The sequence below is a fragment of the Apus apus genome, chromosome 3, assembly GCF_020740795.1.
Source record: "Apus apus isolate bApuApu2 chromosome 3, bApuApu2.pri.cur, whole genome shotgun sequence".
Classification (NCBI taxonomy): domain Eukaryota; kingdom Metazoa; phylum Chordata; class Aves; order Apodiformes; family Apodidae; genus Apus; species Apus apus.
In genome coordinates, this window is record NC_067284.1 from 39608235 (window position 1) to 39669182 (window position 60948).

At 41.1% G+C, this 60948-nt stretch overlaps 1 protein-coding gene across 6 annotated transcripts; it reads right to left on the reverse strand.

The window, feature by feature from the left end:
• Positions 1-9062: 9062 nt before the first annotated feature.
• Positions 9063-60314, reverse strand: PKIB (cAMP-dependent protein kinase inhibitor beta). Of its 6 annotated transcripts, none has more exons than XM_051615233.1 (3): positions 60231-60314; positions 14414-14588; positions 9063-9923 (listed from the first exon to the last, which is right to left on the reverse strand). In XM_051615233.1, the coding sequence occupies exons 2-3, from the start codon at positions 14559-14561 to the stop codon at positions 9838-9840; spliced, it is 234 nt and encodes a 77-aa protein (XP_051471193.1). In that variant the 5' UTR covers positions 14562-14588; positions 60231-60314; the 3' UTR covers positions 9063-9837. The 6 variants fall into 6 exon arrangements, with proteins under 6 accessions (XP_051471193.1, XP_051471191.1, XP_051471192.1 ...); XM_051615231.1 differs by lacking the exon at positions 60231-60314 and adding an exon at positions 59669-59775; XM_051615232.1 differs by lacking the exon at positions 60231-60314 and adding an exon at positions 59447-59547.
• Between the last annotated feature and the right edge of the window lie 634 nt (positions 60315-60948).

The window sequence follows — 60948 nt, forward strand, 5'->3', positions numbered from 1 at the left end:
TCTATATATTAAAGATGCAGTTATTTTAACTTTGTACTATTAGGCCTTTGGTTATTTTAATACTTCTCCTTGTGTTTAAGAGTAAAAAATATATAAAATTTAAAAGCCTCTAAAAGTTGACAGAAATGTCTGATACTGGGTGTCACTTACAATAGCCACCTAGTTACTGCAAAATCAATACAAGAAAGCAGCTTTCCAGACTCTTACAATTTCAGCATAGCCAAATGTAAGGTCATACACTCAGGAAGAAAGAAATGCAGTCTTATAAATAAGAAACTGACTATTTCAGGGGTAATAATGGCTCACAGAAATTTAGAAGCCATATGAATAAGCTGAAGACATTAAGTTAAAATAACCCTTATGTGCATAAATGGAAAAGGAGCACATAGGTTTAAGGCGATTAGACTACTTGCATTTGGCTTGTTGCAGGTGTGGTGTTCGGAGCAGCCCAGTGAGCATATCAGTGGAACAGAAATACACACTGTATTAAGGTTCAAGGATACTGTATTATAGCAAATTATTTTTATCATCATCAATACAAATTTTACAGTATTAGAAGGCAGAGATGAACTCTAAATTTCATATTCTCATTCTGTAGCACACACATGGAGGATGTCTAACACTTAGCAAGTGCAACTATTTGTTAATATATATAGTATATATTAATATATATAGTATAATCTGTCACAGGCTAAAGCAAAATCCTTGCAGCATAAAAAATACAACTTTGCAATCTTCAGGGCTGGTTTTAAGAACATTTTGGAATAGCTCAAAGTACCTTCATTCTGTTTGTCTGTACTGAAGCACTTCATTTGCAGTGATATCCTGAAATCACTCCCAATACCAGCTGAGATTTAGACAAAAAGTAAAATCAGTTTTAATTGACTGAAACAAAAATTTAGATAAAATAACTACTGAATTTAGTAGTTAGAAAACAGATTCAACATAATAACTCAGCTCATTAACTACCTCCATTTAGATATTCCCAGGGTCCTCCTCTGTTTCACTCTGCTATGGACTGGCAGGACAGAGCCACAGCCCGCTGGAGCCACATTCCTCTGGGTTTTTCTCCTCTAAATCAGAATCTCTCACCTGGAGCAAGCTGTATCCTCCAAAGTCATAAGCTGAAGTGTTAATGCACCCCCAAGAAATGTTTTAATTTCACAGTCTTGATATATAACTTGATTAAATTATCAAGTTATGGGCCTGTTGTTGATAAAAAAACGCATGACACAGATCAGACGGAAGTGCTTTTAAATGAAACCTCATGCTGGATGACCTAAATGGAATTACAGACCAAACTTGATTAATTCAAGAGTGCAACTATAGCCTTGCTTTACATAGTGGTTTGTCACGGAGTGCTGAGTCATTTCTGTGTTTTCATGAGTCTAAATATGTAAACTTACCGGAACACAAAATTCTAGAGTAACTTGAAGTATTGCAGAGTTAAAATAGCTCATTACTAGCTTTAAACAGGAACTAGTACCAAGACAAACTTGGGGAAAACTTCAGTCATTCTGGCTGTTTGGAGACAATTCTTTGGACTAGATGATCTTTCGAGGTCCCTTCCAACCCCTAGGATTCTATGAATTCCAAATAGAAGTAAGAGTGGTATCTTCAGTCTGGTATACACAACTCAGGTCACTGGAAGTTAAGCCTAGAGAAATTTATATTAAACATGAAGTGTGTATTAGCTGTGAGGAGACTTAATGCCATGACCAATTTTCAAACTGCCTTACTAGACTTTTCATCCCTGCAAGTTGCAAGCTACATTAACAACCACAGCTATTAGACAATCATGCAGGAAGTAATTCAGAGAAGTTCCATATCCTGGATTATGCAAGAGATCATATGACATGGTTGCACTGCCTAAGCCTAAACCAAGAAACTTAAAAATGCACCCCACTGGCTGAGTGTGGGTTTGTGCTTTACCAAATCCAGAGTCTGCTAGGGGAAAAAAATGTAGATGTGCACAGAAAGGAAAATAGGCGTGTAGTCCCTGCCTGGATAACCATGGGACTCACTTTCTGGACTGTACTGCAGCAAGTGCCAGTGGGGAACTACAGATACATCCACTGTTCCTTTAATTCTATACATCCATGTGTATGTGTTTCAAAAAATTTCCCCCTCAGTGTGGGGGTGATAAACATAACCCAGACCTTCTATGTACCACAAAATCCTTAACTAATCTTGTAAAAGTTAAACAAGGTTTCTAATAGCATCTTCCTCCAGACCTTTGAAACTTTCTTGAGCGGGTGATCAGCACTGAAGCCAGAGCTCAGAACATCCAGAGTCCAGAGCCAGCGGAGGGTGCAGGAGCAGGCTGACTCACTTGCATCATGACTGGCTCAACTGTTTTGCTAAGAGAAGGGCTATGGAGTGGAAACATGGTATAACTTTCATGCCTTTAAGTCCATCTCATTGTCCTTTCTCTCCTTTGCCCTTAAGTATAATCCCTCTTACATGTCAACATTTCATTTTATCTTTTATAAATTTACTTAGAAGTTTGCACTCATAATAGCCCAAGTTTAAAAAAAAGAAAAAAAAAGAAAAAAAAGAAAAAAAAGAAAAAAAAAGAAGAAGCAAAGTCAAGAGTTCAAAGGCTGTCTGAAAAAGCATGCCCGAAAGTGACCTATTTCAGCACATTCTTATATTGCAACACCATGTCTATTTGCATAATCACATGCTATTTCTTCCTAGAGAAGCCTTCCCTCTCTCAATGCTCAAGACAAAAAACATTCAGACACTGGCTCAAGGCTCTTTAAGGAGTCTGTCTGATACATAAGATCTCTATCTGGTACTTGCTGTGAGGAATAGCAATGAGCTGTCCTACCATCTCATTCTACTGAATATGGAGGCAATTCAAGAGATTAGTTTCATACACTGGATGTTTAGAGAACTAATGGTTGATGTTGGACATATGGAGGTATGAGTGAAGCAACCGACAAGCACTGAAGAAGGGAAGTGAATAGAATCACAGAATCATTGAATGCCAGGTTGCAAGGGACACCACACCTCTGCTAATGGCCACCCTGGGTAGTGGGGAAGCTTCAGCTGGCATTGTTTTCCCAAGATCATGTAAGCCATCAGAGCAGTGTTTGCAGCAATGCGAGACATCTGTTTGCAATCACCCAACTTTCTGAATACACAGAGACACAAAGGGACTTGGCAAAACCCTTGAAGTGAAGGTCTCAGATTAGCTGGAGATGGCCTGCCTCTAACCAGGCCAGCTCAATCCCTTCTCTTTGCTCTTCACTCTCCAGGAGCTCCCTCCCTGCTGGTTTTGAGGTCACTTAAGCTTTCTCCCTTCAGTTATTTGTACAAACTACCTGGCAGGCTGAGGATCCCACTAGGTGGCAGGGCAGTTTCAGCCCTTGCTATTTCTACCCAAAACACTTCAGAGGCAAGTGTCTTGGGACCACAGGGCGCTCAGCCCCACTGGCCTGTGCTGTGTGGACCCTGAGGAATGCACCCACACCCACAAGCACATGCCCCATAACTTTCCCATGACTTCCCATAGTCATTGAAGTGAGGCTGATGGGTCTATAATTACCTTGAAACCCTTCTTGTAGATGGGGGTGACATTAGCCTTCTTCCAATCTTCAGGGACATCTCCTGATCTCCATAACTTCTCAAAGATTATGGAGAGTGGCTCTGCAATGACATAAGCCAGCTCTCTCAGCACCCTAGGGTGGGTGGCATTCGGGCCCACTGATTTGTACCTGTCAGGCTCCTGAAATAGTTGACACACCAACTCTTCTTTCGCTGACAGTGAGTCTGCATCTGCATCAACCTGGATTTTTGTTCCTGTGGCCTGGAGCACAACAGACCTGGTAAAGACAGAGGTGAAAAAGGTGTTGAGGACCTCTGTCTTTTCAGTTTTATTGGTGACTAGTTCACCCCAGGCAGGTGGGCAGAAAAAATTGCATTCTGAATTATACATATTGCTTGCTGAACAGAACTGCAAAGATCTCATCCTTCGGAAATGAAGATGATAAATCCAAGGAAATAATCCAGCTGCTGCCCTTGTCACAACTGGAAGGTCCATTGTGTCAAAATGAACAGTCTTTGAGAAAATTCTGGAAAGCAGTTAAATCTGAAAAATGGGAGAAGGGTAAGGAGCCCAGATTCTGAACACGACAGGGAATCAGATGGGGATAAAAATAGTAACTCCTACTATTCAGCTGAAGATAATGCATTTCATTCATCTGGCCAGTTGTCAACACTAAGTTATCCACCTACAAGATCCCCTAACTACAAGAAAGACATTGACTTGCTTTAGTGAGTTCAAAGAAGGGCAACCAAGCTGGTGAAGGGGCTGGAGAACAAGTCCTGAGGGAATTAGGATTGTTCAGTTTGGAGAAGAAGAGGCTGAGGGAAGACCTTGCTCTCTATAACTACCTGAAAGGAGGCTGTAGGGCGGTGGGTGATTGCCTCTTCTCTCAAAAAAAATAATAAGAGTAGTGTAAATGGCCTGAAGTTAAGCTAGGGGAGGTTTAGACTAGGTATTAGGAAGAATTTCTTTACTGAAAGAGTAGTCAGGCACTGGAACAGCCTGCCCAGGGTGGTGGTTGAGTCACCATCCCTTGAAGTATTTAAAAACCATGAAACCGTGTAGATGAGCCACTTCAGGGCATGCTCTAGCGGGGTTTTTTTTCCTTCTTTTTTTCTTGGGGGGTTGGTGGTTTGATGCAGTGATTTTACAGGTCTTTTCCAACTGTGACAATTCTGTGAATCTGTGAAATGACTGAACTCCATATCAAACTAGATGAGCTGCTGAAAGAAAACAGGGCGGCACTGAAGAGGCTTCAGCACAGGCAGGAGAAAGCCTTGAGTAAGTTTGAATAGATGGATGTGAGCTTCGAACAGAGTTAGATAAGAAACTCAGAAGGATGGAACAAATGGGATTGTCAAGCAATTAAAAGTAGAAGACAGAAACAAAATAGGTGGGAGAAACAAGCAGGTTCAAAACCGGCAGCTCTTCCATGAATGTGTTTATGGTAGTTTTCCCGGTTTTCACTTAGAAGTCGCTTTTCCTCCGTGGTGGGCAGGACCCCGCTGCTCAGCCGGCGCGGCCGCAGCGCCTGCCGGGGCTCGGGCGCCATCGTGTGGCGTAGGCAGGAAGGTCTCGCACAGATTAACTGCGCTGTGCGATAAGCGCTGAGTTCACAGCGTCAGTCCCTGCACGGCAGATTCCCAGGAGTAAAGCACTGGTAAGGATTGTCTGAAATCCTCCCATCAGGTCTCTTTATGTTGCAGGTAATTGCTGAATATATGTTGAATACAGAAAAGCCCGAAACAGCCACGCTTTGTATGATGAGACAGAAAACCACTCGCCATCAAACATGGTGTTGCATGGGTGTTGCTCTCTCCCTTCAGCTATTTGTACAAACTACCTGGCAGACTGAGGATCCCACTAGGTGGCAGGACAGTCTCAGCCCATGCTATTTCTACCCGAAACACTTCAGAGACAAGTGCCTTGGGACCACAGGGCGCTCAGCCCCACTGGCCTGTGCTGTGTGGACCCTGAGGAACCCACACCCACCCACCCACGCACACCTACACTCACACACACACACACACACACACACACACACACACACACACCCCACCCCTGGTGGGTCCGGGGCTTGTGCTCTTTGAGCACAGCAGATGCAGGCTAAGCCAAATCAGCGGAGAACTCCATGCTGAAATTTCTGTTCAATTCCTTCTCATGGGATTTATCACACATGGAACACCGGCAGATAGAAGAGAGGCATACGAACTAGTCCTAAGTAACTTGCAAAATCTTGAAGTGTTCTTCTTTGTATGTGTGATACACAAAAGATATGTAAAAGATTCAATGATTCTACATTTTTATGACCTGAAATACTGATGAGAAAGTGTCATTTAAACCTCTTTTAGCTACTGTTCTATTGTAATATTTAATTGATGCAAGTGCAGTTATATTACATTGTATGATCACCATTATATGAAAGCTGAACAACGGAGAAGCGCCCACTGTGGGTCAGATCACAGGTCCATGTAACTGAATACAGTGTCATGGATAGTGCAAACACATATAATTTTTCCATTGACTGGACTTGCCTCCAAATATTTTTGTTCATGGACTTTCAAAGTCAGGAGAAATTTTCTCTATGATTAGTAACTCATGACTTAAAACTAAAGTTAGATATAATTCACACTGTAGTAGTATAAAACTGATTTTTGCCCTCAGTGACAACTAGATCTGGCCTATACCTTGCTGAAGTATGAATGGTTTGGAAATTTCTTTTAAAATACACTATTTTGTGAACTGCTTTCCCATTCATTTCATCCATCCAAACTTAGCCTATGCAGTATTATACCAGAATGATGGTTTATGGCACAGGTTGAGATAATTGTATGAGGAATCATAGCAAATAAGCTTTGTTTTTAAAAAAGCTTAATTATTTCTCTCAATCTTTCTAAATGAAAGCATTTGAATAATGAGTCCCCTGCCTCAAAACCTATTCAGTCCTTTATTGCTTTCCAGCTAACAAATGGAACTTTCCTGTTTTATAACAACAAAATATGTGCCTCAGCATGTTCACCCACCTCTTACATGAAGCTTCTGATGAAGGGCTGACCCAAAGAAAATTGCCTTCTTAATGACATCTGGAAAAGCTCGAGGTCAATTTTCTGTATATTTGAAATATCTAAATTGTTTTGTAAACACACAATGAAGTTACAAGGCCATTTTTTTGCCTTTTTTTCTTCTTAGTATTAAATATGCAGAGTGGCTGAGAATGAATAATTGTTTCATCAAGTTCTGAAATTTGTAGACAACAAAGTAACCTTTTTTGCTTGGTACTTACACAAATGTCTTTGCTCTAAAATTCCAGGATAGTGCTGTAAGCTGATGAAAAAGATGCTATTACCTGTGCTACACTTGTTGGAATGGAAATAGGGATTAATGCATTATAATACCAGATTAACCTTAATAGAAGTTTGGCACTGTAATCTATCAAGGTAATTAAGTATGTACCTAATTTTAGGCACTAAGTAGTTCTATTGACTTCTGGGAGACTAGACTGAATTTAAAGTTAAGCATGTTTTAAAATACTCCGCTGATTCAGGGCCATAACTTTGTTACCATGTGGATTAAGACAATGCACTATCAACAATAACCCATTAATTGAGCTAATGGGAGGGTGGTGTAGCCTGCACAATTCTTGAAACAGTTGTTCCGTACTTGAGCTGTGCTTAAAACAATAACCCTGTCTAAACCCCAGACTCCTAGACAGCATAGCATAGAGACCCCCAGTTCTAAAGGAGCTAGCTCCAGTTTGCCTGCATATTATGCTAGCGTGATACATCACTAATGAATTCTTTTGAATCAAAGTTTATGTGGCATAATGTCTCCCACACCACCCTCGTGTTTGTGGTTCTGTCTACATTGGTCAGAAATATGCAGCTCCCTCGGAACTGGAAAGGTTTATTTGACAAAAAACAGGGCATAACTAGATATTAATCTTCTGTATCTGAACTGACCAGAAAAGCTGTCTCATGCAGCCTAGAATAATACTTGTTAAAAGACACAGTGTACATGCATGTGGCAAATTAGTGTTTCTGCAGCTGTAACTTGTTTAATCTGCAACTAGATAATCCACAGGCAAATGAGGACTGTGTAATATGTGACCCACATATTATAGATCAAATATGTTCAACCTGCTTTTAACTGAGTCTTATTTTAACCCTTCTTGTTAGTCTTTCCATCTTTTGTAGTTTTCTAACTTTCTGTTAAAATTCTTTCTCTGCACCATGTTCTCAATGAAAGGTTCATACAGCTCAAGGACAAAGTAACCACCAATTTTCTAGTGTTGAGCATTCTGGCTAGTTCTAAGCTTTTAGCAGGTCTGGGACCAGTTAACTCCATGTATGTATACGGCTATGTATGTGGTTTTTTATACAGTTTAGCACATGAATAATTTGCTAAATTCCGCTGATTCTCAGCTGGTGTTTTAATAGTAAAAAATAGCAAAATACTTATTTTAATATCTATTTCTGTAACCCAAATTTCAGTGTCTGTATTCTGGAAGAGAAGAATCTGAATATATCCAGTGCTGCAACTGTGAAAGGAGAATTTAATATAGGCCAAAACCCAGAAGAGCACACTTTAGTATATGCTCCACTTAAAACATATAAAGAATTCTGTTTCAGTAATACTCAGCTATTTGATTTCCATAGGATCATTTTAACCTCTTAAAATTGAACAATTTTATGTTCTGTGATGCTATAAAGGAGGCTGGTATATGAGAATGGGACTGCAACCCAGAACAAGAGTGTCTACCACAAATACAGTTAGTTCTGAGTCACTCTCCACTGCAGTTTTCAACTCTGGTCCTCCAGTGTCAGTCAGTTCAGTCTCACAGGCTTTCTTAAGCCATCTGTTTTGCTCCAGTGGAGTAAGTTATTTGACCTTTCCAAATCTGAAAATAATTCTGGCATGTTGCACTTGTTAAATGAATACAGATGAGTGGAGAGAACTGTGTGTCAGTTCAGCTGGATGAAACAGATGATTCCCGAAAGACAGCACATGGGTAAACACATAGTAGGAATAGTGGATGTGCAGAGCTGCCTCTTACAAGCTTGCTGCCAGCTATAAAATACACAAATATTTTATAGGTGGAATACCAGTCAAATGTAGAATACACCCATCAGAGATGCTTCCTCCATCTGGCTACAGACCAGAAGAGATTGTGTAGGCAAATAAAAGCATTCAATTGCCAGTGCTGGTTAGGCGAGAAGCACATAAATGATGGCTGCGCCAGGCTGCAGTAAAGGTGCAGGTCTCTACCTGCATCTTAGGTTTCCTACAGCAAGGGAATGAATGTGAAGTATTTTCAGGAGCATGACCTCCATAACAAATGAATGCCTTTCAGTAGAGAAAAACCTTTGCAAATCTTCGTAAAAATCACTTTGATTGGAACATCTTCATTGTCAGCAAAGGATAAAGCAAAAACCAGATGAAATAAAATAAATATGTGTTACGGGGCTTTAAGTCTTGTCATACAGGAGAAACATCAAGGAATCAACAGAAGGCAGAAAAGATGACAGCTATTTAATTTCCACAGTGAGATGAAACAATTTTAATCACTTACAAACATGCTACTTTATTTTAGATACACGTGAATGCTACAATATTCAGCCTGAAAGCATAAATGACAGAAGTGGCAAGACTTCTAAGAGTGGGAGAACTGAGATGATCTGCCATAATCAAATAGAGTTTAAAGAGAGTAGGAAAATAAACACTGTTGTTTAAGTAATTTAGAAAATCTTTTGGAGACAGGAGGAGGAGAGAAAAAAATTGTCTGTTTGTTTTTATTTCTTACACCCATCTACATAGCCCTAATGAGAACAAAAATCTCAGAAGATAAATTACCGACAATGTCTGTAATCCACTATATACTTAATTTCATCTTAACATGGGGAGAGTGAATACACTCTGTGTCAGAGACAAAGAAGCTCTTTTGGGAAATTAAGAAACAGGATTTTTATTTTGAAGTAATCTGGTGGTACATCTGCTTGGTACACTAATTGAAACTGTCAAAGATTAATTAGGTTTAATACTATAACCATGGGAAAACCCAAAACGAGGTACATTCTTTAGTTCTCTTCCCATCTGAATGTGTAGAACATTGGTTTTGAAGGACAACAGTAGAAAAAACAGTAGTTCCACATTAATGTCATCTAGGTACGAGTGAGTTGCAAAATCTCATCAGTGCCACTTCAGTTGCTACCACATTTCAGAAGAGGTGACAGAGGGAAACTGGGAAGTCTGTCAATGGGTTTCATTAATCTAGCAGTCCTTAGGTGTCAGGAATCACTGCTTTTTCCTTCTGTCTCTTGACTTTCCAGCAAGGCTTTAGATGATTGCACTTCTCCACCCTCTGCTCCTTCATCTAAAATAAAAAAGAAAGAATCAAACATTTAGATACCACACACATTCTCACAGGTTTTTAATACAGCCAAATATTTGAGTGCACTGATCATCTCTGCTTGGATTGGCTCTTTACCATGACAGTCATGGGTGCTGTACAAAGAGAGATTAACTTGAAAGATAAAAAAACTTGCGGAGGCATCTTTCCTATTAGTGTGGATTTGCCTGCTCCTTGCACATGCTGATCAATGTACATTCAGTTGAAAGAAACAGATTGGAGATAACGTTTTTAATTTTTATTCTTTTTTTCTGACTCAATTCCAAAGTCATTAGAATTTTGCATTACTTTGAGCATTGATGGTTGCAGGTCAATAACTACAGTTTATGAACATGCCAGTTACCTGGCTGATCCTGTTTGCCAAGAAATACACAGGATAATTCACTCTGTCTTCACAAGATGAGGGGATTTTTTTTGTTACTCTTGATTTGGAAGGTCACTCTCCCACAGCTTAGAGTTGAATGCTTAAATTACTACTATAAGTAAAAGCTCCCAGCATGCATGACCATTGGATGAAGAGTTCTACCCTGTTGCTTTCAATGCTCAGTTCTCTCACTGACAAACAAGAACTCCTCATGCCTTGATTTCCGTGCAAACCATCATCATTGTCATACTATCTTCAAGTCCCACATGGCATTATCAGTGCAAACAGAACAGTTTGTATGTCCAAATCTAAGGCAGCCCCTAGCTTTTGGCAGCAAGGAGGGATCTCCTCAGCATATCTGGCTGTACCATCTTCCAAGTCCTATCCACATCTAAGGGGTGCATTTTCAGCTCTTTGCCCTGGAGACTTGCCACAAAATATCACACACAGCCAAAAAGTTATATATACTTTGGTCTCTACAAGGCACAGCAAAGAGATATTACTGTATACAATCCATCAGCTAAAGCTCTTGGCAGAAACCACCTGATGTAAGTTTTGGAGGCTTCAGAGTTTTATACTGGTAAGCCAAGAACCGAATCATTTGACACCCTTCACCATTACATAGCACAGCACTGAGGAAAAGGAGACAGAGCACTCTTCTCTATGGGCTGTTTCTGTGTAAGGTTGGATGTAAAGTATTGCAGACAGGGTAGAAGTAAACAGTTTTTTAGAGGAAATCTAATCTCATAGTTGGTAGCACTTAGGTGTGCAACAGGTACTAAGCTGCTGAGTTAGATAGCTATATACACTCACCTAGAAAAAATTCGGCAAACAATGAAAGTTATTGGCAGAACAGTGCCCTAAAGCAGATTACCTAATACGGGAGGCCAGTATTAACCTCTTTGCTATCAAACTTCTTGCAGGCTCCTTTTCAACATTTGGATGACCAGTGACACCAATTGTTTAATGTGGTTCCAGTATGGCCTCCTACCAGAGCACCTGTGGAAAGTCTCAGCATGCCAAAACTTACACAGGATTATCAGATAGGATGCAGATGGTCTTCGTTACAGAGTTACGCTCTGAGATGAAACAGCTGGTTCCAAAATCTCTCCTGTCTATCTCATGAGAACATTAATTTGGTGTGGCTTGCAGAGTACATGGAAATCTATATCACACAGGTATGATCCTTGTATATTCGTAAAGAAAATATGCAAATATGCAAAGCCTCTTTTCTAAGCCAGAAAAAGTATTAGCGCATCCTGTTCCTGACCTTTCACTATGACAGCAGCTGATGGCTGAAAGAGAGGAAATGTATGATCCAATGAGCATTAGCTAAATTTGAAGCAAGATGGAGAGAGTCCTCCTCCCCATTTCCTATAATCTTCACTGAATCTCTCAGAGCAGAAAAAAGATTCAGGCATGCTTTATATAGCCACATTTTCCATCTTCTCCACTTTCCTCATTCATCCAACCTCTTGTTCTGAGTTGGAAATGGCTTTCTTTTTTAACAACTTATTGTTAAAGGCAGAAACAGGCAAAAAGAGTTGCCTCTTAGAGCCTCAAATGTTTAATAAACAGTTTCCCTGTCACAGAATTTGAGATTCCAAACTTTATTTCCATTTTGATGAATTCTCGCTTTCCTCACTGTCTCATCAGAAGTTTAACTTGCAACACAATGAGACCAAAATTCCCATCTGGTACTTGTGGAATTCCCAAGCCCAAAAAGTATCCAAGCAGTTGGAGTGGACTTAACTGTATCCCATATTTATTTCCTGTTATCACTACTGCAAACTGCTGATAATGGAAACTGCACCTTCCAGGCATGCTCTGGCACAGCTATACACCAATGGTAACAGCAAAGGATAATTCCATGCTCTTAACTGTTCTTCAAATCCTGGCAGTGCTAGTCTCTGTATTTGTAAGAAAGCATCACAACATTTTGCTAAAACTAATGTAGCTGTGTTTAATTTCTCCTTAATGCATTGGATGGACACCAGGAGAGGAGGATTCTTATTTCTGGAGGGCTAAGTGCTTATTCTATCCTGTGCTATAATATTTCTTTTAAAAAGACTTTCAGTCTTTCATGTTTATTTTTATCCAGAGGGAAAAAAAATTAAAGAGGAAAAAAAAAAATATCAAAGAGATAATTTTTGCATTCTTTAAAAACTGTATTTCCAAACACTAAACTTTCCAGAGGCCAAAATGAAACAAACATGAAGAACTTCTCTACAGCTGTTGTATTCTTTTGTGCTTTGTTTAGCATGGATTTGTGCATCTCCCTCAAGGCTTACTGCTCTAACAATACACATTGGTTACACATAATGTAACAATGAATGTTTCAGTGGGTTGGACTGGTCACTTCACTTCCACAGCTTCTGACACTAATAAAAATAAATTCCCATTGACCATCTCTTTGATAAGGGAAGCAGTTCTTTCCTGCTGGAGCCTGACTCCTGGTCATGATGCATGAAAACCTTGCCAGGTGGAAGAGCTATTTGGTATTAAAAAAACCCCATGATATTTGGAAACCAAAGCATTAAATACTCAGCAACTGTACTTTGGAATGGATTTCCAGTGCTCCACTTGCACACACCAGAAGGAGAAAACCCATAGTGACATACTTTTCATATTCCATTGGGAAAATCTTGAAACAAAGGAGTTTTAACTGGAGCTTATGTGCTATCTACCCCTAAACTCACAGGGCTCCCAGCATCACTTTGAATCTACTCTGACATTGAGGATGTTTTCTTTCCCACATGGCCTTCCAGATTTCTCCAGTTCCCCTCACTACTGCCCTAGAGCCTAAGTGTATATCTGACCTTGTTGCCTTCCCCTTATTTATGTCCACCCTGTCTCCTTCATAAATGCTTGCCCTTTCCTTTTGCAACAGTAATGCCTCTTCCCACCACTCATTCAGATTCTTATTTTCCTCTCTTTCCCAGGTTGAAGCTAGGATGTGGTCATTAAGTCCCTTCTCACTCCTTCTGGAAGTGTTGTTTCTAGCTGCCCTCTTCTTCACCAGCAGTCCTTCTTCACCAGCAATCCTTAGACTGGCCCATATTGGGTTTGAATTATAGAACCCCAAATACATTAATAAAAATTAAATAATCAAAGCAAGAACAGCTTGTGATCAAAGGAATCCTCCCCTCCTGACTCCCCCCCAGCCTTTTTGGTGCTTTAGGTGGCTGTAAATTCTAACATCCTGTAATTGCTTCGGGCAGCATGCAAGCAGGACAAGCATCCTCAGAGCCTGAGAATCCCTCCTACAATCTAAGTCAGTTCAGTTTAACGGGCCTTCCACTCCTCAGCACAGGCATATGCGTTGTCCCTACATCGCTGCTCCTGGAAGTGGGACCACCAGTTGCAGTGGCATTTGTCACAGCAGCAAAAGTGATGGGCAAGGGAAGAAAGTTACTTCCACATCAGAATCTAAAAAAAGTAGGGGCAACTCATGCTCAGGGCCAACCTACAATTCTCACTTCATAGGCATTAGAAACCAGATTTTTCAGAATCTGAAAATCCCCCTGAAATTCCCCTGAAAGGGAAAAGAGCTAAATGTCTTGTTGATTAGACCTGTGCTAATCAACAGAGCACCTTATCAAACTAAAGGACAGGTCAAAATATGACATTGATCTCCGATAGCAAATTTGGAAGCCTAATAGCAGAAGTAAGTGACTCTAAACCCTATTCTTAATGTATATACCTCAGTTAGGTTGATGGATGTAATTGGATTAACAGTGCAGCTTGCTGTGTTCTGCTAAGTTATCTCAGTGCAGGAGCAGACCCTAATTTACAGCTGGAGTGCTATCTTTTCAACCTACTTTTCCTCTGGAGAACTGGAATTCAGTTCCCAGCACCTTTCCCCATGCTGATGAATGCTGCATCTGTAGGTGCATGTCACAGACTTAGTCTGGGTTAAAATTTATTTGTCTCATCAGGAGGTGTGCGTGCTTTGGAAGGTTGAATTTAATTGTAAATGAAGAAAGAAGTATTAACACTGACGTCAAAACTGCATGGTGGCAGAAGGCTTAAAAAGAAGGTGAAGGATGAATCCATAAAAATGTCCATTTCTTGACAGTACACGTGTTACCTTCTGAAATGGAGAGCTCAGCCAGTTTGTGTGGCAGATCTGAAGTCCCAGCACCAGCAGGAGAGCCCAGAATATCTGGTAAGGCGTTTCGGCGACCTGCCCGTCCTGATGCTGCAAAATCTGTGACCACAGGCTCCACATCAGTCATTGCTGACTCCTTTCCTCATAGCAACATCTGCATATGGAAGAAACATAATAAGAAAACAACTGAAGCCTGGATGGATGCTAATCACCAACAATACAATAGCCATAGGCTTTGCCCAGTGTTTTTTTATTACTAAAAGCCTTTTACTCAATACTGAGTGCTTAAGCTTTATTTGTACCTCAGAAGAAGATAAAAGAATCTCTCTGCATGTCCTTGAGTTGCCATTTGCACATCAGATGAGCACAATGAACAGCTCTGTACCTACAAGACACCTGTGGATTGGGTCAGCAACAGCCCCTTCTGGCAGCCACTTGTATGTCTTTATAAGACCTGATCCCTCATTTTAAGCCATGGTTTTGCCATACAATCACTCGGAAGGGAACCAAAGCTCTCCTTTGTCATACTGTCTCTAAGCATCAAAGCATATTTTCGTTATTATGAGTCTTCCTTAGTTTCTTACTTAGAATCTTGTTAGAACAAATTCCTTTCACCAACAAGCAAATTATGCAGAAGAGTCTCTCAAAACTAAACTAAAACTCTTCATAAATTTTCTTTATCCGACAGATATCAAACCATTTGTTTTCTCTGCTCCTTGTTATCTTGGTTTAACCTCAGCTTGTGCATTTGACTTTTACCTAATAAATAATTAAATCCTGGAAATAATCGAGCCAACAGTGCTCTGCTTCCTCAATCCCTGCCTCAAAGCCCATTGAATTGAATGGGAGAACTCATGCTGACCAAAAGGGACTTTGGATCAGGCACAGAGGTCTTTGCAGGATCACCACCAGGGCACCAGCTTAAGTGAGAACACCTAGAGCAGAAGGAGGAGATATTTAGCCGCAAGTCACACAGGGATACAGTGAAAACTGTCATTAGCAACTGTATTATTAAGCATCACAGAAGACCAGAATTGTACACGATCATTTCTGATATTTAACATATTAATTTCTAATAATTAAATATTAATTGTTCAATATTGTGCATTTTGTGTGCAATTGTGGGAACAGGAATGTTGTAGCTGTCCCTGTGTAAATATGTGTGGGAGGCGACGGGAGAAAAGCGACCGACCATGGTGATTGATCAGCAAGTCTCGTTTATTGACTCCAATCAGGCCATATTTATACTCTCAATAATGAAGCTCATAACATAGTGCAAAGCTAAGCTCACCATTGGCTAGCTATTAATGTTAACCACACCTTTGATTACATTCTTGTAGTTAGTGTTCCCAGGTTAGCTTTCTCACACTCATGTCCAAGCTTTCCCTCTATCATATCTTGTTATTGTACAGCGGTTTGGTGCTCAAGGGCATGCTGTCCTGGTTTCTTGCAAAACTCCCTTTTCTCAGCTCTTACAATTAACCAGCTGTATCATGTCTACGTGACCTTTCTCACGCAGCCAGTCTTCTGCAAAACTCTCCACAAATATGATCAGTGCTTTGTGTGGGAAGGGATACAGATGGGGCAGGAGACCAACCTGGTGGAAGGCTGTCAGCTTTCAGTTGGCAGCTGGCTGTATTGAGAATAAGAACTGGATAAGGAAAATCTCAGTAATTTTAGTGTTGTTCATGTAAGAAGCAAAGCATCATAGTCCCCCTTCCAAAATCCTGCTAAGGTTGGAAAATATTACTGCTGTCATTTCATGGATAGAAAAATAAAGTAAATAAAAATCAAACATGACTTGCTCCGATGTACAGGAAGGGAGGGGCAGAAATTTGATTACTGATGCTGTCCTGGCATTTCCACCACAAAAATAATTTTCCTTTTCTCCCTCACAGTGCCTTTCTGGTCTGTCACTCCAACAAAAATATTCTTTATCTTCCTTGTATCTCTAAATACTTTGTAATAAAATAAATGAATCCTTCTTAGCAAGAAACAAAGGCATGAGTAAAATCTTTAAGTCTGAAAGACAACTTGAACATGCAGATAAACCACTTTCTTTAACCAAAGTCAGTAACTGAAACTGTTACCATAAAATTTGGTTGCTGAAAGAACCCTCTTTAACACTTGTCTTTAAGTTTTGGAGGGCAGGCATTCTTCATTAATGCTCTAAGGAATTTCTTCAATTTGATTCTGATGATATTTTATAATTGTATTTTCTAAGCCTACATCCAAGTAAGGATGTAGAGTTTCTCCACTATTCATTTCTTTCTAGTTTTATTTTTTTAACATTTCCATGAGGAAACAACTGTCTTTTCAGCATCTTCTTGCATCTGTTTTGTGTAGTGTTTTTTGCAATTCCTCACAGGGTAAATAGTAACCACAATGTGCACAGTCTCTATTTTCCCAATTCTCCTCTTCCTCCTGCTGGCAACATCTCCTTCAGCTTCACTGAACTAATTTTGCTGTAGCCTTATCCAAGTTAGAGCTACTTCCATCTTGCCAATGCCTGCATGCAGTTGCTTCTCTCAGCTTCCAAATTACTGTTGTCTTTTTTCTCCCTTGTCACTGCTCACCAGACTAATGGTGCAGAGCTCTCAAAGAATAGTGACAAATTTCTGATGCAGAAGGTTCCCTACGCTTCCCTGGCTCCCTTTTTTCCACGGCAAAAACTAGGTCACCCAAAAGCAGAAGGGGACTGGGTGGGAAACAGAACTGATTAGGGAAGCAGGTTGTTTGCAGAGCGTCAACAGTAGGAGGGGAGGTGGACCTCTCAGAAAAGCTACCCTGCTAAAACTAGAGGGCAAAGGCTCTGACTGGCATGATAAATAATTAAAGAATATCCCAACTAGTCATGGCAACAGACTAACTTTGCAACTCATTCCTGGGCCATGACACAGTGCTAAGGGGTTTCTGGTAGTGCTAGTTAATCTTCTCATATAAACCTCTGAAATCCTGCAGGACCACCCAGAGTGCACAACGGACCACTTGGGTGTGCAAAGGAGAAGGAAATGCTCTGCTTGGTCAAACTAGCTACAAACAAAAGTAAAACTCAATTCCTGTATCTATCAGATATTCAAGTCAAGATATTCCCCAGTCAAAGCAATGGCAGCAAACTACCAGTAGGTTTGTCTTTTAAGTGAGACAGCTCATTCGTTAATCTTGGAATCTCCTTTTGTTGGCAGCATAGCCAGCCCCTTGGGGGGAAATGAGTCAGAGAAGCTGGTGAGAATTTATTTAAATAAATGACAAAGGAAAAGGACAAATAAGACTCCTGAAACAACTTGAGTTGAGGATCAAGGGAAAAAGTACTGTTCTGTTGTAGCAGATGCCATAGTCCCTGTTAAATATCAGTGCTCTCTCTTCCTCACCCTATCTGTTAGGAAGTAGATAAATCACCACCATGCATCTTTCTGAAAGCTCTTTTTTCTTCTAATCTTATACTGTCTTAGAGAAAAAATACTAGTTTCGTTCTGCTTGGAAGGAGAAAGTATTCCTGAGGAAATGTCAAAAGGTTCCTGACATTGGTATTGATGCAACACCACACAGGAGACTGAAAGACCAAACACATCATTCCCTGCCACTCAGGTACTTCTCTATCAAAAACTTTTCTCTTAGGTCTTACAAATAGTCTCTCTCTGTACTATCAGAGAAAGTTATACTTCCCAAACACTGTTCCTTTTGAATGCCCTTTGGTAGGAACAAACTGGAAAGCATTAAATCCTCTCACAGACACCTGAAAATACAATAGTCAAGTAGAACGTTTAGAGCCAGATTGATTGACTTTGTGTCTTGATGATCTCTTACTGTAAGATGCTTTTCAGTATCTTACTTTATTCAGAAAGAACTTTGGTCCTTCTAGTTGTGTTTAGTCATTTTTTATTTACGTGTAAGGAGTGAGTGTTCTCCAAACACCTTTACCCCAAACGCCTGTAGGTTCAAAAGTTTCTAAGTAAGGAGAACAGAAAACTTAATGACTGAAGTGCTTTCCACTGTGCAGTTGAGATGAAAACCACATCTCCTTGCTATGCATTTGCCATTCTTTCATATCCTCTTTGGCTGCAGCTGCATACACACAGATTTGCCTCCTCTTCCCAAAGATCTCAGAATAAGAACTTTCTCATTATATGTGCTCATGTAATTACTGGACCACAGAAAAGGAAAAAAAACTAGAACATTCATACTTCTAAGGGAGTCCAGAGTCTATGATGATTACCAACAGTAACCTGGGCACTAGCATGACAATTTTTGTGAGAAAAATTTCTGGTTCATGTTTTTTCACATCAATAACACACAACATTTGTAATACACTCATAAGCTTAGTTCTAGGAAGCACACAGGAAGATCAGCAAGTAGTCTTTATGAATCTGCATCAAACACAAGAGTCTTGATTCAGTTTGGGGCTTAGGACAAGAAGCAACACATTTCTTGATATACAAAAGCAATATAGCTAACTTCAGGGAAGTTAGAAGTGAATTGCTCAGGAAGAAAGGTAACTTTGTTAGCTTTCAGTTTAATACACTGCTGAAGTTGAAACAAGAGTTCCTTTATTATTTCATGTTAGAAAGATTATTTGGGTTTCCTGTACCAAGAGAGACAGCCTCCCTAATGCATGTTCTCTGAAAAATTCATGAGTTGTTTTCCCATACAGGGAAACTAAATTATATCCCATCTAAGTAAACCTACAGTGCAGAAGCTGAGTCTTTCTACATCTTCTGCCTCACTCTGGATGTTACAGCCCCATGTAATACATATTTTTTTGGGGATTATATTTGAAAGTCTGATATATTGCATAACAGATTTTCACTACTGGTAATTTACAGAAATCTTTTCCATACATGACTTTCCAAGTTCCAAACTGGTCAGCCTGGGATATTAAGATTACACCACTCCTCCATCTCCTACCCAGCTCTTAGAAGCATTGAAAGGATGTCCAAGATCTTAATCATGTTATTCAGATGTTTATTAGTTTGGGGTGCAGAATCTGAAAACTTCAGGCAAAGCTGTAGGATATAACAGCAGCAGACAAATTTTGCCCCTTGGTGAGTCCAGTTTCTAGATAAATCTTGTCTATGCTTTCATGAGGAATGGTTGAAGATGGGGAATTTATTTTAAGTATTCAGTATCACAAGCCTCACCAATCTTCAACTCAAAATGCAATATGTATCTTAACTTTTGCTGTCTCACATACACAGTATGTAAAAAGCGTATGTGGGCACTTGTATAGATACTGCAGCTGAAAGGCCTGGTGTAAGCCAGTAATATGCCATAGCAGCATTGCAAAAAATGTATGGCATGAAACCAGTTTCTGTATGAATCAAATGTCATGGACTTCTCTCTTCCTCAGACTGCTGTTTTCAAAGTTTCAGTTCAATTTCCTGATCAATTCCATGAAGCCAAAATTCTACTCATGACAAGAGAAAAAAAATAAACATATGACTTCCTAGTCATGCTGGTTTTATGCTTCTAGAGAATGCACAGATACAGTGGTGCAGTTCACCCTCTACCAACCTGTGCAGAGTACAACAGCTTTACTGTGAGCTGTGTTTGACCCCGAGTACTCTCAGTGCTCTGATGCACAGAAGAACTCATTACAAGGCTAATGGCAGCTCTAAATAATGGTACAATGTTCCCATTGTGAAAGAAAATAAGGAAGAGAGGGGAAAGGGTCATGATACTGACAACGGAATCAGAAGTTATCTGCAGAAAGTAATACATGAAATTACAGTAGCTGAAGGCAGTCAATACCAAGCAAGTCACTTTCCAAATGTCTCTGAGAGACCAAAAGCAATGACAGACATCAGCTTTAGTCGACTTCACTGGCAACACAGTTCAACAGGGAAGAAAATCTAATGCATCAGCAATGCAAAGAAATCAAACTACTATGGCATAAGAAATGATGCTCAATGGAAAAAGAACAACCAACCAGCGTAATTCTTCATCTTATAGTTTGACCATTCATCCTCACAGAGTTTTTACTTCCTATTGCAAAATGTATAAATATTGTCTCTCCCACATACCTCACAGATAGAGTGAGTGCACTTTCCGAGTTCAGCCACAGAGCTTCAACCTTTCAAATCCTTTCTTAAGATTTGCATCTGCCCTGAAATCCAAGAGTAGCTTGCCCACCCACAAGAACACACCTGAGGAATAACTTAGGGATTACTTAGAAATTGGTTTTAAGGCTACATTTGTAGAGGCCCTGCAGCTACAACACTGCAGTTGGCTTCTGTTTATGATTTTTTGTACTGCCAAGGTACACAAGGGAATGAGTACCCTCACTGTACTAAGTTTTGTTACTAGTCATACATGCACCACACCTTTCCTCCAATGTCTCCAATCTCCTTATTCCTCAGTCATTGAATTGGGAATTCCTTAGAGAAGAATCAAAGGGTTCTTCCCCTCTGGTACTTGCTGCCCCAGCAATCCCATGAACTGCCACACACATGTCAACAGCTACATAAGCCAGCATATGCATATGTCCATGCTGTACGCTTTAGTAGAAGCAGTAAGAGAGTTGGTTCTCTGCTTGACAGCTCTGTGAAAGTAAACTACTCTGACCAAACTGCTGGGAAGTGCTGAGGCAGCAAACAGCTTGTGGTATACTGAAGTCCACTTACAAAATGCAGTCAAGTAAAGTAGTTTGCACAGTGAAACATAAAATGCAATTGCAAGAAGATGAGTTTATAATTTAGCAGGTGTATGAGAATAAGACAATCCTATGCACATAACCAACACACCTATGTACCCAAATTCTCCTATGAGAGAAGGTCCAAATCTTCTTGAGATCTTACTGACATGAATGAAGAATGTTTTCATCTAGTTTAGGGTGAATCAAAGGGTACTGGTATGGACAGGAGGTTCCCAGGAACTGAGATCCTTGTGGAAGTGCTTAAAGAAAAGGAGTTGCAGAGAAAGAGGACTGTTGTTGAGCAGATCCCTCAAAAGAACAAAAAGCTGCAATGGGAGATTCCACACAGACATGAATTCTATGAATTCATGATTCTATGCCTCTTTTTGCCCTGCCAGCAGCTCTCTGCCAGGGAGGAAAGTCCTTGATTATTTCATATTCAGACTCCAGAGGGTCTCCCGGAGGCAGAACTGGGTTTGGTGAAAGGTTGCAAGCCAGTGCTTCTCTCTGTCTAGCCGTTAGGTGGTAACAGTATGGCAGTGAGCAGGAACAGTGTGTGTCAACAGCAGCAGGCACCTTGCTAAGCCCCTAAACGTTCACATCATGAGATTATTTCCATTAAAAAAGAAGGGACAAGCTCTCAAAAGCACTTTATTGCTTCAGTTAGGCAAATAAAAGCTGCCTTTTGATTTTAGTATCTTTGTCATAGCCAGACAACATTCCATAATTATATATAGAAACATTAATAATCTTATTTGTATTACTCTTCCTCCTTCAAACATATGAGCTGTATTTTTTTTTTTTCTTTGTCTGGATTAGACCTGGAGAGCATCCTATCCTATGCATGGACTTCTTCCTCAGTCAGCTGCACTTGCATGTTACTGATGTGGAAATACTTGTGTTTAGCCAGTTTTGCAGTCACACCCCTTAGTGCTTCTCCACCTGAAGAGAGGATACTCTCTCCCTGTCTTGTAATGATATGGTTTGTGTCTGATGGACACTTTAGAAAAGCCAACCAAATCCAAGCACCATTCTTCTCCTTAAGGTGGAGTAAAACTTCCCTATTTAAATTTTTCATTTCTGCATTCTGTGCTAAACACACACAAGAAGTCACTATTTCCAAATCAAGAATTACTCGTAATAGTCTGTTCTAAAAAAATAAAATAAAAATAAAAAAACAAACACCAAACTAACAAAAAACCCAAGCAAACCCCAAACAACAACACATAAACCAAAGCAAAAACCAAACAAAAAAAAACCCTGAAGTGACCCTTACTAATAACTTGCAGCTTACTCACAGAGGTCTGGATATAGCATTTAAATGAAAGCCAGCTTAAACCCTCAACACTTTTTGGGCAACCAAGTACTAATGTACTACTAAAAGCTAATTTTATTTTCTTTAGGATAGCAAGCTGCAGCAAAGCCTGCTTGTCTTTGTCGTAAGAGAGTTTGTAAATCTAACACTCCAAATTTCTATTATTCAACTAGCTTCCTTAAGCACCAGCCTGAAAGATAAAGCAGTTGACAACTTTAGCTATTTCTAGTGTTTATTGTTGATGAGAGCATCTCTTCCACACTATTCACTAAGAGCAAATACCAGCCCAAGACCTGCTAAGGCATCTTGTACACATCACCCAAACACTTCAGTCAAATATGGTTCTCAGGGTCTCAGTGGTCTTTGTTTTCACCATGAAATTCTGCCTAACTATTTCCTCCCAAAATTATATGCATTTTGCCCCCTCCTTCAGTTGCTGCTTCTGCTCCACAAATGATCTGGGTTTTCTGAACTGTTGTTCTGGCTCATCCATAAATGCTTCTGGAAATCCAGTCCAAAATACTTAACTTGGCACTCTTCACTGGATAGGATGTTGGAAAGAAAATTATGTTTGTGCAACTTAATAAATGTTTAGTTAGTTAACAAAATATTATTTTAATAACTCCATTCAGGGATAGTAGAAGGTCTTTGATTCTCCAAATATAAGTGAATTACTGTAGGATTATTGTATAAAGCCATCTCACCTTGAAGGAGAGTTGATCTACCCAAAAGTTTTTTCCAATTACATTTTTCTAACTAATAAAATATATTTTCTCATCCTAAAAACTGTCCTTAAGCCACCACAGATGCTAGAAAGTTCTACAAAATAATTTTGGTTCAGTTTGCCCTCAGGGGAAGATGAACAAACAGAAATCACTGTGCTTTTCACAGCAATCTGATGACTTCAGGTGAGCCTGGGCAGAAGAGTCACCCTGGTGCACTGAAATATCCTTTAATGAGCTACTGAAGTTTCCTGCTGCTGTGCTCGACATGTCAGTGATGTGTCAGTTAAGATTCACAAATATGAAAAATCAATAGGACATATGGCTACATTTTGAGAAATTATGCTCTATAGCTCTTCTGCACTGTCTTCTAAAATTCTCATTTTAAATCTGGACCCTCAGTTCCATGCTCTGCATGTTCCATTTATATTTTATTTATACTTTTGCTTGTGTTTTTGTTTCAGATACAATATTTCTTTAATATTAAATGAATAAATTTTCATTTTCATTTCATTCTCCTACACCATGCCTACTCTAATAGAATTCCACTCAGGTCATATCCTCTAGAGCATACCTGTTCAGTCTTGGCAGTAGTCCCATTTACTGACTTTAATGAAATTACAGGTAGAAAAAACAGCCCCATCCCATGGTGACTCACCAAGAAAACAGATGGAGATTCAAGAAATATGTCTTCCTTTAGCCTTGTAATTTAAGTTAAATAATGACCTTGACTCACAAGACTTCCCAATTACACTTTCACTATACTTTAACTTAAAAATAATAATAAAAAAATCAACCAATTACAATTTACAGATACATATATTGATAGTATAGTTTTACATTTTGATCCTGCAGTTATGCACGTACTTAATTTTATCTAATTGCAAGGCTTCTGTTCCCTCCATTGAAATTTGATAACGCAGGGAGGGGACAGCACTAGGCACACACTTTTTAATGTGCAGATCACCAGGTCGGATTTGTCCCACTCAGATTTGGAGATAAGAGTTGTCTCCAGTGGATCAGACACTTGCTGATACAGTCCCTGGTTATTTGTCTGCACCAGACAGTCAGTGACTGCACCTTAATGGTCAGAGACTGCAGGGTATTTAGATGCATAAACAGGCAGAAGGGGTAAGAGGAAGGCAAGTCCCAGATTCACTCCTCTGCCAGAAAACTCTAAGGAGGGGGAAAAACTTATCAAATTTTTCCACAGAATAAGGAATATGGGGGCAAAAATATTTGAAAGTATCTTGTCCTTAAATTTTCTGGGAATAAGCCAGATGCACCCTGCTCCACTGAATAGTACGGATGAAACAGAACTAAACAACAACAGCAAACAAAACAAAACAAAACAAAACAAAAATCACTGAACCCACAATCTCTTGAGGACCAAGGATGGAAACAAATAGGCTGTATGATTAGCCACAGTACACACTAAGAACTTCTTCCTTGCAACTTATTTTGGAAAAATGTAATCCTTCAAGTGAAGGGTTTATTGGCAGTACTACACTTGCTGTCTTCCTATTTTTAGATGGCACCATTTGCTTCCTCTGTGTCTCTGCTGAAACAGTATGATTGATCACAGCAATTTATAAACCTCCCTGACTTTCATCCTATTTCAGACAGCCTCTTTTCCTATGAGATTAGGCCTAATAGGTGAAATTCATACTAGCTATAAGCCTAAATAAGTCAGTGGAATTACACCTGGGATTAATGTGGTTTAATTTCTTTAGCCTTTCAAAATAACCTTCTATTTCATGAAAGTATGAATCATCTCTGTTACCCTCCAATGCCGTTAGTAGGGCATCGCAACAACCTGCCTAACTTAGAGCTTCAAGGTTATATACTAGTTTTGTGAAACAGACATATTTTGATCAAAATACTAGTAAAATGTACTAAGGAAGTTATTTTATGGTCCTCCTGAGCTTACTTGGCAATTGACAAAAATTACTGCCTCTCAAAAAAGTAAGCCCTAAAAGTAAATCCCTGCCTCCAAACATTACAGCCTATCTGTTGCTGAAGAACAAACACCAGTTGTTTCCAAGGTATGTAGTGGGCTGGCACTCATATAATTTCCACACAGTTGAATTAATGTATTTTAAATTAGTTCCATTAAAATGATCTCTGATTAAGGCAGATGGCTTTTAAAAAGTCTTCCATTTTGGAAAACAGAATTTTCCTTCCAATGAAACTCCTGATTAAAAAAGAGTATTTGTATCCCAAATGATAATGAGTCTATGAAAACAACCAGTAGATATAGGACCATTTAAAAGATGACAGAGTAGAAAGTAACAGTGCATCTTTTATAAATTACTTGAACAAGGTACAGCTGGACCCTTAAGCTATTTTTAGTTGGAATGCCACCAGGCATAGAAGTTTTATTTAACTTTCTCAATTTACATGGAGTATTGATGCTTAAGGAAAAGTGGAGGGATGGAAACCAAAATGAAAGAAAGCCATCAAGTCTTGTTCCTATCTGTCATGCAAACATTAGTTGGGAGGTCCACATACTGAATCTTTTGGTTTTAAAAGTTTCACAATCAGCTTTTTCTTTTGTCTTTTTAATTTAACACTTAGTCTGCTATATTCTGAGCTAGAGGTGGGCTCAGTTTTGACATTTCAGACCAGAGCTATTCTCCCACAAGCAAAAGCAACAAGCAACGTCTGTCTGAGCAAATGTTTTTACTTTGCTTTCTTTTGGAGCAGAACTGGACAGGATTTTCCAACTGAAAAGGAATTATGAAGGAATCTGCACTTCCACTGCACAGGAGTCACTTCCACTGCACAGGGGTCTATTGGAACCATGCCATTCCTGAATCATATGAGTTTTAACCAAACTTTTTTACTAGGGTCAGGCAAGAAAGAGCCCTCCAACTGCTGCTAAGGAGTTGCTTGGCTATAGTTAGGGGCTGGACTGACCCGGGAGGACAGTCAGCTTGAATTCCTATGAATTAGGTGAATGCTTTTAATTCTGAGGCTTGTTGTTTACCTCTGAAGTTCTCACTTGCTGGTTTCATCCCTACAGGCACCCAAGCATGATCTCACTAGGCTTCCTTGCCCTGGAAAGAGCCTATTTACAGTCCTGGTGTACAGGACACTTCCTAAAACATTAGGAGGGCAGGAAAGCCCAGACTTTGCTTGGCTTTATCACAGGGGGGTGGTTCCTTTGCACTCTCACCCGGCACTGAGACCAAGACAGTCAAACCCAGGCAGCCACACACACCATGTAGGAGACTGGGCATCCTCCACCCCAATTCCTCCCTCCCTCACTCTGAAAGGTGCAGCACCAGCCCTGTCTTCCCTCTTCCTACCTCCCAGGGTAGCAAACACCTTCCCTCCTCTTTCTCTGCTCTTCTACAGCAGCAAATTCAACCCCCACCAACATACACTTCCCCAGGACACTCCCACTCCATGCAGAAAGTCCCAGTGTCCCCCTCAACATCCAGCCTTTCCCACCCCCACAGGGGGACCACAGAAAGATCCTAACCCATCCCCACAGAGGCTCTTCCCTGGGCAGCACCACAAATGAGCCTCCCTATGAAAAGACAGAAGAATGAACAACACAACCCAGAGAAGTGAAGTTAATCACATCTGCCATTTGCCTCTCTTGCTGAAGGTAGTACCCTGATGCACGTTGAAGGCACGTGGATGCTGAGGAACGTAGCATCTGAAACAACTCATTTCCAGCTGGTGAAAGATTACTGTTCAGCACCGACATTTTGTAGCCTTCGTATTTTATATTAAACTGGAAATACCACCCTTGCAAGCTCCTCTAAGGATTCTGCAGCCTCCGTGGCATTTGTTCAGCATGTATATGCTTCTGTGTAACATGTTGTGTGAGTTCAGGAACTGCTGAATGCTCAGAAACAATTTTTTCCTGTCTGCTAAGCTAATGACCTCTTCTAAAATTTCTATGAGCTCTGAACATTTTCTTTTTTAGCTTTGTCAGCATAATCATATTACAGCCTGACACCCAACAGTGTAAATTAATATCTCTTCTTTTTTTGTATCCCATGCAAATTCCCCAGAAGCTGATTCTTCTCCCCATTTTGTCTTAATAAGCACAGACTGGGAGAGGAGGGAAACACTATTTTTGAAAACTGATACTTGTGTTTCTAGACATACTGAAACCAACACCAAGACTCTTTTGGAGAATACATTCTACAAAGATGCCTCTTTCCCAGAAACACACAGACCTAATTGCATTGCTTAATGGGAACTCCACAGGAGTTTTGTTTGTGGAAGTACGAAGCTGAGCTTTTCAAAACAAAACCCTGGAAATTATACAGACTTGTCAGTGCAGACCTTAGGAGGTTATGCCAATGTTGTTGTAGTACTCAAAACAATTACTCCTTGTTTTATGCACCTGCATTTACTCCTGCACTGAGTCCTGTATCTTCGAAAGGTCAAAAATAAGAAGTATGCTTTCCATGCTTTCCTGATAAGCAGATATCCTTAGAGATGGTGGATTCCCTTTTTCTAAACTCCACTCAAAACTGGATGTGAGTAGAGCCCAGGCCTTCCCCCTGGTCTCATGCATGAACCTGGGTGGAGAACTGCAGATGGTGTGATTCCAGGGCACTCTTTTTACTGGAAGATAACCTCTTGTTCTTGAAGAGCTACAAAATACTATAGGCACTATTTTTCTCTGGTATCTGCTACATTTTTATGGATCATGTTAAAATGAGCAGTTGAAAGGCTTGTTTTTTTTAGATTTAAAAATAAAATAAAATAAAATAAAAAGAAAGCAGAAATCATTCTGAATTTCCTTGGCTGCAGAGAAAAAGACACGACTTTTCACCAAATGAGTGTATACTACACTCATTTTTAAACTATGGGTCATGTATTGTTCCTTATTAACAAAAATTAAACCACTACAGTACAATATGTTCAAAGAAACAGAGGTTTAGGAGAGAGCTGACAGCAAACAAATCTCTCCAAATAGCCCTCCACTAAAGCCCTGCTCATTTATACATATAGGAAAGGAGGGGGGGAAGTAAAAAAAGAAAAAGAAAGAGAAAAGAAAAAGGCAAGATTTCTTTCTGTCTTAGAAGTTTGAACAATTCACCCTAAACTGTAGAGAGTCCCTCAAATTTGCGAGGGCTGGATGAAGACCTGAAAGGCCAGTCCAAGCACATGTAGTTATTTGTGCTCAGTTTGGAGCTGTTTGTGGCCAGAGCTCTCTCAGAGTCCTCCTGCTCTCAGAGAGCTCCAGAAACCTGGCTGTGATACAGATGTCTCTGCAGGACCAACATGACGAGCTTAGTTTGAAGGGCCATACGAACAAACGGCGGCTCTTCCTGGTTTCACTTGATGAATCCCTCTTCCCCTCTGAAGAAGGAAGAGATGCACCCACAGAGAAATGGAACTTGTTGCTGTACTTCTCAGCAGGGGACTCCCTAAGGCACCGACAGCCAAAGAAGAATATTTGTACACGTGATCTAGAGTTTTTTGGGGTTTTTTAACCTAACCATATTTATGATACCAAAAAAGATTCTTCTTCTACTGTTTCAGCGGAAAGCCTCGAAAGACAATGGGGACTTCTGAGGTGCATAATGCCTAGGAAGCAAGAGAATAAGGCTGCAGACATTTAAGTAATAGGGAACTTTTCATTTGCTTAATTTGCTCATAGCAGTATGGAGACAAGCGCAGCTCTTTACCTGAAGTTCATTAGGAATGCCAGCTGCTTCTGAAACTTTGTTAAAATAGTTTTTAAAAAAACACTAGAAGAGGTAGAGAACACAAATGGTAGAGTAGAGCAAACGAGAGCATAACAAAAAACCTACTTACAGGACAGCAAAAAGGAGTTGATGACAACCAGAGACACCCAGAAAAAACTAGAATGCAATCTCAGTGTCTGCCTTTCAGCTGACTACAGCAAAACACCAAGGGAAAGCAGAACTGCTGCCAAGCAGGAAATGAAACTTGAATACATTTAAAATAAATAAACAGACTATAAATCCACATACTGGAGCATGTGCCTTACAGGTAGACTTCTGACTTCAGCCTTTCCATTCAGGATATTTCTGGTACAAAATTAGGTCCTTAACAACCATGCCATAAAATGAGTTCTCCATCCTCCTGCAAAGGAAGACAAATCTCTCTGCACCAGCAGTGCTGCTACCTTCACCCCAAAAGTGGCAACTGCTGCCTGGACACCATGTAAGAAAGCAAGCCATGCCCGTTCAATGGCACTTTCCTATCCAAAGTGGTAGCAGCCTAACACTGGCACAAAAGCTGCTTTCACACTGTTATGAGATCATACTTTCCCAACACACTTTCAGCAAATGTGTACAACTGAGATGATAGTTTGACGTCCACACAGACAGTTCCACAGTTGAAAAGCAAGAAAGGTACCTGGAAATAACCATACTGCTGCATTTTGTATTAGCTGTCAGCCGATTTGTGTGGAGAACAGATGAGCCTGCAGGGAAAAGGGTCATCTATTATGGTTTCTTGGCAATCTGCCCATTTCTGCCCCCCTCCCCCAGAATGCTCAGTACCTTTAAGTTCATGGGTCAGCTATGCCTTCAGCCCCACAGCATGGTCCTTCTTGAAGAGGGACTGGGTGTGAGCTACAGAAGAAAGCCACTACTCGAGCTGTGGGCAATCCCAGCTGTGCCAGCAGCTCTGCCTTCCGCTGTCTACTCAAAAATAAGAAGCTGTCACACAATTACCAGAGAAGCAAATCAAAACTGGAAAAGCCTCTCTGCTTTTAGAAATCAGAAAGGCTGAAACAATTTGAAGCTACACAAATAAAAAAGCCTCTTGTGTGCTGAATACGTCAGCAGGGGGAAAAACAGAAAGGAACACTGCAGAGAAATTAATTTCTCAGTTGAGGAAATGACTCAACATTTTCTACAAAGTCAAGATACTCTCCAACTGACATTTTTCAAGGGTCAGTCACCCACAGGATAGGTTTCTTCCAACACGGAGTACCCAAGCTGAGTGAAACTCAACTGCTGTAAATCTAGAGCAATCCCACAGGAGTTATGTTCCTCTGGATGTACACTGGGGCAATTGCAATCGGGGTCTTCCCACAAACTGTTCACATCTGCCAATTACTTAGTTACTAATGGAACATTTCAGCGGATGCCAGTGGGATCATAAAGTCAAGCAGCAGAAATAGAAATTTATTTGCCTACATACATATTCCTTTTTTGTACTGTGTCATCTCTACTTCAAATGTTTTTCCTAGATGTAAAAAGAAGAGAAAAAATGAAATTATTTTTAAGCAGTTATATTAAGTTAGCCTTCGAATCACAGAATCACAGAATCATCCTGGTTGGAAAGGACCATGAAGGTCATCAAGTCCAACCAAAAGCTAAATCCACCAACCATAACCTAAATCTACCTGTTCAGTGCTTAAATCATGTCCCTAAGCACTACATCTGTATTTCTTTTAAACACTTCCAGGGACGGTGACTCCACCACCTCCCTGGACAGCCTGTTCCAGTCTCCAACCACTCTTTGGTAAAGAAATTTTTTCTACAATCTTGTCTAAAACTCCCCTGCTGCAACTTCAGGCAATTTCTTCTGGTCCTATCATTATTCACTTGAGAGAAGAGGCCAACTCCCACCTCCCTGCAACCTCTTTTCAGGTAGTTGTAGAGAGCAATGAGGTCTCCCCTCAGCCTCCTTCAAAATCACTTAGGTATTTATTTGGGTTCAGTATGAAGCCATGCTAAAGTCTACATCAATCTACTCAACAATTCAGCACTTGCCAAATACAACCTTTTCTTCCTCATATTCCCTCTTGGATGAACATTCTTCCCTCTACACTTTCATATTAGGTGATAATGCTTCATGAAACCCAGTACAAAATTTGCAAATAGCTCAGAGAATCCCTGCCTGCTCCACAGGTACTAGCTATAAAACATGACACTCCAGAAAGTTATTAGAATAATAATACCAAGATCAGCATTTTGAAGTAGATCGGGGTTCCTAATGGAACTAGATTTCAAAATACTGCAAAACAAACTTTACCACTTCTCAATCTCCACCTCAATATTTCTGCAACAGTAACTGATACAATAAATAGAGCATAAATTTACAGGAAAGACTGCAATCTTCCCTGAAGCTTTTAGTATTCTGTAAAATTTGTTTTCTTCTTGTGCTCGACAATTATGCCTATTTTATTGATAAGTTTTGCTTAATTAACACTATTCAGAAGAAACTTCAAAAACATAACTGTCCTTGGCTGTTGTTTACAAGAGATGCTTCATTTATTTTACAAGTATTGTTGGCAAGGGGAAGCAAGAACGGCCTTGTAATTAAGAACCAGGATCTGAGTGACTAGTGTGAATACAGGGAGACAGAAAATGTTATCAGGGTCACACCTGCCACTGACACAGTAGCAGAAAGGAAGTAGGTGGTTTCTACCATGATGATGCACAAAACCCAGCCAGGGTAACACAATGGCTAAAGCCCCACTTCCAACCTATTTTCTTTCCTTTTATACACCCTCCCTTTCAATAAATCATGCCTGGCATTGGCAGGGAAGCACAAAATTGTGAATGCTCTCTCAGGGTAAAATGCTCTCTTGTTCCAAATCTGTTGTTCACCTGAAGATCAAAACTTGTGCTTTTATTTCAGCTGATATATTACTGGACAAACCATCAGTACAGTCAGTGCTCTGAACCACATCCTCAGCCTGAAACACTCTCTTTGCACACATGCCCTTTCAAACCTCACATTTTATGCATTGATTTTACCTGCTTTATAGTTACCTATAAACCTCGTGGTGCTGAGGAGAAGCAAACAACATGGTCTGTTGATGAGTCCTCTCTTTCTATTTTAAAGTTCACAAGCATATATATTATGCATCTTTGCAGCTCTCCAGGGCTTCTATCAGCTAGAGGATAGATTTTTCTGAACTGTTACTGCAGCTTCCAATGCTGTGACTCAGCAATCACACTTTCACACTTAGAAGTTTGGCAACTGGCTTCATGCCAGACAAACTAATGATCTATCAGCTTCCTAATATGCAGCAGATGTTTTAATGAAAGTATGCCCTTTACATATATAAGGACAGATTATTTGCTATAAACTCAGACAAACTTTGTTGGTCTTGCAGGGCTGAGAGCATTCAGAATCTCCCAAACAACATAATGTTTGGGCTGTGGAAAGTCTATATGGCATGTCATAATTTACTAAAAAACTACTTTTGCATTTCTCATCTCAGTAAATTTATTTTCCAAACAACATTGCTCAGACCTTTACGTGTTGACTTTTTTTCTACAATAGGAAGTTCTACTTATTCATTTTTAACAGATGAAGAAAGTCTTCTCAGCTTGAATTCAGTGCACTGGAGAAACTCAGTTAAGTCTGAACGATTCCTTTTATAGACCAACCAAGTTACCTTGTACGAAGTTTTAAAATAAATTAAAATTAGACCACGAGATATATTATTGGCCTAAAATCCAGAATGCTCTGAGGTTTATAAATAAGATGCTTACTTATGCATATAAAGGCACTTCAGCTTATTTGTAATTTGCATTTACTTTGTATTATGCGGTATGGATACCTCCACATCTCCTGCTCTGAAGTCTAAGGACATACATAATCCAAATTCTTTTTTCTCTAAGTGTTGTTGCCATTGCCATTAAGATAAGATGACTTCACTGCATATGGAACTGCTCAGACTCACACCACAGCTGTTGAAAAAACCCCTTCTCTCTAAAATGCGTGAAGGTGGAGTCAAGCCTACTGCAAGCAGTTGGATTGTTACAATGAAGGCCCACTGCTGTTCCTGGACCTTATCTTGCCTCTTTGCTTGTTCCACACATCACAGTTTTTCATAACATGTGGGAGTGTATTTTATTTCATTCTTCAGCTACAAGCATATGTATGTATAAACCAGGCACCACAGCACCTTTGCTTAAGGTACCAGACCTGCAAAGTAGAAAGAAGCCAAACCACAGAACTAGATTCCTAAGTTTCCTCTACCACAAGGAATGCTTCAGAAAACTGCTTAAACCTACAAATCTCATACATGAAAGGAGAGCCATCTGGAACTAAGCAACAGGTAATACCTGGGAGAAGGGCATGCCTAGGGATCTTACCCATCACAGACTCTGCCTTGCTCTGGATTGCCAGGAAGCACCCACATGACCTCTGCAACAACTCCTTCAAATCACCAGACAGGGTTCATTCCTCTTTTTGAAAGCATGCTCAGAAGAGCATACCTAGTGATTTGAAGAAAAACGGCCTTGAGCTTCTGTCTTATAGGTGAATACTTTGCCCCCTAGGGATGAGATTAAGTAGAGCAATAGCAATTTCTACTGTGCAGAAGTATTGTAACTGACATTCTGCTCTTCTGATGTCAACACAAGTTTTGCCCTAGGGTTTACACTTTAACACTAAATACAATACTTTCTTTGAGGGGGAATAATATTAACCTGGTGGTCAGGACTGGCATTCATCAGGCCACCACTTCAAACATGGAGGAAGAATGTTATGCTTGAAACTTTAAAGACTTCTGTAATTTATGCAGTGGCTGTTTCTTATGCGAGGAGAAAGAGGCCTTGGAATCAGGCCAGCACTCACAACTTCCACATTTCCAGATGAGTACCGTAATGACTGTGCTTATTTTGTCTCCACAAACCACAGATTCTTACCTGTCCTCTTCTCTTATTAGCTCCCAGCTGGCTGGATAAAAAATCTTTGCAGCACTGAGCTGTTAGAAAGGGGTTAAACCAACCATGAGCAAAACCAAACCAAAATTAAACCAAAGCACTGTATGTATATTTAAATAAGACTTGACACTAAAAACATTGACCAGGTTGCAAGGAACTGGTGAGTTTTTTTCTGAAATAATATTTTCCTTGCATTGCCAGTGTTGCATTAGCAAAATACTGATAAAGAAGGCTTTACAAAGGACCCTAAGAAGACACTGTTCTTTTGGAGACAACAGTTGCAAAACATCTTAGGACATTTACATACTCCTTGCAAGTGAAAGTAAATGAGATCCCTTACAACACAGACCTGCTCATCTGATGTCAGGACAGGTGTAATTGCCTCTGTTGCTACATGGTACGTTGAAACACTGCAATTAACAGTTTGTTTATCTCCCTAGGGTAATGATTATTAGGATTTGTCCCTGCCAGGGAGGAATTACCACACTTACAAAGAAAGGGACAAGATTAAAAGTTGAAGAGTCATATTATGCCTCTTGCCAGCCTTTGCTGAAGTTTAAATGCGTTGCATACATCAGCTTGTCAGGAATACTGAAGTTAAGAGTCCAGAAAAAAGTAAAGGAGGTCAGTGTAAGCTATTAGACATACAGTACTTGATAAAAACTGACAAACCAACATGTCCAAAATAAACAATATAATTATGCAACTATAAGCATATATTTGTGTGTTTAGAATTTCTACATCACCCGTGTGTCTCCTATACCACCTCAATCCCTGAACACTGACAAGCAACACTGACTTCAAGAGCTAGATCATCACAAAGGGAAATTTGAGCTGATGCCAACAAATACTTTATAATACATCCAAAAAGGCCCCTTGTTTTATTCCCCTTACCACACTGAAAGCCTATTTACCCAAGCTCTTTTAAGGCTTGTTCACATTTCTTTTACAGAGAGTTTTCAGGCACATGCCAAGTTTTTCACTGAATTTGAACCTAGTGAACTCTTAGCAACAGCTAAAAAAACAGTTGTCAAGACGGATGTAACTAGATGAAACAAAGAGACTTTTGATAGACAAACTATTGATCCTACCATATTGTCAACTCGAGGCCCTGTGTTTTATGGACCACACTTTTGCTGTCCTTATCGTCAGCTAATCTAGGAAATTTCAGCTCTAAAAGTAACACATTCAGGGAAAAGATGCAATATAAACATTCAGCAGTGCCCCAAAAAGGAATTGTCTTTGTTATATGCTTTATGACAATTTTAGAAGTTTTAGAGGTCACTAATCTACATTAGAAATCTGACCTTTGAGTTCCTTTAATTTTAGGAAAGAAAATAAACTTTGCCATTTTCCTAACTTGATTTCACATTTACCATTAAGCTATTATTTCAGGTTGCTCATGGATACTTCTTAGATGATGTCTTTATATCTTCCCATTCTGTATGGATTCTGACTCCTGATGAAGAAAAGCATGAGCTTTCTGAGTTTTTCTCTAAGTCAGTTGAGGATGGGAAGGGAAGAAGTAACATAATTAGGAAAAATACAAACTAGTTGAACTATATCCTGTTTAGTCTTTAAAAAAAAAAAAAAAAGAGTTCTGCATATGAAAATGAATTAGGGCCATTGCTTCTGGGACAACTCAAAAACCTAATTAAATGAAAACACAGAATCCTACTTGACTTTGAGAAATACTTTACAAACAGATGGGATGAATGAGACATAAAGTAAGGTCTAGAGGGGAGCAGACTGGTGACTTCCCAGAGGCGACAGTCCACTGATGCCTCCTTCAGAATATCAAACACAAATAAGCTTAGGGATATCCTAAATTGCCACCCTCCTGAAAATAAAAAAAGAAAAAAAAAAAAAAAGCTGTCTTCTCTGTCACAGTGAAAACAAGTTAACAAAACAAACTTCTTCTGTTCAGATGGGAGTAAATGGCTGAGGAAGCCAGGCAGAATTCAATAACTGACACTGCCAACATTGGTCAGAACTGTCTTCCTCACCAAGCAGATTTACAAGGCCACAGGGACAGATTGGCATAGGTCCGAACTCTGGCACAGAATCAGTCAAGGTGATGACTGGGTGTGAAACACATTTTACATTTTCCCATTGCAGGAAGTCACTAAGTCTCTTGACAGTGACTACTGTTTTGCTGCACAGGGCTTAATTATTTTTTTCCATCTGTCTTTTTGCCTAAATGAACATGTATCCGCTGTCTTTGGCTCATTTCTGGCTCCCAGAAATTGCTCCACTTTATTTTGGACCCTGAATACAAGTTCTTTGACCTTATTCGAGGCTAGAACACCAGACAGTATTATTTCTTCATTTGTCAAAGCCAAAACAACACTTAATTTTTGTTCTACTAAGCTACCTCAGCTAGGTGTTTGTTGGAATGCAGTTCTGCTTTCCTACTAATTATTGCGATTGTTTCTTGCCAGCCATCATATTGAGAAGTTAAACACTAGGTTCTAGACAAGCAGCAATGCTAAAGACAACAGAACACCATTCTAAAGAAAACGTGGCAACATGAAAGGAAGGTAAAATTTTTCCTGTTTGGACAGTTGCCTACATGTGCTGGCTAAGCAACTGCCTTACAAAGACAAGGTAGGGTTTGTCAAAACAGAAGTTTGTCAACATCTCAAAACGAGTGTACCTTTCATCATGTCAAGGCTCAGCTGGTGGAGAACAGCAGTGGTGTTCTGCATTAGTTGTAGGCCTCTGAGAGTGGGACTGAATATGCAGCCAGGAGGAGGTGTCTGGGACAGAAGTAGTGGATAAAGCAAAGCTGAAAACTTGGTAATATAAAAACACAGGGTAACTCAAGTTGGAAGTGACCCCAGGTCATCTATGCCAGCCTCCTGTCCAAAGCAGTGTCAATGCTTCAGACCACACTGCTCAGAGATTTGTCCAGTCAGCTTTTTAATATCCCTAAGGATGGAGACTCCACAATTTCTCTGGTCAATTTATGTTGGAGCTTGTTTGTCCCCCTGAAGAAAAAGCTTTCCTTACCTCAAGTCTGAATCTACCCTGTTCTAGTTTGAGACCACAGTCTCTTGTTCTCCTGATGTGCAATTCTGTAAAGAGCCTGGCTTCGTATTTCCAGTAACACCTTATTGGTATGGGAGGGCTGCTCTAAGGACCCCCCAAAGTCTTCTCAAAGCTGAAGAAGCCTCCAGTCCCTCAGCCTGTCCTCACATGGCAAGAGCTCCTACCCTGACCAACTTGGTGGTCTCCTGTTCCAGTTTATCAACATCCTTCTGGCAAGGCAGGGGTAAAACTGGACACAGTCTTGCAGACACGGTCTAACTAGTGCACCTTCCTTGGTAAGTAATGTTTAGCTTGTTGCAGGCAATGCATAAAGCAGGATAAGATGGTCCCAGTTACCAAGATTTTTTAGGTACAGTTCATTACCCAGACAGATGTGAAAAGATGGGGATCTATCAAGTGATCCATCAGCACTTTGTATTCTCAGAACCTCCATCATTTGGAAACTGGGCATAATGACAGACTTCCAGTTTGGCTGTGAGACATGTAAAGCAGAGCGTATGGTACTCAAAATCAGGCATCAAAAATCAGCTTTTTTATTCTGAATGGGGCTGGCACCGAGTCTGGTTTCCAGATGGTTTTCTGTTGTGTGTTTCTGTTGCTTAGCAGAAAGCAGGAAAATTCAGAAGGGAAAACCCTTCTCTAAAGAGAAGCAAGAAATCAGGGAAACAGAACTAAAAATGTGAAGAATAAGGCAATAAGTAGTAGGTTAAGTCACTTCCTACGTCACAGTTTTCTCACATAAGGAACCAGCTGTGGAAACTCTCACTTTTATGCCTAATAATTCTGTGTTTGAATCTCCTGCCTGTAGTATTTGGCTGGTATTTTCCAGTCTTTTATTTGTACAGTTAGATGCAAAGCAGCCAATTAGCATGCTTGTTACTTCTTTATTAACAAACACAGTCTTTGAAAGGACAGATGCCACTGTTTACCATCCCTTCAGATTTCAATCAGTCTCCATATCAGTGTTTGAGCTCTATGCTATACAAAGTCTGACTGCTTTTGCTCTTTATCTGCTTTTGATATTTAATTTTTCAAACTGCTTGATGCTTTTATTAGGGTCTGGTTTATTTTTTTTCTGTATTTGGAAATGATTCTTCCAGCTCGTTGATCTCAAATTCATTCATGAATATCATTATAAGTCAATGGGAAAACTCAGTTTAAAAATTTGACCCCTGGAGTAACTCTGGCTTCTAAAAGACTCCTCAGCACAGCTGAAGGGCACATACTTAATACATTTGTTTTGATCTTATTTTCTAATTTCTTTTTCAAAATAGCAGCTGCAGGTTTAAGAGAGACCACCAAGACACTACAGGTCCAAATATTCAACTTTCTAGTCTTAACTCTGAAGATTGCTGAGTATTCTTGACTTCTACAGATATTGGGGAGAGCTGAAGTTCTTTAGCAACTTAGAGGAACAAGCCCTATTAAAACTCCAGGAATTTGCAAAGCTTCATCAGAAAGGTTTCTTTCATCAGGGAAATTGTCTTTTCTAACACTAGAGCTTTTCCTGACATCTGATCTCCTCTACCAGTCTGATACGCAGACACATACTCTTGTAGGTCTGTTGTGCTGTGGTGGCTTGGAGCCTCAGCCCTCTGAGGAGACCAACAGAGTAAAGATGCAGCAAGTCATGGAAAACAGGATTCCCTTCACTGCTCATACCACCCTGTCTAAGGGAAACTTTGCTGCTGCTGAGAAGCAGTAGCTGGGCTAGAGGAATTGGAGCAAGAAGGCATGTTACCCTCTAACTCTACTGCTCCCTTGAACACTTGCCTCTTGACCTTGAACCATATTACAGATTCTTCACTCCTTACCAACATTTCTCTTTTCCTTCCATTGTACTCACGCAGAATTCAAGGTAACAAACTTTGTGAGCTTTTCATGACTTTTCATGTCAGCTACAACTTAATTGGCTTGAAGCAGAAACCCAGGAATCTACAGACTGTGGTAGATGAAGGGCAAACTACCTTTTTACAGACATAAGCAATGCAATTAATTAACCTGTGCCCCTAACCCGGCGTAAGTTAATGAACAAGTGTAACATTACTATCAGCTGTGTTGCAAAAAGGCAAATCTGTGGCTGCAGTGTTAGGACCCATGAAATACAAAAGGTAAGCATTTTGAAGGGTAATTTAATTTCACTCAATAGCCAGAGATTTGCAGAAGGCAGAGAAGGTGTTTTAGGCTTGCCACTGTCCCCAGTACAACCACACAGACACTAGTATGGCAGTCAGACACCTTTTCTCACATGCCCTAGCACAAAGTGGTCATGAGTGGAGCCACATGGACATCAGCAGAGCATAGACTGGGTTTATCTGTGAATCAGAGATGCAGAAAGAGCCACAGACTCAAAAAGGGGTGGATGGGGAGGATGGTCAAAAGGATTTCGTCTTTCTCCCTATACTATAGAGCCAATCCTGCCCATTTGTCATGCAGTAAGGAAGAGAGGAGATAAATCTCCCCCAAACAGCTACGTGCAAGATTTTGTGGCTTGCAATCATGAATCAGTGAATTTGCACAGATAGACCCAAGTCTGAACAAGGCCACAGCTTATTTCTGAGCTGGTTATCATATTGTGCACAGGCTTTGGAAAGCACAATTATAGTCTCTGACATCCTATCTAAAAAGTGTGGTCACCATAGTAACACCTGAATCATGCGGCACTCCACACCTGATACCAATCAATCTTGAAAACATCATTGTAAATAAAAAGACTCCTGGAAAACTGAAGATGGAGGTTTCTTGTTGAGACTAAGAAGCTGCTCTCTTATAACAAAAATGGAAGTTGTACCTTGTAATCTCATTTGACTTTCCCTTCATACAATCCCATCAGTTTACAAAAGTGATAGAAAATAAAAAGGGCAACAGTTCTGTGCTGAAAAGAGTGACAAACAACTAATTACTGCTGGCAGGTAAATGATGAGTCACATTTTTCCTCCAGAGCATTCACTGTGACTTCTGAGAATACAGCCATGCTCTGGTTACTGAAACAATGCATGAACATGCCCACCATTGCGCCTCTCCACTGTCCCAGAACGCTAATTTCCCCTCAAATGTTAAAAAACAGAACTTGCATCAGTCTCTTTCTCCCTTTTCACTTTCCATGTTTCAAATTCATTTTAGTTGACTACAGTTTTGTTTCTCTACGTGGGTAAAAGAATAACAGCTTGTTTAAGGAAATTATGTTTGCATTTAGCTTGGCACCCTGCCTTTCATAAGTGCATTCTGCCACCAGCCCTCCAGACACATCCAGCAGCCAGAGATTATGAAGTTGCTTATGTCTTGAGGGTTTTTTGTGAGTTGTTTTGTTTTTTGCAGTAGAAATAACTAATAAATTGATTGTTAAAGAACTATTTATACAAACACAAACCCACTATATTTGATAATATATTTTCCTTTTATACTAGTGTAAAATAGTAGTGAAATAAAATCAGCATGCTAAAAATCTGGCCCATAAAAAGAAAACACAATCAGAACAGCAGAACAAACAAACAAAAAAAACAAGTTAGAAAGTCTGTCTTCTGAGTTCCCCTTTCAGATTCAGACTTCCATTCTCAGCACCTATGGTAAAGACTTTTTTGCCCTAGGTCAGTGTTAATTTCTTAGTCTCAGTACTATTGCCTAGAAACATTTGACAGCTTTTTTCCTCTCCTCTTTCTGTGTCTCTGAAAAGAGCAAAAAGCAAAGATAAAGCCTGGATTCTCTGACAGCATTTGTCTTCATACTGTGATTGATGAGACTGATGCTGTACTTAAACTTGAAAACAAAAACATCCCTCCAAAGCAGTGAGGAAGAAGGGCACTGACTCAGCCCACAGCTGTAGGTAGCATACAAAGCCTGAAGTTGCTTGAGTAGGCTCAAAGACATTTGAAAAGAGGCCTGTCTCCTAAGAGAGGATTTATGGTATTAATTTACCTGGAACTTAGACTGAACGACCGTTAGTTTCTAGCTGTGAAATGTAAAAGGAATTGATACCTGCTGCAGCTCAGCACTCCTCTCCTTCAGCTGCACCAGGGAGGAAGGATTTCAGCTGCATGTCCCCAGCAAAAGCCACCTTCCTCTGTGACCAGGAGAGGCACAAACCACAGAAGACGATGGACACTCCCTGCCAGCCTGTGTACAAAGCTCCCTTTGTTCCCCAGGACTCCAGCTACAAGGATGTGTGCACCTCGCCCTCACCCATGGTTGTTTCCCATCTGCCAAATACAAGAAAAGGAGCGCTGTTCAGAAGCCTTCAGCGAGCTGGACAGTGAAACAAGGGAGTGTCCAGCCCATCCTGGGGGGGTGTCATCCTTTCTCATAGGGCCTGAGCCTTCCTTTAGACCTTTGGTGCACACAGTTTAAGAGTTCACTTCCCACTCCCCCTCCTTCCATCCTCAATTCTGTCTGTGCTCAAATCATTTGACGTGTTCAGAGTAAAATGAAACATCTGTGGGATCTGAGTGTAATTTTGACTGAGAGCTGTTAAATGACAAATACTTTTGAGCACAGCCTTAAGGATGCAGATGTCTGATTTATGCATCATAGAACATCATAACAAATACCACTGCACTATCCAGATGCTCACCTGCCATTGCTTTCCCCAGCCAGCCATGCCTTTCCCAGTCATTCTAAAGATAAAATGTAAAAGGCAACTGTAATGCCACCAGAGAAGAATGAAATGGCATCTTACAGCTACTCTTGATTTTTGTTCATGTTTTGTTTCTGGTGAAGGCATAACCTCCTAACACTTATTACCCAAGTCCTTCTGCTCCTTCTCCCTACCATGGACTGGAGAAAGGTAACCTGGAGGAGACAGTTCTCCCCTATCACAAACAGAAAGAGGCAGCCTATAGACACTGCTAAAGAAGTGGTTTTTATACATGGAGACCCTGCATTCTTCCCAGGTTCTTCCCAGCTGCCTTATTCTGCTTTTAGGTGAGTTTCCATCTTTGTTAGGAGCAGTCTCCAAAATGCTGATCCCTACTGAAAGGCATTTTATGCCAGCTGTTGCAATCTGTAGGCTAACTGGCTGAGTACAACTCTGCTGCAAGGGAGGGACCAGAACTTCAGCCTACCCACAAACCATTCTCCTTGGGCTTCTTACCTGTTCCCATGACTGCAATTACAGCATAGCTTTGGCCATAAGAGGCCAACATGCTCTTTTATTCTGAAAAATGTAAATATGGCATCAGTTTAGACTGCAAAGTGCTTTTATAGGACATCTTTCATATGTACGCAGAGCAGCTTTAGAGATGCCACTCTATGTTCTTTTTGTGAGAGGTTTATACACATTTTCTAACAACAAAAAAAAATCCTTTATCAAAATTCCTCCTGGGCCCAGTATAATTTTATTGACCTGGGTGACTGTTCTTCACTTCAGTGTGGTGCCTACATAGTCCTTGGAGGCTCTGAAGCAAAAAAAAAAGGTGTCAGTATTAAAGAAATAAAGATGTGAAGTCAACATGGATTGAATACTTGAGCCAACTCTCACTGAAGTCAGGGGAATAATTTCCAGGATCTTAGATGTGGGACAGGGCTCAAAGGATGGGATTTTGTATAGGCTTGGACAAGCAGCAAGGGATTCTGCTTTCTGTCAAGAATCTTTGAACCCTAAGAGGATGCAAAATAACTTAATCCTCCTCATCCAGGCTATGCTGAACATGAACAATATTGGCAGGGATGTTTTCCACATTTAAAACTCATATTTGGGGAGCTTACAAATAGAGCTTTAGCATTCCCAGACAGAGAGGGCTGTACATCTGAACACATAAAAGAGTCCAGTTTCATTTCTGACCCCATGTTGTACACTACTAAGCTACAAAATGTGTGTCATGAGCATGATCTGCAGTGAAATACATAACATACAGGGGGAAGTACTTCAATGTGTTCCTGGTGTTTTTTGTAGGCACTTATTTTTGACATTTCTCAGCAGCAAGCCACTACGCACTAGATAGCCATTTGATCTGAACCAGTTTGACTGTTCCTACGCTCTGGAGGAAAATATAAAAATAAAAATAAATCCCCTCCAAATGAAATCCCCACTATGTCAGTTCAAAGTGAATTGTAAAAATTCCATCCCCTTCCATACCAAAGAGCAGTCCAGGTTGTTCAGTCAGCGATGATTAAAAGAAAACTCATTAATTTCTGGACACCCAAGCACTGGAACAGCACAACACACCAAGATTTCTAGTCCAGTGTTTGCTGCTTAGTGCTGTGGCAAGGCAGAACATCAAATTTCTAATTAAGAGAAGACCAAAAAACCATTTTCAGTTTTGATTTCCAGGCCCAGAAGCTCGTGTGTGAGACCACCTCCAACTAGCCCCACAGCAATCCCCTGCAGAACAGAAAGACTAGCTCCTCCTGTGGCAAGAAGTCAAATGTATCTGCTGATTTTGGAGGCAGAAAGCAGAATCTGAAACTGGAAAAGTACAAGGGTATTTTGGGCTAATAAGACATTACAGCTTTCCAATGAAAATGGGAAAGGATCCTATTAGCTGTTCATTCAGTTTAGTTTTTTTATTTCAAAGAAGCATTGGAGACTGAAAAAGCACTCTGAAGGCTGAAAGAGCTCAATCAGGAAGGAACATAAGATTATCAATTTTGTCTTCCCTTTGAAACTGTGTGACCCCTCCACTTGTGCTTAACTCCACTTGAATGGTAAAATGGGAAGTTTCACAGCACACAAAGACATGAAGACACAGGTTTTTCCATATTGATCATCCCTGAAGCCCAGCACCTCTCCACTGATGGCTGCAGAGGCAGCTCTGCAGGGCTGTAGGTTGCTCTTCTGAAAGGGCAGCAACAGGAGCAATCCACTCCTGAAGCAGTGCTCTTTAAAGCAAGGTGATGCTGAGGAAATTTAGAAGTCAAATGCACCAAAGAAACACCATCTGTGCTCCTGTCTGCAGAGACATCTCTGACATTGGGCAGTCAGGACATCAGAATTTATGAGCTGTATCTGCTGTAAATTAAGCTATCAGTGGAGATGTGAGAGCTTAAGTCAGCAGTTCCAAAACGACATCCCTCTTCAAAAACCTATGATTAGAAGGAAAAGGGTGTCAGGGGTCCAGACCCACCCTAGCAGCAGCTTGTGATCACTTGGCAATGTTCAGCTGAAGCAATCTGCTGGCACACCAGGGCTTGCCAAAGGTTGAATGGCATTTGGAGGTGAGGGAAAGGCAGTCCCAGGGAAGACAGTAAATCACATCTGATACCTAAAGAGGTGGAGAGGGACAGCAGGGGTGGAAAAAGGTTTTTCTTCAGTCTTTCTTCTTGCACTATGCAGGCCAGACACAGCTGTAGCCCAAAGGGTTCCCTGAGGGTTAGAACTGCGCCTTTTAGATCTCCCTAGAAGAACAACATTTCTGCAAAAAGCAGGAGAGGGAAAGCAGGAATCATTAAGACCTGTCCCTAATCTCTGCATACTCCACTCATTACAGCTTCATCCATCAAATGGGATTTTTACAAGCGCTTTGCAATCCCTCCTGCAAGACTCCTTGGTGCCATCAGTAGGGGAATGCTATTTTACACATAACGGAAACACACAGTTTATATTTTCATGTAACAAATAACAAAATAAGAAAATGCATCACTGATATCAATGGTAGAAGGATGAGAAGCCTAATGCCTTGATGATAAGACTGAAGAGAAGCCTCTTGAAAACTACTGTCCTGTATTCAGAGTCACTGCAGAATCCGCCATTTTCCCTTCCCAAATTTTATGTCATTTTATTATCACATTTTCCCTTTACCCAACCCAAACTGTTATACCCAAGAACCTATTGCATTTATTAGGTTCTCCATCATGCAGGCTCTATAATCACATTTGCCAACATTTCTTTTAAGCTAAAAGGCTGTGACTGACAGCATGTTATTCCATGTCTGATAACACTGATGTCAAACAACAGAAGGAAGCCTTGGCTCACTGTGTATCCACGGTATCATATTGGTGATAACTGAAGGTCACCTCTGGATTCAGTGTGCTGTGAAACCAAACCTCAGGCAGTCTGATGGTGTTCTTGCTCTTGTCTCTGCTATGTAAACCACTTAAATTATCAGAAACTACTTATGCAGCTTTTAGCAGCCTGCAAGTGAATATAATTCTGCTGTTAATTCATCAGCTGCTATTCCTAGTCCATCTCTTTCGTATGCACAGCAAAAGCAGCATGAGCTTTGAGAACATATTTATGTTTATGCAAAGCCCACTTTGTTCTCAATAGGGCATTTATAACATACGTGAATTGAAAAGACATCTCACCATTTATTCCCTCTGTTCATTCCAGCAATGACATCCTCCCTTGGCCCATATTCAGGAGAAGGACAAATGCACAGGCTTATTCTGACCAAAATTCACATGCCAGTGCTCTTCACAAGGATATGTACAACATAAAACAGGCAGACCTACATATTTTAGTTAACCACCCTTGGTATGGAGAATATCACCAAAGGAAAAACAGAGCCAGTGTTCCACTGTGCTGCAGAGATCTATCTGAGAAGCTTATGTAGCTGGGCACCATTTCTAATAGATATTCTGAATTATTTCAGAAGCCAAATTTGCCTTTATTTACCCTTAAACTCAATAAGACAGACAGGCACAAACACAAGACCCTTCAGGTCGTGGGTGGTCCATTTCTTAGGCCTTGATGAGCTCTAGGTCTAAGCTGACTCTGAGGTCTTTCAAGAAACTTCCCTGGTGACACAGTTGTCTGTTCTGTGTTTTGAAGACTTTGTCTCACAACTCCAAAGGTAACATTTTCCCATTTTATTGTCAGAGATGTTATGGATTAGAGGACAAGCTGAAAGGGCCTGGTCAGTATGCTCATATTCTAGTTCCCTGTTTTACAGGACCTCAGATCTGCATGGGGGCCCCAAATGCTGCAAATATTCCTCCTTGAGACTAACAAGAGTACTGCTGGTCTCTCTGCTTTCTTTCACCAGCTTTGAAAAAAATAAAACAACAAACAAAAAAAAACCCAAACCCAACCTGTTTTGAGGCAAACAGATGAATGTGAAAGATGTGCATGCAGATCCCCTGCTGTTGCAGAGCCAGTGAGGAGATCCATGAGAAAATCCACCCCAAAGTCACAGATCTCCCAGGTGAACAACAGCCCCCAGCCACAGGGGAACACAGCATGTCCCATAACCCCACCATCAAACCATCGAGGTGGAGGGATCTATGGGGAGGCACAACCTAAACCCAAGCATGGATCAGCTCTGATGGCCAGCTGTGGCTCATCAACAGGCTGGAGAAAAGGCCAAAGAACAGTGAAGCCATCAGTGCTGGAGTGAGCCCTGTGCCAAAAATGGCCACAAAAGCACCAAGTTAAGGTGGGGCATGAGGCTGAGGTTGAACATGAGGTTGAAGCCGGCAGTGTGAGTGATCAGTAGATGTGATACAACAAGCAGACAAATATCTTTCTCCTCTTCTCCATGTCCCACACTCTTGGAGGGGTAGAAGGAGGTACTTGCTAGTCTGCTGGGAAGTACTGCTGTGCCATGCATCAATATGTGGGATTTGCTGGAAGCTCACTCTGGATTAATTGGATAGCTGCCCTGACTACTCAATCCCAGACAAATGAACACAAGTAAAAAAGCCAGGGTTACACAGTAAAAATGCCTTTCCAAAATAAAGTTGTGCAAGATAAAAACCAAAGGTCTGAATTAATTTTTGAATTAGAAGTAATCAATTTGGTGGTGTAGTAGAAAAGCTCTTTTGATCCGTCTGGGGTTTTGTTTGTTGTTGTTGTTGTTTTTAAATCTGAATCATCCATCAATCTAAAGCTCTGTCCAATTCCCACATTATCTAAATATGCACTCCTGACTCAAAGCAAGGATTAGTAGCAAATCTGTGCCACTCGAAAGCCATTAAAACAGCAGGTTAGTGGATGGGAAAAGGACAGATGCATCTGGTAACTAAAATGACCTTTCCTACAGATTTCTCTGTTTGATTGCCTGTATCTTCTCTGGTTACACAGACTCACTTGGTAGACTGTAACATGAGAGCTATTCCTGAACTACAGAGACAAGAATAAGCTAAGTTTGTACCATCAAAACAAAAGAAGCCTCACACAGTACAATTCAGTACTGCATGTACAGTGAAATATAGTAGAAAACCACCGATACACTTTTATTATTCTGAATAATGAAGATACTTCAATAAACCTTTTTAAACCCAAGCATCAGTACCAGTCCCAGTATTAAATTGTTGAATATGAAGCAGTCTTTCTGTGGGAAGTTTCTCATTGAGAAAATGTTCCAGCTTTGGTACTTTTGTTATTTATTTTTTTAATGAAGGAGAGGGAGATGACTTGGAATAATCAGTCAGATTATTCACTTTGGAGAAGAGGAGGCTGAGGGGCGACCTCACTGCAGTCTGTGGCTTCCTCACGAGGGGAAGAGATGAGGCAGGTACTAATCTCTTCACTCCTATGACCAATGACAGGGAAATGGCAGGAAGCTGAATCAGGGGGTTTAGCTTGGATATCAGGGAAAGGTTTTCACTCAGAGGGTGCTTGAGCACTGGAACAAGCTCCCCAGGGACATGGTCACAGCACCAAGCCTGCCTGAGTTCAAGAAGCATTTGGATGATGCTCTCAGGCACATGGTGTGAATCTTGGGGTGCCCTACACAGGGACAGGAGTTGGACTCAATGATCCTGATGGGTCCTTCCAACTCAGCATATTATACGATTCTATGAGATCCAAGATTTCAAAGGCTATTCAAAGTGTCCTTTACCTTGAAGAAAGAAAATAATCTGCACTGGGACACATGCCACAGTTCCTGAAACATGATGTTTGGGTACAATTGCTGTCACCCAGGTGTATTTATTTAGTCAGCCACTGTTCTCCTCAATAGACTAGGAAAGTATTTGCAAGGTGTCATTAGATTCATCCTGCCCATTTTGGCTATAAAATCAATCCATCTCAAACTTTTATCTCCCTCCTCTGCCCAGGTGCCTCAAGCATGCACAGTCCCAAAGCCAACTGCACAAAGCAAGGGGTCCTCAAGCCCTTTTCAAAGACCTCTTTCCCCAGGCTGCCCACTGGCCTGTCACCCTGGCCCTGCCCTCTCCCAGGGGAACTGCCTTTCCCAAGGCATTCAAGTGAACATTCCACAAACTCACCTCCCCAGAAGAGACATACAGACAGTTCATGAGCTATTTTCCAGCCATTTATTACCAAATGCAGCATGAGCCGAGGGAAGAAAAAAAAATATTGAAAAAATTAACTGTTACTTTTGTTCCTCTAATTTAGAAAATGAGGGTGCAATTTCCTCCAGAAGGCAGATGCCACAGGATTAGTGGTGGTTTTTTCCTTGTATTTTGTTCACAGTTTAAACATTCAAATTGGAGTCTCAATAAGTGTTTGTTGTACGTTTAGCACAGTTAAATTCTATTTTTATCATTTCAGATGTCACAGAACACCAATTAATGTTGAGCATCATGTTTGCGCAGGGTGGCGCTTCTCTTTGTATCTAAAACTCCAGAGCTATTACTGGAAATGCCTTTTTCTCCTGCGGGGCAGCTTTTCCACTGAAATATGGTTAACAATATAACACATCACTGCAGCTCCACTGCAGCTTTCATTTGCAAACAAATTGGTGATAGTCTCTGTCAGATCCCAGCATTACTATTTCCTCAGCTTCTCCTCTTCCTGTCCCTTCCTCCTTAAACTCAGAGACATAAACCCACAGGAAAATGTGTGAAGACACTTTCTGAAGAGATGTAGAATGGAGAACGTAGTGTCTGCTATGTTCCTCACTCAAAATAAGCCTATGTGCCTTTTACATAGTCCATATGCTTATTTACTTCACAATTTTGAAACTCTCATACTGATACCAGACATGACCATGTTGTAATATTCCTTCCTCAGCTTCAGGTTTTTTTCACCCCAAACAAGTCAGAGCAAAGTCAGAAAAGCTCCAGCTGTTCCCAAGTTAGGTACTGGTTGTGATGGCACTGCAAGAGCAGCTCCAACCCCATCAAACTGTTTTTAGCTCTCATGGTGCCTGAGGGCTGAGCACTGTCCCCCTCATCACATCCCATTTAGTGATGAGCCATCTATCCTCATGCCTTTGAACCCTACACTGTCTCTAATGAGATCAAGCCTTAAAAAGATCTCCATCAAAAGAGAACGTCTCAATGTATGCTCCTATCACAGCATTTGCCCCAAAACATAGAATCACTGAATGGTTTGGGTTGGAAGGGACCTTTAAAGGTCATCTAACCCAATGCCCTGCCATGGGCAGGGACATCTTCAACTAGATAAGGTTGCTCAGAGCATCATCCAACCTGACCTTTAATGTTTCCAGGCATGGGGCATCTACCATCCCTCTGGGCAACCTGCTACAGTGTTTCACCACCCTAACTGCAAAAATAATTTCTTCCTTATATCTAGTCTAAATCTAGCCTCTTTTCATTAAAAAACATGACCCCCTGTCCTATCACTACAGGCTCTGCTAAAAAGTTTGTCCCCATCTCCCTTATAGGCCCCTTTTAAGTACTGAAAAACCCCAGGAGAAGTCAACACAGACACTAGAAAATCAGAACTAGGTCTATCCTACACGTTTTGTTCAGCTGTCTAGATTGGCTTGTCTGCTGGAGCAGTTCAGACTGGCACGGCAGGAGCCGAGCCAGATCTCCCTGCTGGTTCCTGGTAGGACGTCTGAAGAAAATATCCCCATTTTGGGAGAAGTTTAATTTCAAACAGTAATGATGTCTCATGTTCAATGGGCTCTTGCTTTTCTAAGCCTAAACTGCTGAGCTGCCTCCCTTGACACAGACTCAGTGTACAGATCTGTTGCCATTTATACATCAAATGTGTCTCTCTTGTGCTGCCTAGCCTTACTTTTCCTCCTCTCTGAAAAACTGCTATTGGGAAGTCAAGTCAACTGCCAAAGAAACAGATTATGGGAAACGTCCTTCGCTCCAGAGGCGGCAGCACCGGCTGCTATCTCTGTTCTCCAGTTCTCAACCAGGAATAGAGCAGGAACAAACGCATTCAAGCCTACCCTGAATGGTAACTCTACAGAAAGTTCTGGACTAGAAATCCCAGCTTTTTGGTGGCTTTAGTCAGATGGAACAGCATGAGGGAAGGATGGAGGCAGAAGTGGAAGTGGAAGGGGGAGGGGTTGAACAATCCACAATCTGAATTGACCTTTCTCTAATCTGCTTTGATTCACTTCTAATCTTACACACTTTTTCCTAAGTTCCAAAAAGGTACAGAAATGAGATACAGATTTAAATAAATAAATGACCATTTCCTTTCAAAAGTCATGTTTAGAAAATTTACACTGTTAAAATACTTATACTAAGAGCTGATCATGCGATTAAGTATACTTTTTTCCTTTTTTAAAAAAGTATATCTCTCAATCTCATAATTCAGTTCTTCCAGAGCATAAATCTTTATTTAATTTTAAGCAATAGACTTTCAGGTTCTAAGTTTTACAGAACTCTAAAGAACAATCTACTTTAAAGATCATTACTGTGTGAGGTTTTAATTATTTTTTTTCGTAGTCAGGATCAAGAGGAAGATATCACTCCACATGAACTTGGAAAATAGGTCAGCTGGGTAAATTTGTTCAGCTTTCTTCTGCACTCTTTAGATGCTACAGCAATTACTGCTTCTTTCTAAAATGGTCTCTAAATCTGTTTGTTCTGTCTTTATATGGCATTACTTAACTCTTCACAAATGAGGGCTTGTTAGCCAGCCAGTTAATTAACACAGTGGATATACAGTTGAATGTCTGATTATATCCATTCAAGATAGCTAAGTTTCATTAATAACATTCAATTCCCATGGTAAGATACCTGAGTTGTTATAGTTCACTCAAAACAAGAAGGTGTTTCTACTTAATTGTGACTATAGCAAGTAGGTTTCTATTTGGAATTATTTTAATAATCAGTAAAGATAAATGAATTAGATCATTAATATTTATTTATTTTACTTTTCAAACTTCCTAGAATGGAAACAATACACTGGCTGTATTTGAAAATCTGTTTGAGAAACTAATTGTCCTATTTATCCTGTTTTACTTTGAAGTTCTCCTTCCAGCTACCTGTAAGTAATGACAATCTGGAAGACGAGAAGGACCATAAAAGTCTGTTAGCCCACTAATAAAGGAACTGCATTGCAGTGTGTACACTCTCTTCAAACTGTAAGTCATAAAGCTACAAATTGAGAACAGAAAAAGCTAGCACTGCTTTTCAGTCTTCTTCCTAAAGGCATTGTGCTCTACGCTATATACCTTCCACGTTCCAGTGGAGACCTTCCAACCACATCAATAACAGGATGTTTCCATTAGTAATTGGCTGAGATTTATTTTTGTTCAGTTCAGTTCCTTCCACAATTCTAGCTTTTCCAGCAAACAAATGCAGGTTCAAGGGGAAAGAAAACAAATATTCCTGCAACACTCACACACTCATTTTCTTCAGCTTTTTTAAGCTCTCCAAGGTAAACAGCAAGCACTTCCAGTGACAGTTTCTGAGAAATGATGGGGAAGAGTGAGGCGGTGGTTGAAAGCACCACTGGCTTCTAATGCAAACTCTTCTATACTACTCAGGGAACACATGTTCAATCACTGTTTATGAAACAGCCTTGACAGTACGGAGAGGAGCTTTTTGCTTTATATTTGTTCAAGTACGATTATATCTCTTTTAGAAGCAATTGCTCTTGTTTTTACTTTTCTCTTTTTTTTTAATGTTTTTGTTAAACAAAAGCAACCCACAATCTTAATAACAGATTAGTGAGTAGCTGTCTTCCCTGGAGACTTCATTATCATGAGGTTTCACTGCCCTCCAGCTCCCCTCAGAACACATTTAAAGACAGGAATAGTGTAGAATTTCTAACACCTGAGCTTCACAAGAAGAAAAACAAGCAAGACATTAGAAGAACCTCATCGCCACTGAGGGACCTTTCTTTAAAACCTTAAAATAATATCATTGCACATGATGCCTATTGTCAAGAAAGCAATAGGATTAGGGTTTCAATTTTGAACACATACAATAAGTATCATGTTAACATTTACACAAAATGTGTTTACAGAAATCCCTGCATATGTATGGAACAATACTGTGCCTTGGAGAAAGCTTTTTTAAGCGAACAAAAGCAGCTGTAAACTGAATTAAGACTTGAAGCCTGAAGCAGAACACATGCTGCACACTTACAAATGATTGTACATAATATAATTTAAACATATTTAAGACAGATTATATCAGCAAGGTATTTAAGGCAGAGACTGCAAAAAGCTGCACTGTTGTAAGCACCTGTTTGTTATTTCTTATTAAAGGCTCTGTCACTGGCCTTCTTCTAATCTGGGAAATAAAGGTTCCTGTTATATTTTTTATGCATAGATGGTAATAAGAACTTCACAGCAGTATTTCAGAGGCTCAGCTTTGAACTTGGGATGACAGGGTCACACACATGAGCTCAGGCAGGATGGGAGCTCTGGAGGTCCCAGGTCCATCCCTGCACCAGCAGTCTCAGTGCTGAGGTCAGAGCAGGCTGCTCAAGGCTGTAACCCCTCAGGGATGGAAACCCCCTCCGTGGCACCCGGGGAAATGCTTTTTCCTTGGGTTCCCTCTGAACTTCTTCTCCTTGGTCCAGCCAACAACCCTTGTCTCTCTGGCTGCTTCTTTACCACCTCCCTGCAGGTACAGGGGGATGCTGCCAGTGCCCCCAGGGCCACCTCTCTCCAGGCTGCACCATCCCCATCCCTCAGCCCCTCCTTGCAGGCAACTGCTCCAGTCATGACTGTTGTGCTTTTGATACTTTAGCAAATGGCTTTTTCACAGGAGGAACATGCACCCTCTTTTACATGGAAATGGACCAAGGTGAACCACACTAAAAGCCCTTGCCAACTCCACAGCATCATCTGAATGCATCAGGTGTGGAGCCATGTTCCTGTGTCCAAGTCCAGCTCTGCTTTGGGCAGATTACAGCTAAATCAGGGTCTTGTCTTTCCAACTACAAGTTGTCTCTGTAAGAGACATTCATATTCTGGAAGAAGAGTAATAGAAACAGCAGTTCCAGGGTCACTTCCCTTTTTTGCTGGACAGATTATAAAGCAAATCCTCCAAATCTTTATTCATAAAGCAGCAGAAAAGCTCCAGCATTCAATTTATATCCTGGATTTAAATTAAGATGAAGTGCCATATGATTGCTTAATGCCTTGTCATATCTGCCAAACCTAACAATTCTGTTCACCACCAGCTAAACCTGAGAAATGTTGTTATACTTCAGGTATTAGGCAAACTGCATCCTTCTGCTTGGTACCATGAGGGAAATTCTGGTTATACTTCAATTACTATTTTCAGAACTGCTTGTCAACTCAAGAGATAGTATTTCTAAACATCATCTTCCTGTCTTCTGCTTCATTTAGTCCTCCTGCCTAACCAAACCCTGACCACAACAGACAGAAGAGACTTTCCAAGTTCTCCATACAAATACTTGCAGGATGAATCTCACCAACACTATTTAATGAAAACTCTCTCAATTAAGAGCTGTAGGATCCAACTTTGTAGATATTAATTGCTTGTGAACAAAGCATACCACATGTTGCCCAAGAATTAAAGCTATTTTTGATGAGGCAGAGGGAGGGCATAAACTCACCTTAATTATAATCTCTTTGGCATCACACAGTGACATGTCACAGAGCACTTTTATTAGTTAGTATGAAATACCTAACAGCTGCCAACACTTCTGCTGCTGTCTGAGAAAAAGCAAGATACTCTATAATGAAGAAATTATAAATATTGATGGGTGAGGTGCCCAGCTAGAGGATACAAATGACACAAGAGTCAAAACTAGGCAAAACAAAACCTAAAGGAAGTGTCAAGCCTGGGCAAAAGGGAATACTTTATCCAGACAGAATACATAGTTACAATAATTTTATTAATGTCTGTCTGGTGTCCCATCCTCAGGAACTAGACATTGTACAGAGATCATGAAATACCATGCTGCCAGGTGTTTGTTGTGGTGTACATGAATATACACAGATCACAGGGTTTTCACATAGACACTTCATAGGATATAGGATAACTTTGAGATGTTTCCTAATTGGAGCATGTTATGTCATGGGGGAAATGCACATGCTTTAATGAAATATTGTCCTGAAAAATGAAGTAGAACTATTAAAAAGCTCTGGGCACACAAACTGAAACTTCATTCCTCCCTAGTTCTACACATCTTCATTTCTGTTGGTTTCTTTTCTTTTAAGGCATATCACAGAGGTACTGCCAACCATTTTGTATTTGCAACTTACTCAAAATACTGTGAAGAGTATCCTAGTGACATTACCCTTCAACAAGTCAGCCAGGAATAACAATTATAAATACCAAACCCAGAGATCTGAAGACATTTGGGTTTGTCTTGTAGAAATTACTTACATACTACATTGATGTTCACTTTAAGACTTGTTTTTATTAACCTGCTGGCTTCTCTTCAGGCAAAGAGTGTGGCAGGATGTCAATCCAATCCAGAGCTGACTCCAAAGGAGAGATTTTCATTGCAGAGGAGGAAACTGTCCCTACCCAAGGGGTGTGGAATGCAGCACATCTGACAAGGACATTTTAACAACTCCGCAGCTGCATTACTGAACTGGTACAGGTTACTCAGGAGCCTGTGGACAAACTTCTGGGTTCCTCACAGGATTTTGTAAAGAAGTTTCAAAGGTAATTGAAAAAGGCTAAAATAAAAGGCTGCCCATTTGCCCATAAATAATTGTCCTGTTCAGCATCAGCAGGTGTTTAGGTCTGCAAACATAAACAGTACTGTGTACTACAAACCCAGTTCACCTTCCTTTCTCAGATGGAATATATTGACAGGATGAGGAAAGCCCACAGAGTGGAAAAAAATGTTTTGGTATCACTATGTATTCAGCAAATACTGTTTAATCTGGATTAAAGAAGAAAAAAGCAAGAAGTGCTCTCTCACCTGCAGTTGCTTCTCTAGGATCTTCCTAAGGACACCACAGCAAAATGGAAGGTTTCTAATTAAGAGCTGTGTCCTTGCAGCATGACCTAGCACAGAACTGCCCCCACCTCTGGGGTCAGCAAAGAAAGATGTGTGCTCCATACCAAAGCAAGCACATGCAGAAGAGCTTCTGCTGCAAATATTCAGTGCTTGCTGTGCTCTGGCAAGCTACCCAAACACCTCCTGTCCAAATGCCTCAGCCTGGGTGTGCCCAACACAGCTCCATGCTCGGGGCTGCTTGAGGAACGTGTCCTCCCTGATGCAGAGCAAACCTGAGCCGGCTGGTAAAACTGACATCTCCCGTCGCCGATGCTGATTTTTTAGGCTGTTGTGAGACGTGCTGCCTTGTCCAACAGCTCAACCATGCTCGGGGCTGCTGCTGCCAGCCCCACTGGTGGCCCATCCCCCAGGCCTCCAGGCACACTCCCCTCTCTGCAGGATGTCAGTGCCCCGGTCAGGGCAGCGGTCTGCACACCGTACCCCATCTGCCCCAGCAGCCCACCTTAAACACTTCCGCTGGCAGGGTTTAGAGATCCCTTGGATGCATCCTCACCAAAACAGACTGGGTAGCACCTACATAGGCTGCTACGTCCTGCATCCCTACGTACTGCCAGGGAAGGGTGGAGGGGTGAGAAACTGCTGTGGGAGCTGCCTCTTCACCCATCCTGGGGGGTCACCCAGCCTGGGCTGCCTGGTGGCAGCCCCCTGGGGAGCAGGGAGAGTGTGTGGAGCTGCCAGGAGGTGACAGGCCCATGCAGTGGAGAAGGAAGGGTGCTTGGCTCCACTGAAGTGCAAGAACAGGCAGGATAAGATGTTACCTCAGCATATGTGCTCAGTCCCAGAGAAAAAGATGCTCTTGTGCGCCTCATTCCTCTTTTTGCTAATATAAACCAGGGGAATGAAGTCTAAAGTAATATCTGTACAAGCACAGCGCTCCCTCTTTAGCACCAAACGCAGACTTTAATAATATATAAATGGTTTCTGAAAGATGTAGAGGAGAGCTTAATGCAACTTGAATGCAGAGGAATATTTGAAAATAAATTAACACTATCCACTTTACTGAATTGGTTTCATTTATATACGCATGTTCATACCCAGACAACAAGTCCAGTTGACACAATTTCTACAATAGGAAAAAAACTAGCCAATCAACTTACTATACTATTAAAGCTTTCTAAAAAACTCAAACCAAAACACTCAAGGTAATTTTTTACGGAGATAATGAAAGAGAGAAGAAAGGAAGTATTGTAATTGTATTAATGTTAGAAAGGCAAGGAAGGACCAAATGGGCAGTTACCCATAAATACAGCTCTTAATTTCAGTTATGTGACAGAAGAATAATCAGAACAATAACCACCACTTAAAAGTCAATAAAAGAATCACGTATTTATAAAGGCCTGGCTAGATAACCTCACAATGCCTTCTCACATTTCCTCTCCATTATCCTTCTTCTGTCATGACACAGTGAGAGTGCTACAGCACCCCACAATGCAGAGAAAGCAAAAGAAGACATTTGGATGCAGCTGTAACCAAGAGAAACACTACTGGCAGTAGGAAGCAAATTAAAGTCTCATAAAAAAACTTGTAAGCAATTCAGAGAAAGTGATTCTGGAAGACAGTAAGTTTTATTGTGAACACAGTAATCAAGTGTTTGCATCGAGTCACGATAACAAAAGAAAATTACTACACCACTGGCTGTCAACCCTGTATGTAGAAGTATTAAATTAAGGGCTAGGAAAGCAACAGGTCAGTTTATGAAGTTGAAGAACAACAGCATCTATATATCTCATTACCAAAAACATCTCAGAGAAATAGAGCTTATTTTGAGCTGACTGTGGAGGAGAAAATGCATAATCAAAACTTCCAAGACTGTGCACTCCCAAGGAGTAGAGAAACTGAAAAGTATCATCAACTCTTCAGCAGATTAAGCTATGAAGCTCAGCATCCCACAGAACACCCAAACATATTTTATGATGTCTAATAAGCTGAATGCTAGCTACAGCTCTTCCCTCAGTGCGGGCATCAACCTCATCTCTCTCATCTCCCTGGTCAGCTTTGGAAGAATGGCACCATTTTGAAATCTCTACTCTTCTACTTACGTTGGTTGAAAATAACCCCTAGGGGTAAGAAGTTACTCTGGGGCAATGAGTCAGACAGCATTATTATTATTATTTTGGCTTCATCTAGATAGGCAGCCAGGTTGAACCGAAGATAGTCAGGACAGAAGGGAAGAAATAAAAACCAGATATCTCAAATGAGGAAAACTCCTAAGAACAGAATTGTTAAGTACAGAAGACATTTCCTTCACATCAGGAAAGACAGATTTGGGAGCTTTTCACCAACAGATCATCATTCCTGACTTTCTATGATTTTTGTTAAGCCACACTCTTAGGTTGCAATGAAAATCCGGATCATCCCCTCATAAAAATGTAAACGCCAGAATCTTAATCCATTCTAACACAGATGTTTGACTGTCCAAATACTTCTACCAGACAAGATCACTTGGATTTATCTGTGTAATTCTCTCCTTGCAGTGCTGGTGGCAATCCCATGGGTCTGAGAGGCCAGTCTGAATGCCACAGAGTAGAACAAATCAAGCCATCAATCCTAAATCCTGCACTGTTTCACTGCTCACAAAATTGAGGAAACAAGGAACAGGTTAGGGAGGGTGCAGTGAATGAAAACACTTAGGCCATCGAGGTATATAGAGAGCACAGAAATTTCCCTCACTCTTCCCCCCAAAGCCAGACAAGAGGAAGCCGTGCCCAGAGAAGTGAGCAAAGTCCTGGTGCATCTGCACCAGAAAGAGAAATCAATTAAGTCCAGCAGAAAGCCCAGCAGGAGTTCAGGGAATGTACAATCTCCCACAATCTCCCACAATCTCCATGGACACACCTACATGCATGATTCCTCACAAAGTTTCATCCCAGATTTTAGAAATCAATGAAAGCAAGTACATTCTGAGGTTTCATTCAAAACACTCATTGTTATACTAACAGAAAATATCACTTGAAAAGGATAGATCAATAAATGGACAAAAGGGAACAACTTTGCACTTTCAGACAGATTAACAACATAACCTTACTGAGTTTCTATCTCTTTGTATTTAATTATTTTAATCTGTATTTTTTTTTAATTTATAATTGTTTTCAAGCTCAAGTGTATTTTTATAGCGTACTGATGTACGTAATCCTGTTTCACTTAAATGTATTACTGTCATGATAAGTCTAAGACAAAATAAAGTGGACTGGTCTACAGGGTGTAGTTCAAAACCAATCTACAGAATTAAATCTTCACTCTAAGGGTACAGTAAAGTGATTGCTTTTGGAAGTCATTTGAGTATTTCTAGTGAAGTTTCTTACTTCCATGTAAGTAGTTTTTATCAACCACAATGTAACATTCCATAAACATCATAACAGAAACATTCAAGTTCATAATTTCAAGGGGAATATTAAGAATTGAACTAAAAAAAACACAACCCAGACCATTTTCATCCCCATGACCACTTCAGTGAGGAAAGTTAAACAAAGTGATCTTTCCTTCAGCTGTTTTCAAGGTCTCTGTTCTGATCAAATATTTTTTCCAAAATGCTTTTTGCTAGCTACAAAAGGTGATGAAGTTACACAGTGTAAGCCAACATGCCCTATATATTTTCACATTCATAATTCCTAACCACAGTGCCCCCAAAGTCAGGTAGGATTTTCTTGGAATGACCAGTGTCTCATTTTTCAGAGTTCAGATCTTTAAGAACTGAATCTATCTGTACCAACTAGACAAATGACATACTGTAGATCATTTTATCCATTGCTTCAGAATATTTTGAATACTCTTTTACTTCTCCCTTTGCTAAAAGCACTTGCCTGCTCTTCAAAGTCCACAAATAACTTTTAACAAATGCAGAAGAGCATTCGTCGTAACTGAACTAAGAAAAAAATTCTCTTACATTTTGTTGTAATCAGAAAGAAAAAAATCCTGCCTTATGAGTGATCAAAGTACAAGGACACTCCTTGCAATCACGGAAAGATGAAAGTCAATGATGTATTTTAACTGATTTTCTATGTTGCATCCACCAACTGCATGCTAGGTGTTCATTATCTTGTCCATGCAACTTTAATTACTGACTTCATGCCCAAAGGTTATTTTTCAGAAACGTATTTTAATATAGCTCAGCAGTGGTATTATGTAAATAAAGCTGGTATTTTTACTCTCTACTTTTCCATGTTCTCACCACTGATTAATTTGACCGTACAAACATAATTTCAGAGAGGAGATGTAGATAAAAATTACACCTGGAGCACTTCTGATTGCTTTTCTGCCGGAGAAAAAACTCATTTTAGTTTTCCCCCTGATGAGAGCCCGTCTGTTTATGACGCCCATTACCAGTTCCCCTCGGCACTTCCTAAAGGTTAATCATGCCCAACGCTCACAGACACTGAGCCTGGTCAGGCAGTCGTACGGAAGCATCTAGGGCAGGGGGGCACAGGCAGATTACCCGTGACTTACCCATGCTCACGCCGAACACCTGGACACGGCCGGACACCGGAGCTCACGTCCCCAGGAGCGCCCTCAGCAGCCGCCTTCCCTCTCTCCCGCAGCCCCCGGGATCCCCGTCCTCTGCTGTCACCTCTCCCCGTCCCTTCCCCCGGGAGCCAGGGGTGCCGCTCGCAGCCGTGCCCAGAGCCAGCGGCCGCAGAAAAACACCTTACCTGGACACTCCGCTCCTCCGGGACCGGGCCAGCCGGGAGCGCTCCGCTTGGCGGGGCAGGGCGGGCGGCCCCCCCCGCCACAGCCCCCGCCCCCGCGGGGTGTCCCCTGCCAGCCCCGGGGCAGGGCGACCCAGCCACCCCCGGCGGGCACGGCCCGGGCGGCAGCGGGACATCCCCCCCCGGCTCGCCCTGCCGCCCCCCGCCCGCCACCGCCGCACTCACCCGGCGCCGGGGCTGTGCCCTGGGCCCAGGCCGCCGCCGCGGCGGGAGGCTGCGGGCTGCCGTGCCCGCCCTGCGCCCGCACCGCCCCCCGGGCCGGCAGCGAGCGGCACGGCGGGCCGGGGCCGCCCCCGGAGCGCAGGAGGCGGCCGCAGCGGGGCACCCCGAGGGGCTGCCAAGGCTGGAGTGGGCGGACTGCCAGCTTGACCCGAGCTGGCACGGGGCACCGCTGCCCAGAAGAACCGGGTGTGGGGAGGCCCAGCCTGCTGCCCCCCAGCCTGCTGCCCCCCAGCTTGCTGCCCCCCAGCTTGCTGCCCCCCAGCTTGCTGCCCCCCAGCTTGCTGCCCCCCAGCTTGCCTCTGCGGCGGGAGAGGGGACCTGCACTGGGACAGTGTCCACCCACTCCTCCAAGCAGCGTGGAGGGACGGACATGCTACCCGAGGGTCCCTGTCCCCTTGGCCCTCCTGGGGGCACAGAACTGCCCCTCTGCAAGCTGGTGGTGGTGAGGCGAGCAGGTCCCAGTGCCCGGTCACCCGAAAACAGTGGGGAAAAATTCAGCTCTTACCTGCAGCCTCGGCCGTTTTGCTCTCAGTTCTCCCCGTTACATGTTTTTATTGGCTGCAGTCCCGCAAAGTGCACCGGTAAAATGACACAGGACATCCTCCCGCGCCTGCCCGACGCAAGCAGCTCATGTCTGACAAATTCTGGTGAGAAAACAATGCAAAAAGTTGGCACCTGGGTGTAGCCATATGTGACCCTTTTTGACTGCGAGCTTTAGTGTACTGCACAGGCAGAGGCTGGGGTGCAGCTGCACTAGTCTGTTGTAAGGCTTCTGGCCTCTGGGAAAGGCCTTTCTGCAGGAGCTTGGAAAAAAAATACAACAACAAATGACAGCCTGGGCCTGAAACCGGCAGTCTTTGCATTTTCCTTCTTAAAATGTTGCCCTATGAAGAACAGGGCAAGTTCTCAATTTTAATTACTGCATTTCAGTGGGAACACAACAGGTAACATCTGGAGTACACCAAGGCACCAGCACTATGCCTACAGCATAGCAGGCGTAACACCATACTATACCAAACTGGCTTTTAAAGTGTTTTTTTTTTTTAATGTATATATAAATTTCAGGCATTGATTTTTAACTTAGGTTTTTTACATTGTACCAACAGGAGTCTAGACTATCTAATTTGAAACCCCTTGAAAGTGTTTTGAAAATCTCACTACACGCAATCCACATTTATCTGAGCCTTTATCCAGCCATTTCTCTAGCTTCACTCATAGCCTCA

Excerpts from the sequence above, each read along its gene's own strand:
- PKIB (XM_051615233.1), bottom strand. The coding sequence starts at position 14,561 with ATGACTGATGTGGAGCCTGTGGTCACAGATTTTGCAGCATCAGGACGG. Across the intron at positions 9,924-14,413 it reads TGAGCTCTCCATTTCAGAAG|ATGAAGGAGCAGAGGGTGGA; the intron begins GTAACACGTGTA and ends TTTTTATTTTAG.